This window comes from Nicotiana tabacum, chromosome 19 (assembly GCF_000715075.1).
Source record: "Nicotiana tabacum cultivar K326 chromosome 19, ASM71507v2, whole genome shotgun sequence".
Classification (NCBI taxonomy): Eukaryota; Viridiplantae; Streptophyta; class Magnoliopsida; order Solanales; family Solanaceae; genus Nicotiana; species Nicotiana tabacum.
In genome coordinates, this window is record NC_134098.1 from 120989608 (window position 1) to 121061696 (window position 72089).

At 39.8% G+C, this 72089-nt stretch overlaps 4 protein-coding genes and 1 long non-coding RNA gene across 5 annotated transcripts; 4 read left to right on the forward strand and 1 right to left on the reverse strand.

Moving 5' to 3' along the window:
• The first annotated feature begins 14444 nt into the window (after positions 1-14444).
• Positions 14445-26607, forward strand: LOC107806345 (acyl-CoA-binding domain-containing protein 4). Its single transcript, XM_016630486.2, has 18 exons — positions 14445-14885; positions 15274-15344; positions 16484-16547; positions 16628-16699; positions 16891-17085; positions 17160-17237; positions 17525-17623; positions 17845-17914; positions 18614-18675; positions 19312-19451; positions 19846-19972; positions 20068-20182; positions 21279-21367; positions 22165-22248; positions 22411-22599; positions 24673-24828; positions 25485-25544; positions 26091-26607. Exons 1-18 carry the CDS (start codon positions 14721-14723, stop codon positions 26271-26273), a joined length of 2019 nt encoding a protein of 672 aa, XP_016485972.1. The 5' UTR covers positions 14445-14720; the 3' UTR covers positions 26274-26607.
• Positions 26608-28486: 1879 nt separating this feature from the next.
• Positions 28487-35079, forward strand: LOC107806344 (PWWP domain-containing protein 1). Its single transcript, XM_016630485.2, has 2 exons — positions 28487-29751; positions 32667-35079. The coding sequence occupies exons 1-2, from the start codon at positions 28692-28694 to the stop codon at positions 34703-34705; spliced, it is 3099 nt and encodes a 1032-aa protein (XP_016485971.2). The 5' UTR covers positions 28487-28691; the 3' UTR covers positions 34706-35079.
• A 4682-nt stretch (positions 35080-39761) lies between these two features.
• LOC107806346 (protein SRC2) lies at positions 39762-40836 on the forward strand. Its single transcript, XM_016630487.2, has one exon. The coding sequence runs from the start codon at positions 39880-39882 to the stop codon at positions 40753-40755; it is 876 nt and encodes a 291-aa protein (XP_016485973.1). The 5' UTR covers positions 39762-39879; the 3' UTR covers positions 40756-40836.
• A 16253-nt stretch (positions 40837-57089) lies between these two features.
• On the reverse strand, positions 57090-58343 carry LOC107806343 (SART-1 family protein DOT2-like). The gene has a single exon (XM_016630484.2). The coding sequence runs from the start codon at positions 58036-58038 to the stop codon at positions 57367-57369; it is 672 nt and encodes a 223-aa protein (XP_016485970.1). The 5' UTR covers positions 58039-58343; the 3' UTR covers positions 57090-57366.
• A 73-nt stretch (positions 58344-58416) lies between these two features.
• LOC142173288 (uncharacterized) lies at positions 58417-61608 on the forward strand. Its single transcript, XR_012702933.1, has 4 exons — positions 58417-58526; positions 59150-59262; positions 60192-60306; positions 60801-61608. It is a non-coding gene; the product is annotated as an uncharacterized LOC142173288 (long non-coding RNA).
• The last annotated feature ends 10481 nt before the right edge of the window (positions 61609-72089 follow it).

A 72089-nucleotide genomic window follows, 5' to 3' on the forward strand; every position in this document is an offset into this window, starting at 1 on the left:
TATTTTATATTGCCCTTATTGTTATTTGTTTCCTATTATTTTGTATATTATATTGTACATGTTATTAGACTAGTGAGTGTCTTGACTGTACCTCGTCTCTACTCCATTGAGGTTAGTCTTGATACTTACTGGATACCGACCGTGGCGTACTAATACTACACTTCTTCATATTTTTGTGTAGAGCCAGGTATTGAAGATAACAGACTTGAGCAGAGTTAAAGCGGGATTGTAAGGATTCAAGGTAAAGCTGCTTGGTCGTCGCAGTCCCTTGGAGTCTTTTCATTTTATTGAACTGTTAACTTGTAATCAAACAGTATTGTATATTCGGTCCTCGTGATCATTCTATGTATTCAGTTAGAGTTCGTGACTCAGTACTACCAGTCTTGGGAGGTTGTATATTCATATTTGTTCCGCTGTCAGTTTTGATTATTTATTTAATTAAAAAAAAAAGGCTTCAAAAGGTAATTAAAATCGGCTTACCTAGTCTTAGAGACTAGGTGCCATCACGACGCCTGTGGTGGGATTTTGGGTCATGACAAGTTGGTATCAGAGCTCTAGGTTCATAGGTTCTACGAGTCACGAACGAGTCTAGTAGAATCTTGTGGATCGATACGGAGACGTCTGTACTTATCTTCGAGAGGCTACAGAACTGTTAGAAAATTTTCATTTCTTTCATTCCTGTCGTGCGGAATTTGTTGAATTTGGAATTTGAACCTTTGTATCTCCATTCTCTCACAGATGGTGAGGACACGTGCTACTGGGTTAGCTGAGCAGGCATCCGCACATACGGCTAGGGCTGCAAGAGGCCGGGGCCGAGGTCGAGGTCGAGGTAGAGGTCTAGAAAGGGCACGTGCTGTGACTAGAGCACCTGTCAGAACAATAGTTGAGGAGTCGCCAATAGCTCTAGTTGGGGGATGGGTACCAGAAGCACCTGTTGTTATCCCCGGACTTCAGGAGACTTTAGCACAGTTCTTGAGTATGTTTGGTACGTTAACTCAGGCGGGATTGATCTCTGTTACACCAAATATTCCGCAGATTGGGAGAGTAGCTCAGACTCCTATCACAACTCCAGAGCAGTAGGTTTATGTTGGTCAGGTTTCGGGTGTAGTACCAGTACAACCTGTTATTCCGGTTCGGCCTGAGGTCAGGCCTGAGGCATCAGAAGAAGAACAATAGAGACTTGAAAGGTTTAAGAAATAAGATCCACCAACTTTCAATGGCACAGCTACAGAGGATGCCCAAGGATTTCTAGAAAATTATCACTCTATTCTCCGCACCATGGGTATTGTGAAAGTGAGCGGAGTTGCCTTTACTACATTTCAACTGTCAGGCGCAGCGTATCGGTGGTGGCAAATCTATGAAGAAGGTAGACCAGTCGATGCAACACCACCAACTTGGACTCAATTTTTGGAAATGTTCTTGAAAGAGTTTGTTCCCCAGACTCTCCGAGATGCGTGGCGCACGGAGTTTGAATGGTTGCGTCAGGGCACTATGACGGTGTCAGAATATGCTATCAGGTTCAGTGAGTTAGCCCGTCATGCACCTATCTTAGTTCCTACAATCAGAGAACGGATCCACAGATTCATTGAGGGGCTCGATTATGATATTAAAATATGCATGGCTAGAGAGTTGCAAACTGATGCTCCATTTCAACAAGTAGTGGAGATTGCAAAGAAAATTGAGGGTTTTTTAGGCAAGGAAAGGGAGTCTAAGGAGGGCAAAAGGTCTCAAAGATCTGGAGAATTCAGTGGGTTTTACTCTTCAGCTAGAACCCATTATAGCGGAGGCTCGAGCAGTCGGTCAACTCAGTCCGCATATCAGATTACTCGGAGTGCTCCAATTTACAGTGCACCACCGACATAAGATTCTTACAGTGGTTATTCCAGTTATCCGGCACAGACTCAGTACGAGCAGCCGCGACCTCAGATGGGTTGTTATGAGTGTGGTGATACTAGGCATATCATGAGAGATTGTCCCAGACTTGGGAGGGGTGGATTTCATCAGAACACTCCAACTACAAGCTTTATTCTAGTTGATACTCCACGTGCAGAGTCAGCTAAATGTGGAGGACAGGCGGGTAGGGGGCGCCTAAGAGGTGGAGGCCCGACCCGTTGATTTAATCACTATGATTTAGCTGAGGCCAATACACCAGATGGTGTCGTTACAGGTACGATCCTGATTTTTATTATAAAAGGATATTTCTCTTAATTTGATTCGGTTCTGAATATTGAGGTGAGTCCTCCTATTATGCTCCACTTATGGGTGAGCTTCGTAAATTTGTGACCCACTTATATGTTTATCCCTGTTGGGAGATTTAAGGATGTGAACCCGTGTCTGTCATTTTATTTTTGTACACCAGTGAGGGATATAAGTCCAAAAGTAATTTTTATTATTCATTACTGTGGGTTTAATGTATTTCGGAATAATTGATTCCAATTTTTATGAATTATATACCCTACCGGTAGGAGGGTTCATTATATATTGTGAAAATTATTTATGAAATATATTGAAAAGAAGAAAGAAAGGAAATTAAAAATTTCAGTAGACACAATGTGCAACATACTTGTGATTCGGAGTTGAGGATGAGATCCTCGCAATTTTACATGATGTGAAATATTTAAACCGGACTGCAAGCTGCGGTGGAAGTTATGTAAGGACGAGGTCCTTGTGGTGAAATATTTATGAGTTTAAAACATTTTCCCTTTGCGAAATTTAATTGTACAATAGTATTAATAGGGAGTCATGCCTGTTAGGCTTATTTGATAATTCTTGTATATTTTTCTGTGCATATTCAGCCATTTCCATGCTATAAACATTGAGTTTTAACCTATGAGATGAGTGCCCAGGTGGCGTTAAATGTGATTCATTAATCTGAGTAAGTAATCATGAGGTCTTCATGCCTCACGTTCTGTTGTGAGTGTTGTGAAAATTCGAAATGAGGTGATGGTTAATATGAGATTAATTGATGATGCTGGAATTAATTATGAACAGCTTTTAAGACTAGAGATGTGGTGATGGCCATACATATGATGTGCTTCACGTCCTGAGATCATTATGATAATCAAGTGCTTGTAAAGCTGAGATTAGTGCTACTGATATATACCTTGAGCTATTTTGTTGGGTTGTGGATATGTTGTTAGGAGTTGTTTTGGTGTTACTCTGGCAGGTGGATAGGCCCAATTACAGGGGAGACTCTGCCGAAATTTCTGAAAAATATGGGTCGTGACAAGTTGGTATGTGTTTGAGGGTGAATGATCCTAAGCGGGGAATAATGTAGCAACCCAGAGAAAGTTTTGAATTACTTTAACACTATCGAGAAAATTGATGTGTGCATAGGCACGAGTTGCTATAGCCAGTTGAGACTAATAATGTGTGTTGTTGTGAGAAATCAGGCCTTTTGAAAATATTAGTGCGTAAGAAAATGGCCTTAAAGTTTTCAAGTATGGATAAAAGAAATAATCTTAAATGAGATGATGTTGTCACGCTTATCTCAAATGCGGTAACGTGGAATCAACCATAAGTATATGTGTAAAAGTAAAATCATCAATTTGGTAACCTCAGAATAATTCTTAGAACATTCGAGGACGAACGCTTGTTTAAGAAGTGGAGAATGTAACCACCCGACTTGTCGTTTTAAGAATTTATGTCTCGTTCAGTGACTTAAGGTCTTGAGCAGCCTCGCAATATATATTATGACCCGCATGTGTGGTGGAGTTTGATTTACGGATGATTCAGAGAGATTTGGGAAACTTAGTCTCTGAGATGGAAGCTTAAGTCTTAGGATTTTTTCCGTAGTCGGAACTGTGTGAAAATGACTCCGGAATGGAGTTCTATCGGCTTCGTTAGCTCCGTTGGGTGATTTTGGATTTAGGAGCGTGTCCGGACTGTGAATCTGAGGTCTGTAGCCAATTTAGGCTTGAAATGGCGAAAGTTAAATTTTTGGAGAATTGGATCGGAAATGGACTTTTTGATATTGGGGTTGGAATGCGATCCCGAGAGTTGGAACAGTTTTGTTATGTTATTTGAGACTTGCCTGCAAAATTTGACGTCATTCCGGATTGGTTTGGTAGGTTTCGGCACGGGTTTTAAAAGTTGGAAGTTTTGGAAGTTCATAAGTTCTATTCGTGGTGCGATTTGTATTTTCGGCGTTATTTGATGTGATTTGAGACCTCGAGCGAGTCCGTGTTAGGTCGTGAAACTTGTTGGTATGTATAGATGGGGTCCCGGGGGCCTCGGGTGTGTTTCGGATGGGCTACAGACCATTTCCTTCTATTTTTGAACTGTTGTTTCTGTTTTCTGGTGTTCTTCTTCGCGTTCGCGAAGTGTTACCGCTGACCACCTCATACTTCTTTTTCGCCTTCGCGTTCAGCCCATCGCATTCGCGAAGGTTTATCTTTTCCTTCACCGCATTCGCGATTAGACACTCGCATTCGCGAAGCTCTTCATGGCAGCCTCATGTTTCTTCATCGCGTTCGCGAAGAGCATCTCACGTTCGCGAAGGTTTCCTGTTCTTATTCTTTGCGTTCGCGGCCCTTTGCTCGCGTTCGAGTAAGTCAGTTGTGGGCCATTAGATTTTTCCTCTCCGCGTTCGCGAAGCACAACTGGACAATTCATTTTTCTTCTTCGCGAACGCGATCCTTTCTCCGCGTTCGCGATGCACAATCACCTGGACAGAATATAAGATTTCCAAATCGAGGGTTAGGCCATTTTTATCACATTTTGACTTGTAGAGCTCGGTTTTGAGCGATTCCTTGTGGGGTTTTCAAGCAAATCGATTGGATAAGTGTTCTTCACCTAGAATCTATTTATTTCCATGATTCTATCTTTATATTTATCATTTAAATTGTGTTTTGAGTTGAGGAAAATGGTGGTTTTTGAAGAAAATTTTCAAAATAAAAAAAATTGCGATTTTGAGTGACGAAATGGTATCGGAATTTGATAAAAATGATATGGTACTCATATCGGAATGGGTGTTCGAATTTCATGAAAAAAATTTCGAGTTCCGAGAGGCGAGCCCCGCGTTGACTTTTGTTGACTTTTTGGAATAAAATTTAAGTCGACGTATTATTATCCGGAATTGTTTCCGATGAATTTTAATGAAGTTATACAATTAATTTGGATAGATTTGAACGGCCCGGAGGTCAATTCAAGTAAGAAGGCGATTTTGGAATATCGGCATAAATTCAAAGAGGTAAGTGTCTTGCTTAACCTCGAGTGGAGGGATTTTCCCTTAGGCATTGAGTCTTATGTGCAATTTGTGTAATTATAAACCACGTACGCGAGGTGGCGAGTACGTACTTGGTTTATATATGCAAATTTTATTGAGTTAAATTCTTGAGCATATTGTGCAGTAAATTGCATAATTGTTGGCATATATTTAATCATCTACTTGTCGTGCCTAAATCCTTGTTGTTGACTCTATTGTTATATGACAATTTGATGTGATTGTTATTTGATTATTTATGAAATTTCGTGAATTTGCTGGTTTGATAATTATTGGAATTTAATTTTATTTTGGATTTTCCCCTACAAATAATTAATTAAATGAGCTTAAGAAGAGGTGTTTATATAATTATTAAAAATTTAATTTTTATGAAGACTTTGCTTAATGTTGAGTAATTTCTATCTCTATTGATTGTTTTTTTGGGTGTTATACGCATTGTGTGGAGCTTTTGGCTATTTGTTGTGAAATTAATTGACTTGGTTGTAGCTTTGGAATTTGGTTGTGGCCATTGGGCAAATTGTGATATGAATTGATTTTTATTATGTTGTTGTGATAATTTTCCGTATAAATTATTGTGTTGTGGGAGTTGTTATTTTGGGGAGATAATGGTGGCATTTCACCGTTGATATTATGTGGGTATAAGGGTGGCATTTCACTATTGTTGTGTTTGTTGGAATATTGTCTAGGCGGAGCGATAAGGGTGGCTATAGGAGCGATAAGGGTGGCAATATGAGCGATAAGGGTGGTTATAGGAGCGATAAGGGTGGCAATATGAGCGATAAGGGTGGCTATTGATATTGTCTGGGCGGAGCAGTAAGGGTGGCTATAGGAGCGATAAGGGTGGCAATAGGAGCGATAAGGGTGGCTATTAATATTGTCTGGACAGAGCGATAAGGGTGGCTATAGGAGTGATAAAGATGGCAATAAGAGCGATAAGGGTGGCTATTGTCAGGGATGATATGTGATGATGTGGGGTTGTGGTGTTGATAATTTTCATATGATGTTGTGATTTTCTTATGTTTATTTTTATACCTTGTGCAATTTGTCTTGTTGCTGATAAATTGATAACAATCTGATTTATGTTGAAATTGAGAGCTTGTGGCTATGGCCAGGCGGATTATAAAATGAAATGTGGGCACGAGGTGCCGTGAGTAAATAATAAGGATATTTGGCATGTGAGTTGTTTGTGCAGTTAAGATATGAAATATGGGCACGAGGTGCTGTGATGAAATGATAATGATATTTGGCACGTGAGTTGTCCGTGCAGTTGTGATATGAAATGAAGGCACGAGGTGCCGGGAAAATATGATGATTTAATTATGGGCACGAGATGCCGTGGAAACATGAAAAATGGGCTGAGACCCGTGTTTACGAAAAATATGAAAATGGGTTTAGACCCGTATTTTTATAATTTTGAAATAAGGTGTCACATGGTGACTTTTAATTGAAAGAATTATATTCAAAATATTTATTTGAAAGGATTTTTATTGAAAAAGAATTATATGAAAGAATTGTATTTGAAAGATACTTATTTAAGGAAATTATATTTGAAGATATTTATTGAAAGAATTTTATATTTGAAAGATGTTTATTTGAGGAAATTATATTTGAAAAAGAATTTTATTTGTAAGAATTATGTGTGAAAGATATGTAATTGAAGAACTTGAATTAACTGGGTGTAAATGTATTTATCAATTGTTGAGCAATATTAATGGTGATTTTATTGTCTTATTGTGCACATCACTGGTTGTTTTAGGTTGCCCTTATTGTTATTTGTTTCCTATTATTTTATATATTATATTGTACATGCTATTAGACTAGTGAGTGTCTTGACTGTACCTCGTCTCTACTCCATTGAGGTTAGTCTTGATACTTACTGGGCACCGCTGTGGTGTGCTCACTCTACACTTCTACACATTTTTGTGCAGAGCCAGGTATTGAAGATAACGGACTTGAGCAGAGTTAAAGCGGGATCGTAAGGATTCAAGTTAGAGTTGTTTGGTCGTCGCAGTCCCTTGGAGTCTTTTCATTTCATTGTACTGTTAACTTGTAATCAAACAGTATTGTATATTCGGTTCTCGTGATCATTCTATGTATTCAGTTAGAGTTCGTGACTCAGTGCTACCAGTCTTGGGAGGTTGTATTTTCTTATTTGTTCCACTGTCAGTTTTAATTATTTATTTAGGTAATTGAAATCGGCCTACCTAGTCTTAGAGACTAGGTGCCATCACGATACTTGTGGTGAGATTTTGGGTCGTGACAGAAAATAACATTTATTCTTGTATCATATATACAAATACTATTTTAAGAGCTATTTCAATCCTAAATTTATTATTATTGATATTTAATATTTTAAATTCAATAAATTACAAAATTATTTAGATTCTTAATTGGATGTTTTCTAATGCTACACGAAATGTACAAACAGTAAAATAAATAAGTAAATGAAACAAAAGCCGGAAATAAGAACAAAATCTCGTCGTTGACATACATGAGATCTTTCACCCGTTTTCTTTCGATCTTTCTTTTTTAATTATGTTTTTTCTCTTTAATATAATACTCTTAAATCTGAATGGAGTTGAAAGTAAAAAAACTTTATTAACAAAACAAATCCTTACAAAGTGGACGAAACTTTCCTAGTTTGGATTGAAAAGTGCAGAAATTCTAGAATTAAAAAATGAAAATTCTAAATATTAAAAAAATAATTAAAGGACTATTTCTAAATATTATAGAAATAATTAAATGAATACTCATATGTATTAGGAAAATAATTAAATGACTATTCCTAAATATTAAAAAAATAATCTAATGACTATTTTGTCCAATATGAACTATATTTTAAAAGAGTAAAAAAGACGAACGACATTTCGCTAAAGGCATTCGTGCTTTTAATATAGTATTAGTTTTAGTGTACGTGCGTCGCACGTGTGCATTACGTTAATCAATATAAAACATATACACAAATTATTGAAAAATAGTAATGGAGGTTAAACTAAATTCAATATATGTTTAATGATGAAAATATATATTAGTAAATTGATATAATATATGGTTGAATTCAACATTTTCTGAATGAATTTAGTGTAATTAGTTCTATCGAATTTATAGTTATAAATATTTTATTATATAAAATACAAATATGCTATGTTGTTGTATCTCATCTTGCATCTCTTTGTAAACCTTACGTTGATAATGTCATTATACAAAAAAATAATTGTTCATTCAAAGTTAATCAAAATTATAGATAAGCTAGATGGACCTCTTCGTGTGTAAAAAAAGTTGCCTGGATTCTTATTGATTTAAGTCTAAATTCCCTTCTTTGCACGTTCATCCAATGCCAAATAAAAGTTAATACTATTCTAAACTCATTTCGAATGTACTTTGCTAACAACAACTTAAATTTCAAGAGTTTACAATATTGAGGTCAATTTTTTAAAATTATGGGGGGAGGGGGGGCCACTATAGCTGCGGTAGACCTGGCATAGTGTCACGACCCAAAACCTAATCCGTCGTGATGGCGCCTATCGTGATACTAGGCAAGCAGACATCTCCAAAACACTTTCAACATTTAACAGAAATGAATTAATATATTTAAAATAACCGGCGTCTTTCATGAAAACTGGGTAAAACCCAAAGCATAAGTGCGGAAACATAGCCCGACATCGGGGTCTCACAGAATCATGAGCATCTAGATATCCAGTCTAATACATATAGTGTCTGAGTATCAATACTGAAAAGAAAGAAAACATAGAAGGAGAGACAAGGTTTGCGAACGTCAGCAGCTACCTCGTAGTGTCCGGTACTCGATCGCGCACGAACTCAACGACCTCTGTGATCAAACACACCTGGATCTGCACATGAAGTGCAAGGTGTAGCATGAGTACAACCAACCCAGCAAGTAACAGAAATAAATAAAGAACTGAGAAGATAGTGACGAGCTATACAAATACAGTTCATTTTCAATAATTCCAGCAAAGAATAGACATGCTTTCAAATCCGACAGTTCAAGTCAAATCAGTTTATACAATTACAGTGCAGGTAATCCGGATATAGAATCTTTCAGAAATTTCACAACAATGACAGATAGCAACTAAGTGCATCAACAAATGGAAAACAAGTACAGCCTCTCACGGTAACAGACACTCAACTCGTCACAACAGCTCAATCACTCGGCTATCAGCCCTCAGTACTCACACTCAATAGATACCTGCACTCACTGGGGGTGTGCAGACTCTAGAGGGGCTCCTTTCAGCCCAAGCTCTATAATCAGTACGGACAATTCACGTGCTATCATATCATATCAAGATCCACACAGACAGCTCACGTGCTACAGTATCATATCAGAATCCGCACGGATAACTCACGTGCTAAGTATAAACATCATGATTCGCACGGACAACTCACGTGCTACGGTATCTATACCTCACAACCAGGCCCTAGGCCTCTCTCAGTCATGTACCTCTCTGGTCTCACGACCCTCAGAAATCATAAAGATCAGCCCAAACAAAATAACATAGTGTATCAACAAGAATCAAGAAGAGACTGAGATATGATGCGCAAGTAAAACCATTACTGAGTACAAGATAGCAAATACTCCCTCCGTTTCAATTTATGTGAATCCATTTGACTGGACACGGAGTTTAAGAAAAGATATAAGACTTTTAAACTTGTGGTGTAAAATGCGGCACATATATTTTGTGTGGCTATAAATCAATGCATAAAGGTAAATTGTTTCCAAATAAGGAAAGAGGTCATTCTTTTTGGTACGGACTACAAAGGAAATAGGTTCACATAAATTGAAACGGAGGGAGTAGTAGTTAATTCAACAAGTACTCGACCGCTGCGGGTCCCAACAGTGATAACATATGGCCTAAGCACGATTTCTAACATGATTTGCAGTCAAATCTCTATAACACAGAGAGAATAGGTAATTAGCAATAGTCTATTCGACTTTACAGTCTCACGGGACGGACCAAGTCACAATTCCTCACGGTGCACGCCCACACGCCCGTCACCTAGCATGTGTGTCACCTCCAAAATAGTCACATCATACCAAAATCTGGGGTTTCATACCCTCAAGACCAGATTTAAAACTATTACTTACCTCAAACCGCACAAAATCCTACTCCGCAATACCCTTGCCCCTCGAATCAATCTCCAAACGCCCCGAATCTAGCCACAAGCAGTACGATATAATTAATATAAGTTAAAAGAATCGATTCCACAAGAAAAATATAAAATTATAAGCCAAAATCCGAAATAAGCTCAAACCGGCCCCCATGCCCACGTCTCGAAATTTGACAAAAGTCACAAAATATGAACATCCATCCACTCACGAGTCCAACCATACAATAATTACTAGAATCCAACCTCAAATCACCTTCCAAAACTCGAAATTTTAGCCTATGAAGTTTCTACCATTTCCCCCCAAATTTACAACTCAAATCCCTAATTAGATGATGAAAATAGCAATAGATTCATGAAATATAGTCCAATCCGAGTTAGAATCACTTACCAAAACAATCTTCTTAAAGAAACCTCTAAAAATCGCCTTACACCGAGCTCTCAAAGTCCCAAAATCGAAATGGGAATCAAACCCTCAAAGATCCATTTTCTGCTTAGTTCTTCCGCACCTGCGGACATTCTGTCGCATCTGCGACGCCGCACCTGCGAAAATTCCATCGCAGGTTCGGATCCCACTTAAGTTCCCAGATTCCGCATCTGCGGTCATATATTCGCACCTGCGGGTGCGCACCTTTGGGCTCTGCCCGCTTCTGCGATCCTTGCCACTCAGGCCTTGTTCCGTATCTGCACCTCCCCTTCCGCATCTGCGGTTTCGCAGATGCACTCCTAACCTCACACCTGTGCTTCCAGTCCAACCCGGCCTTGCCCACATCTGTGTCCTCCTCTTCGCTTCTGCGGGGCCGCACCTGCGGGCTTCCACCGCTGGTGCGAAACACCAGAACACCAGAAGAAACCAGCAATGCCTAAGTCCAAATTTCCTTCCGATGGCATCCGAAATACCCCCGAGGCCCCCGGGACCTCAACCAAATATACCAACAAGTCATATAACCCCATACAAACTTAGTCGAACCTTCGAATCACTCAAAACAACATCAAAACACTAATTACACCCGGATTCAAGCCTAAAGAACTTCTAAACTTTCAAATTTAATAAACGACGCCGAAACCTACCAAACCACGTCTGATTGAAATCATATTTTGCACACAAGTCATATTAAACATTACAGACCTACTCCAACTCCTGTAATCGGAATCCGACCCCGATATCAAAAAGTCAACCACGGTCATACTTCCCAAAAATTCGACTTTCACCATTTTAAGCCTAAATTAGCTACAGACCTCAAATTCACAGTACGGACACGCTCCTAAGTCTAAAATCACTCAACGGAGTTAACAGAACTGACAGAATTCCATTCCAGAGTCATCTTCACATACTTCCGACTACGGTCAAAATCTTGAGACTCAAGCTTCATTTTAGGGACTAAGTGTCCCAAAATACTCCGAAACCAAAAACAAGACCTCCCGGCAAGTCACTTAAGCAGAAACAGATACGGAAAAAATAGTAAATAGGGGATCGGGGCTAATACACTCAAAACGACCGGCCGGGCCGTTACACAAATTTATAGTTATTCCAAAAGTTCTAAATACATTAGTTTATCTTAAGTTTAAAAAATTAACTGTAGTTACAATTTCATATAATATGGCCGTAGCTTAATTTATTTCTAAATTAACACCATATTAGTTTAGACTTTTAGAAATTTAAAGTTAAAATTAAATCAAAACTCTTAAGAAGTTAACATGAAAAAAGCAAATATGCATTGCTAATGGATGTTCCATATTTTTAGGTAATCAATTATTGGTAATTTGGAGAAAAAAATACTATTACATACCTCATAGGCTAAGAATAAATTTTTTTTAGGGGCACGTACTAAACTCTAAAAGGATATTTATAAAAACTGGTCAAATAGAAAAAAAAATTAATAAGATAAATTTTAATTGAATTTGAAGTCCTAAATATAAGGATATTCTTAAGTAAAATTTTAGTTGAATTTGAAGTCCTAAATATTAGAAAAATAATTAAATGACTATTTTGTCTAGTATGAAATTAACTTTTAAAGGGTAAAAAAGGCGAACGACATTTCGACAGGGGCTTCGTGCTTTTAATATAGTATAGATATAAAGTTATACCAAAATACCAAAATTTTCGGTCAGGTGCAGGTTGTCTATAAACACCTCAGCTTACCGTATCCCAACCATTAGGGAGAGTATAATTCCCAAAACAAAAAGTACGACACTAAAACGTTGTCCATAGAAGGGTTTTTGGCAAAAATCATCCTTGAACTATAGCCCAAACCTATATTACATCCTTGTGATGCTTTAGTGAACAAAAAATATCCTTGTACTATTTAAGCTATTGCAAGAATCATCCTCATGTTAGTTTTTGTCAAAAAAACTAAGGGCCAAACAAAAGAGCATACCAAGCATATGAGTTTCTTCCTAAAGTTTCCAAGAGTGCCCCTCCTGCCTAATCATCTTCCACCTTCATAAAAAGTAGTCTTGATGTCTAAGAGTATCATTTTATTTCTTTTGACAAGTGCACTAACACCGCTAATTCTTTATTTTTGTTAAGGTGAAGTAGTGAGATGTTGTAAACTCCTGAGCAAAAAGAGAAGTAAGAGCTATTGTTTCACGCATCACGAGAAAACATAAATGAATTCTTTGTCATCAATTGATGCAGGAGCAAACAATGATGATTCTCATGATGATGATTTTGAAGATTCTGATTATACCTTGGACGAAGATGATATATTATTCTCCAAAAATATTGATCCTTCAGCTGAATCTTTTGGGATCAGTATACATGGAAAAAAAAAAAGAAAAATGATGGAAAGCAAGATTATGTAAGTGAAGGGATGCAGAATGAAGAGGGTGACTCAGATTGTGTATATTCCGATGATTTAAAGAGTTTGAATAGTGACTGCAATTCTGAAAATGAAGATTGTTACTTCCCCAAGCACAATCCAAAAACCGATGCACTGAATCCCAAATTAGAGTTGGGAATTATATTTGGTAACAAAAAAGAGTTTAAGGAAGCTGTGATTGCAAATCAAGCCAAAATAGGAAAGCCAATCGAGTGGATTAAAGATGACAGAGAAAGAGATATGGCCAAATGTAGAAGCCTGGATGTGAGTGGAAGATATCGGGCTCACCAATGCAAAGGGACATAATATCTTTCCAAATAAAGATGTTTGAGTCCGAACATACTTGTTTTGCGTGAAATTATAACAATAGAAGTATCGATGCTAGCTGGATTGCAAGGAGGTATATGTTGATAGAATTAGGTCAAACAAGACTTGGAAAGTATCGGAATTCAGAGATACAATGAGTAGGGAATTACAACTCTATGTGAGTATGCGTCAAGCACGAAGGGCAAAGGAAAAGGCTATTGCAATGATTGATGGGCATATAAATAATCAATTTAGTATATTATGGGATTATTGCAATGAAATTGTTAAAAGCAATCCCGTGACTTCTGTTTTCATGAAACTAACTCCTAATGAAACTCCTAACAAGCCGATGAGATTTCAAAAATTTTATGTTTGCTTTGCAGCTTGTAAAGCTGGTTTCAAGGCTGGTTGTAGGAAAATTGTTGGGGGTTGATGGGTGTTGGCTTAAGGGCACTATGTATGGGGCACAATTACTGTCAACAATTACTTTAAACGGAAATAACAATATCTTTCCAATAGCTATTGGTTTCTACGTTGGTATTATGTTGCTGATTTTTATCTTTAATTAATCAATGGTATTGCAGTATATGGATACTAATTTTGGCTGAAAGTTTTTGTTGTTTTTTTTGCTCTTGTTTGTTATTTTTTTCTGCTTATTATTGTCTTTTGCTGGTGCTAGTGAGATGGTCTAAAGGTATCAAGTTCATTGGTTTTAAGTATTAACAAAGATGAAAAGTTAATTGATAAATACTTTATTATAACGTTTCACTGGTTCACCTTAACAAAAATAAAAAATTAATGGTGTTAGTGCACTTGTTAAAAAAAATAAAATGATACTCTTGGGCAACAAGACTATTTTTTTTACGATGGTAGAAGATAATAAGGCAGAAAAGGCACTCTTGGAAACTTGAAAACCATGTGCTTGTCGTATGCAATAACTTAAATAGTACAAGGATGTTTTTTGTTCATTAAATTAGAAGTATGTAATATAGGTTTGGGCTATACCTCAAGGATGATTATTGCCAAAAACTCTCCATAGAATTCTGTCCAATTTCAATTCAAATCACCCCTTGAATCTTCTAATATATAAACGTAAACCTAAAAAGGAAAAAAAGAAAAAAAGAAAAAGGAAATTAGAACCATTACTCCAATCTTCACCTTCTTCTACAATTCATTGATCAGGATCTGAATTTGTGATCCGAAGAAAAGCACAAAAAATTTCGGAGGAGTGAGAGAGAAGTGAAATGGCGGCGATGGCGAGGGTAAGCTCTGGCCTCGCGTATCCGGAGCGTTTCTATGCAGCGGCAGCCTATGTTGGGTTTGATGGATCTCCCGATTCCTCTACTAAAGGTGTCAGCTCCAAGTTTTCCAATGACGCTGCTCTTCTACTTTATGCCCTCTATCAACAGGTCCTTTACATTTTCTATCGGTTTCATTTACCTCTTCTGTTTCTACGCGGAATTTCATTTGTGTACTTTGAGTTCTTTCAATGGCTTGATCTAGTACTGTATTATGTGAATTACAGTGTCTTAGCTTTATTATTAACTTTATGAAGCGTTTAATTGTGATAATTCAATTGGAAAGCCTGTTTTGCAAACTGTTTTGGTTCAAATTCTCGTAGATCTAGAGGGTTCATGTCGGAATCACATCAAATTATAGGCATTGACTATAAAATTGAAGGCATGTTGAATTTGATTTTTCATTGTGCTGTTTATACATTGTATACTTATTCGTGGATTTGTGAAAGCTCTGGCTCTCTGTGTAAGGTTTTTTGTTTTTATTTTCTACTTGGTTCAGGCAACTGTAGGACCTTGTAAGATTCCTAAGCCTAGAAGTTGGAGTCCAGTAGAACAAAGCAAATGGACGAGGTTTGTTTAATCAACTCTATGATTGGCATATTACCTAAACTTGCTCTTGTTATCTAGGTTATTTACTAGTTTCCTTTTTGTTTACTTGTTTATGCAAACTGACTGCTAATCAATACATTATTACTATTAGCAGTCATTTGGTTCACATGCTAGTTTGTGGGGATTATAATCTGGTTATTAATAATGAATAGTTTGTTATGCGGTGATTAATAATGAAGGGATTATTGTTATACAAGAATTACTATGTGAATTTTGGCTTGAATCTATCACGTTCTTGGGTCATGTGTCTCCGGAGAAGGAATTAAGGTTGATCCTCAGAAAATTGCAGCTGTGAAGAATTAGCCTAGACCTACAACTCCAACAGAGATTCGTAGTTTCTTGGGCTTATGGGTATTACAAGAAGTTTGTGGAGGGGTTCTCTACTCTTGCCTCTCCGTTGACTAAATTGACGCAAAAGGCGGTTAAGTTCCAATGGTCAGATGCTAGTGAAAAGAGCTTCCGGGAGTTGAAATCAAGATTGACTATCGGCAGCTCAACAAGGTCACCATCAAGAATAAGTACCCACTGCCAAGGATAAATGACTTGTTTGACCAATTGCAAGGTGCTAAGTACTTCTCCAAAATTGATTTAAGATCCGGGTATCACCAATTGAAGATCAGGGAGCAAACTTACTAGGACTGTTTTGTCTTTAAATAGTCTAATCTCAGCATTGCTAATACACATATTCCTATTCTGCATTCTATCCCGCATACAATTATTCATAGGTTCCCACATAACTTAATGTGGATATTATTTGATAACGCTAACCAAACACTGCAATGAATAACGCGGCGATTATATTTCCTTATGCAAGCAACCAAATGTTGTATTATTCTATGTGGGGTTTTATATTTCTCCTGCTGCAGTAGCTAGTTAGTTGGCAGTTAATTGGAGATGTTTCCAATATGGAGTGATGATTTTGATTGGTTCATCTTTCACTCTCTCATTCTCTCCTCCTCTTCTTTAATTTGATCCTCTATTTTACATATGGTCTTAGAGGCCTGTGCAGATCAGTTTTTTCCTACCGTACTAGTACGAAGTATTCCATTTACTGTTATGTGGCCTGAATATGTGTACTAAGAGGTTTCGTAATTGTGAAGCTGGAATGGGCTTGGAAACATGGCTTCCATAGAGGCAATGCGTCTTTTTGTGAAAATATTGGAGGTTTGTGTAGAGCTAATCAATTTTATCCAACTCTTGATAATTTGGGAGTATGAATTAAACTCTTTAATTCGTTATGGTAGGAAGAAGATCCAGGATGGTATTCAAGGGCCTCAAATTTTGTTTCAGAACCTGCAGTTCAGGTGGAAAAGAATGTGAGTATGTATTAGTTTATATGATTCTTTGTTCTTGCTTCTTCAACCGCTTCTGTTTTCTCATTGTTTCCTGCTTCTCATTTTTTTATTTTTGGGATAAGTAAACTTATTTTATTGAAAGTTTGCAGTAGGTAGAGAATAGGTACATAATTTTTCTTTTTATTTGATATCCCTATTCCTCTTTGGTTCAGAATGATACAATAGCTGAGCCAGTTGCCGAAAATGGAAATGTTCTTCCTGAGACAAAAACTATTCCTGCTGAAAATGGGAACCTGTCAGAACCTCAGGATAAAGATGTTGTATCAGAAGGCTTTGGTGCAGTTGGTGTGTATGACCAATGGGTTGCACCTCCTATATCTGGTCCACGGCCAAAAGCTCGATACGAGGTGTCGGTTCTGCATTTTTTTTAATTGTTTTTTAAATATTCATTTTCTCAAATAGTTTCAATCTACTTTTACAGCATGGAGCAGCCGTTATTGATGATAAGATGTATATATTTGGAGGGAATCACAATGGACGTTACCTTAGTGATCTCCAGGTGGGTGATCTGCATAAGGTGGTTTTTGATATTTCTAGAAGATCATCACTGATTTCTTAATTATTAGTTATCATGAATGAGCAAATCTTTTATACTCTGGCTACCCTTTATTGGTGGTTCTTCTTGACAGCTAGTTTTTAGGCTTAATACAAACATCTCATTCTTTTCTGTGATTTTGTCGTTACCCTTTACTTAAAAGAAAAAAGAAATCCCTGAGAAAATTGTAACTATTCTTCTTTGGTATCTTGGTGTTCAATGTCTCTGATACAGATTGAGGGTCATTGCAGGCTTTGGACTTGAGAAGTTGGACATGGTCTAAATTAGAGGTTAAAACAGCTGGCGAAGCTTCTCAAGTGCCAGTAGCTCCCTTTGCTGGCCACGCCCTGGTTAGTACAGATATTGGTTTAATACTGTGGTAGTGACACCCCTTTATGCTCTATTTGCACAAGGATTGAACTCTCATTTGAGTTTGAAATCCCTCTTAGCTCATTCAGTTGCCCTCTCTCTCTCTCTCTCTCTCTGTGGGTGCGTGCATGTATATATATTGAGTGCGTGTGTGTATTCCTTTTTTTTGTTTCAATTTGGGTATATCTGTTGTATTTTATAGATACCATGGGAAGGAAATAAGCTCATTTCAATTGGTGGACATACAAAAGATCCTTCTGAAACTATGCAAGGTTTGTTCATATTGTTAAGTTTGATTCCATTTACTTTGAATTTGTAGAAGAGCAGTGTAAGATGTGATTTAGTAGAGTGTTGTCTAAAGCAAAATGTGCGAAAAAGCACCCAAGTTCTGCTGGGGCTTTAAGTTCAAAGCACAATTAAAGTGTGCTTTAGTAAAGAAAGGTGCAATGAAGGAAAAAATAAAATATTATATATGTAATGCTAGAAAAGATATAATCAGAAAAAACAATTACATGAACAAAGTAATCCAAAAAATCTATAATTAAGTGAAATAGAAGTAAAAGACATTTAAGTGAAGCTCACAAACCAAATTAATTTTAGGCTAGATGAAAAAGTGCACTTTTAAGTTTTTTATTCAGTTCAAGTTACTCCCTCTGTCCCATTTTATTTGACACTCATCCTGATAAGGTGCAACATTCATTGTTCTCTAACATTGCTTTCACGCTTGTCCTATGGAACTTGCTTCCGCTTTAGAGGTATCTTCCTATCATGTTATTTGACAGTATATCATTTAAGGGCTCACATATTTGGATAGGAACTGTATCTTCTTGGTCTTGCTTAATAACTATCTTGATAACAAATTGGGGGTGGTAATTAGAGAAGTATTGCTGTCAACATATAGACATTTTTAGAATCTTTTGCACTTGAATATTTGTTTTGCTGCTTAATGTGATGTTCCATTCATTTGCCAGTGAAGGTGTTTGATCTGCCAGCGCAAACTTGGTCAACCTTGAAGACTTATGGAAAGCCGCCGGTATATTTGTTTATGTCACGATACTGTTTCCCTTTAAGTGGCTTCAAATTTTATATCATCCCTACCTCTGATTTTGATAACTTCTTTCAGATGTTACCCATCTAAAATGCTGTTTTCTTCAGTACATTCAATTCTAAGGGTTACTTTTCCTCTTGCAATTTTCTTCTCTTGTGTCATTTTTTCATATTTTCCACAGCATGAAACTTTAATAGTATGTTCGGTTCTATTTTGTTTGTGGGGGGGGGGGGGGTTAAGGAGAGATAACTTAACTAGTTTACTTTTGAGATGAAGTATTGATGATTTGGTTCATTGTTTGGTGTGGTTGGAAACGAAGTAAACGTGATAGGCTTCCTCTTGTTTGGAAGGATGGGAGAACTTAAGGACACACCTCCACTTCTACTCCCATTTTAGTTCACTTTTATTTCCTTTTATCAAACAAGAGAAATAATCTTAGCTCTCCACATTCACTTATTCCTCCCACCTCTCCCCAACTAAACATAGCGTAGGTCAAATATGCCATGGATCATCTCTGCTTTTATCCATTTCCAACTCAAGTATAAATGAAAGAGGTATCAAGTACCTAATTATTTTGTGCTTCTTGTTTGACTAAAAATCAGTTCACATTTGCTCATGCAGTTATCTCGTGGAGGTCATTCAGTTACCCTTGCTGGGACAAGCTTAGTCATATTTGGTGGACAAGATGCAAATCGATCTCTCTTGAACGATCTTCACATTCTAGACTTAGAAACCATGACCTGGGATGAAATGGGCACATTGTAAGATGCTTTCAGGAAATTTAAGCATCTTTATTTTCCCTTATACTTTGTTGCTTACATGTTGATGAACGAACCAGTAGGTCACCGTTTGTGTGTATTTGTTATAAGTTTATGCATCTCAGAAAAGAACACATTGTTAACCTAACTTGCTTCTAATGTTGTGTGCATAGAGCAATCTCCCGGTTTCAAAAGTTTGATAGTTTATAATTTTTAACATGTATATAATATTTTTGAGAATATGTATATAATATTCTTAATGTCTTCTCCTTGAGTGCTTCTCTCGACAAGTGCTTAGTGGCATTATACCTTTATCAACGTGCAATATCCAAGTGGTCTTACCAATTTAAGTTATGTAGAATCCATGTTCATTTACATTGCTCTTTTCTTTTGGTAGGGGAGTGCCTCCTTCTCCAAGGTCTGATCATGCTGCTGCAGTACATGCTGAGCGCTACCTTCTTATTTTTGGCGGAGGCTCACATGCTACTTGCTTCAATGATCTTCATGTCCTTGATTTACAAACCGTGAGACAATGCATTAAGTTTCTAGCTGTTGCAAAAATGCTCAAGTGAGATTCTTTATTTATAACTGGTAATTTTGATTTATTCTAATTTTGTAGATGGAATGGTCAAGGCCTACCCAACAAGGTGAAATACCAAGTCCACGTGCTGGCCATGCTGGTGTGACAGTTGGAGAGAATTGGTTTATTACTGGTGGAGGCAACAATAAGAGTGGTATGCTCTCATCCTCTAAGAATGTGCATTGGATCATGAGAGTTTAACTTCTAAGTGCTGTTTATTTTAGGAGCTTTTACTTTTTTTCATTCCTTCAACGAGGGCTGATGAATACAAGTTACAAATTTTAAATCCAAAACAGAATTATCATTGACATGCTTACCTTCCAGGTCTTATTTAATTTTTTTGAATTGTAAAAGGCCAGCTTTAATTCTCATTTTATGCCTTGATTTAATCAATACAAGCTTGTGAACCTCTTTATAATTTGAAGGCCCTAATCTTATAAGAACGATTAGAGTAAAACAGTGTCTCTTTTGATCAGTGAGTCAAATAGTAATTGGTCAATGAGTTAAAGTTCCTTCTTTTCTTAGGGGGTGGAAGAGGGTGTTTGGGTAGTTTCAGATCATTTTAATATTCACGAATCCTTCTTAGCAATTATTTTGTCTATACTGTTGCAATGTTCTTCTGATGGTGCGAATTAACTTGCATTTTGGGAGAATGGCATTCTGGTGGTTCAAATCCTTGTTTAATTTCCATGTTAAAATAATCTTTTCAACCTTGTTCACTATTTTAATCACATCTGTTTTTTTTGTGTGGCTCTTCCAGTTTATAATTTCTCTCCCTGGAGGGAAAGGCAGAACTGGTTATTTGCAACCCCTTTTTACAATGTAATGCCATGTAGGAGGAGGAAGGGATTTCTTGTTTTCAAAACATAAATGTCTCTTATAGACTTGATTTATGGCAGAATTAGGGCATTTGTAATGCTATCAAAGGTAACAGATCAGATTCAGGACGACTTTTTTGGTTTCTCTGCTTGGTTTATATAGAAAGTAGTTTGGTCTTTGCATGACAGAGACTAGATGAACTCATTTGAATATCTGGGTGCTCATTGGTGGTGAATCGACCAAAGAAATGAGTGGTTCCGTAGTGTCTAACCCAGAGAAGACTATGCTATCCAGATTAGATATGTTTAGCTATTACATGACGGTGTCAATTCTGTGATCACCTTAATGTTGCTCTAAAATGGTTATTTTTTTGTGAGCCAAGCCAGCTATCATGTGTTTATGCTATTTTGGCACTCTTACACTTATTGCAGGGGTCTCCGAAACTGTTGTCCTCAACATGTCTACACTGGATTGGTCCATTGTAACAACTGTTCAAGGGCGTGTTCCTCTTGCTAGTGAGGTATTTAATGTTCTGCATGTTGTTTTGTTTTTTAAACAACCAGCAAGTTTATTTTTCAATTAAGCATCTGGTTAGGTTACAAAGTTTTCACTTGTTCGATTATACTGATGATAATCTAGAAGCCATCTTGATTGGACCCATCCTAATTTTAGCTTCTTGTCTGCAATATGATATGCTGATGTGTAGCTTTTCATCATTCAGTTCTTACACCTCCTCAATGTTGGAGTAAGTTTCTGTTCTCGAAGTGTGATCAACACTCTGATCAAATATGTGATATATATATCAATGTGAATGAAGCACTGAAGTTTGACTTGCAGAAGATAATCTATCAGAATCCATGAGCACTTAGTTTGTATGATCCCCTTCCACCCTGATTAACATTCTGTAGATGGTGGGATAAGTTTGACTAAAATCCTTATTGACCATGGTGTCATGATAGCTTAATCCTCATTAATATTAGCAGCTTACACTTAAATGGCTAAATGGCATGGTTCCATGGTACAATTCTGAAACTAAATAATCCATTCACTAAGGATGCAAACCACAATGAAATGAGGCAGAAAAATGTTTGAACTCTTGATAAATTAGAGGAAGACTATTTCAGTGTTCTTGATTGCTCTATGACCTCACATGGGACTGAAGTGTATTTTGACACACTTGGGATCATATGAACTCACCATTAAAAAAATAACAGCATGTTAGTGTTGAAGCATGTGCAAAGTTTGAGAGCATGCTTTCCTGTATATCTGAATTATATAAATCTAATTGACTTGTCACTTAAATTTTCTTGTCAACAGGGCTTGAGCTTGGTGTTATGTTCATATAACGGTGAAGATATCCTAGTTTCTTTTGGGGGATATAATGGGCGGTATAGTAATGAGGTGAGGTTGCTAACGCTTCTCCCTTTCTTCCCATACAGATAAACCTTTTCCTTCCGCTTTTCCACTCACAGGTTGGACGGACCTTATATGGTGGCTAGTGGGTGGTTGATTTCTCTGCTCTACTTAATTTTCTTTTTTTGTGGATTGCTTACTCTTTTTAAGGTCAATGTACTGAAACCGAGCCACAAATCAACTTTGCAATCTAAGATGATGGAGACTCCTGTACCAGATAGTGTTTCAGCAGTACAAAATGCTACTAATGCCACGAGGGATTTGGAGTCAGAGACTGTAACAGGGCACGAAGGAAATATTAGGGAAATTTTGGTAGACAACATTGAATCTGAGCCAATGGTATTGTGATATATTAAATATGTCATCCTGCATAATGCATATGCACGTGAATTTCGGTTGCTTTGCTTTTGGAAAAAACTTCAGTTTAGTTTTTAAATCATCTTTCTTTAGGACAGCAGGTATATTGGTTTATAAAGCTGGACTCCGAAATCCTGGCTAGATATGTCCTCTGATTAGAAAATAAATGTGTATGCTAGAACCTAGTAGGCGAAAGACAGATTTTCAAGCAATGAATTCAGTTGAAGTGCTCGACGCTGATTGATTGAATCCGTTCAAAGATCGATTCAACCCATCGTAACTAATCTTACTTAATTAGAATGCAATGACTATAAATTTGATTGAAACATTGTGGATATGTAGCTAGGGTGATGAAGTCCAAGTCTAGCACGCTGATGACTTTTTTAAATTTTAAGTGCATATGCATGTGTCAGTCTGTTTGTCTGTATGTGATTAAGCTAATTAAAAAACAATCAAGACACTTGTGGCCATGAGAACTTTTATATGTTGTACACTATCTATTAGTAGTTGCATGTCTGGGTTATTTCAGTGCTTGGTAACATAAGTTTGGTCCTCCTCGCCTAGTTTCTTCTTTTTCCTCTATTTGATCAATCTTAACAGTTCCAAATTTCTTTTTCTTGCATCCTGCAGAGAAGAAAATTGAAGAATATAGTTCTGCTATATTTATTTATATGCGCATGACAACTGATTGTGAGGAAAAATAAACTGTTGCCTTTGTGGTTATTTGATATAACTTTATGATAGGGGTGTCAAATAGGCGGGTTGGGCCGATTTTGGGCGGGTCAAAATGGACCGAGTCAATAAATGGGCGGATCAAATGACCCGCCCAAAAATCACCTGGGCTGAGATCAGTGGCGGAGCCACCTTGTACGAAGGGGTGTCGCGGGAAAAATACATTGTGTAGATAGGTAAACAAATAAATTATATGTATATATACTAAGTATTGGCTCCCCTTAATTTCCTGGTATGTTTACTTTTATATATTTTGACACCCCTTAACGAAAATTCTGGCTTCGCCACTGGCTGAGATGGGCTGGGTCAAGATGGACTAACATTTGGGTCATAGCCCAACCCGCCCAACTGTTATCAATCTTTAGAATATGTGTTGTTTTCTTATGAATTGTATAATTACTAAATAAGACTTTTTATTTTGTTATGGTCATATATAACATATCAAACAAAAAAGAATTATTTCTAAGATATTTTGGCAAAATTGCTCATGGATCAATTTAGGCTAAAAATCAGCCAAACTTGAGATGGGTTGGGTCAAGATGGGCTGAATTCAATAAATGAGCGGGTCAATAACTAGCCCAATCTTGGGCGGGCTGGGCAAGTCATTTGGGCTTGGGCCAAATTTGACAGCCTTACGTTATGGCATACAGCTTGATAAAAAAAAACAGAAACCTTATGACATACAAATTCTAAGTAAATGTTGCTTTAGAGTCGATGAGTATGAATTGTTTCCTTGTCCTTCCTGCCAGCACCTTAGCTTTACATAAGTCATTTAAGATGCTTCTCTTTCCTTTAACTGTAGCACGTCGATTGGACGACCTTGATTTTGCCTTCAAAGTCCGCTTAAAAAGTATCATGCTAATTTTTCCCCGACCTATAAATAGATATGATATCCGAAATTTCAGTGGAATAGCCTAATAAGTTCTTTATCACAAACTGCATGTCACTATGTACGGGCTACTTGAGAAACAAAAAATGTAGATATATAATCCTATTTATTTTTCCCTATGGCATTTGTGAAATATTGAGATCTGTTAATCATAATGTGTCAAACCCAACACATCCTGCTTGAACTTCTACTCGAGTTGTCGCCAAGCCATTCTTAGCCCGGCTCTCCTTTACTTAATTCTGTCATGTTGATATGACAGTTTCAAAATTTCTCCGTTGTTGCAACTGACAATCCACTACATTGTCATGTTCCTTTGTGAGGTTCCCTAGTCACAATACTTGTTCTCTATAATCATACACTTCTTCCATAGTCAATGAGTATGAATTGTTTCCTTGTCTTTCCCTTGGGATTTGATCTCACGTCTCATCATGCAGGTGAGCAAAGTTGAAGAAACTAGTGAACGGCTTTTAGCTGCCCTCAAAGCTGATAAGGAAGAATTAGAGTCATCTCTCAGCAAAGAGAAGTTGCAGACGCTTCAGCTGAAGCAAGACTTGACTGATGCTGAGGCTCGCAACACAGACCTTTATAAGGTAACCACTCCTTCGGATTGATAGCTATATTTTAGAAGTACAAGCAAAAGCTTATCTTCAGTTTTTGCTTCTTTTTATTTGATGGATCCGTGGCTTAACATTGTTCGTCTTGGTTTAGTTCTAACTACTAATCAATATTAGTTTCTTTCTACTATAGATGGATGGAGTTTTATTTGTATCTTTTGGGCTTCAATGATGCTTTGTGAGTTAAGAGGTCACTTTGTCATTTATGGTTCCGTTTTGCTTAACAAATGAGGTTTTCTGAAACTCTGATTTTCAAATATTCTTCCAAAGCACCCATTAATATTTCATCTGGCTGTCTTCTCCTCTTCATTGCAGTCCCTTGCGTATCTACATTAAATGCAATCTCTAATATCCAACTTTTCCCCTGAACGAGAGATTGTACTCCCCAATCTTTTATTCTGTCTCTTGGTAATAATAAAAGCAATTTTGACTAATGTGCAGAAGAAGTGGTGTCAAGCAAAACTTTTGGCGAGCGAAAAAGATATCTTTTGGCATTATGCATGTGTTTATTCCACCTTTTATTATTTGTTTTCATGTGCGATACTTAATTTGCTTTTCGACAATAGGGACACCACTGGGCAGGATCCAACAGTAACCTTCAGTTTCAATTTTGATTCTCATAATTTATGCAGGAGCTTCAATCTGTACGCGGTCAACTTGCTACTGACCAATCAAGATGTTTCAAACTAGAGGTATGGAATAGTTAAATTACTAATAACATACAAGGATTTTTGTATATCTATTTTTCTTCTTTTTAAAATTCTTTTCTGGTGGGTAGGAGAAGTGGAATGATTTGACCAGGACCTTTTAAGTATTTCGTTATGTAGTCACAAGTGATTGTTACCTTCCTTCCGCATGTTGACGCAGCATTTGGCTACCCTTCTGATTCAGTATTTGCATTCCATTTTGGCAGTAATACTGATAAGAGATGTTAATAGCTCTCCATGTCCCCAACTCTCACATATACTGGAGAATACAATGGCCGAGAAATATTAGAAACTTGTATCATATTATAACTAAAATATGGAGATTCACCATACACTTAGCATGCGTCTGCACTTGTACGCGTGCGCACACACACACACACGATACATGTATATTTCAGAGTTAGAACCTTGGAGTAAGACAGTAGTAACTTAGCATGAGCTAAATTATGTCATATTTTCTTGAAAACAAGGATTGTGGTTTATCTTTCTTAACTAAGGTGGAAAGGAACTGAGTGCAAGCTAATTCAACAGGTTGATGCTGCGGAGCTAAAACAAAAGCTACAGACTCTGGAAAGCTTAAAGAAAGAACTTGAGCTACTCCAACGACAAAAAGCAGCTTCAGAGCAAGCCTTGAATGAGAAGCGAAGGCAGAGCTCTGGTGGGGTATGGGGATGGATTGCTGGAACTCCTCTTGATCAACAAGATGATGCTTGATAATAACTTTAATGATAGCAAACTTGAATTTTATCTTACTTTATTAAAAAAAAAGGATTTTTATTGATAAATTTTTTTATTGACATACTTTTTTTTGGTTAGCTGTTCTTTTCATTGATAGAATAATATAAGAGTCGAAATTCTTTTAGGGTGGAGGGATAGTGTCTTTGTATCGGGCAGGCGGGATTTTTGTTGTATAATTATGAGTGGCTGTGAGTGCTACTTATTTTTTGGTCCAATTTTTATCAGAACTTCCATTTTCAGAGAGATTAATGGGTGACAAAGAATAGAACAACTTGTTATTGGCTTTCAGGTATTTATGGATTTTGTCATGTATTTCGTCTTCATTGTAGTGTCCTGGAAAAGAATGAAGTGCAATTATTCAAAGAGTGACGTGTAATCCTATTTTACCCTATGGTTATATTCGATTGTGTCTTAAGACTCTAAGTTGTCTCCTCCTCGAAAAGGAAGCAGCGTTAATCTTTTCTTGTTCAACCTTGAACATCGACAGACATTGTGAAGGGAAAGGATGAGACGTCATACTACGGTAAAATTGCCAGCTATTAAGCAGATGCTGGCTAGGCATCATTTTAAGTTAAATTGAAGTTCTACTGATATGATAGGACCTTTTTGAGCCCGTTTGGCTTAGCTAATCAAGAATCGTTGATAAATGTAAAAGTATTTTTATATACAAAAGAACAAACGATAAAAACGAAATCACAAGGAATTAGGGGGTTTTCTTTTGGGAAGGGTACTTTGGGGAGGAGGGAGGGAGTATACAAAACATATTTTCGATAAAATGATATATTTGTTATTCACATAAAAAGTCTTTATAAAACTGAAAACCCATTTAGGAGTGACCACCTTATGATTTTGGATGACATTTATCACACGTAAGATAAGGAAAAAAGTACTTATAATTGGTTACACTAATACACTCTATAATCCTGGACTTTATGATGTGGTATGTCACTTGGTGTGGTCTATTTCTCACTTATAAGTTGGTTACCATTGTTTTTCCTATCATTCTCTTTAAACTTAGAACTTTACGATGTGACGTGTCATTTATTATGATCGATTTCTCTCTATTCGTGTTTGTTCTTTCTCAAAGTACAAGTAAAACATCATTAGTGTATCACTTCAATAGAAAGGGGTCCAAAAAGCGACACTTAGTTATGTTGGTATTGCATTAATATCAAGTAAAATAACTTTTAAAAAAGAGAGAGTATAACATCTTACATCTCCATATAAATATGAAGACGCTCATTCTTTGCCGCGGTATCTTCTGATTCTAGTATACATCTTAGTCTACCTAGTTCTAGATCTAGGAATAAAACACGAGCAACTTTCTTGAATCAATGTAGGTCTTTGTCCTGTTTACCATGGTCCATGGACAAGAGGGTGAATCTATTCAAATCCGAGACTTAAAGCTTGCTTATTAGCGAAGATGGTTAAAAGTTAGGACAATTTACGCAAGCCATCCATACGAAATACCTTTCATGTCCACAATCATTTTAAAAATGATCTTGTCAACCATCATTTCAAGTTCCTAGATAAGAAAAGCATGAGATAATATCATTTCAGACATGATATTTCTTTTTTTGCTTAGTTGTGTATGATTATCAATGTTTGACTAATTGGGAGTGGTTGCTATATTATAACTAGATATACACGAAACCTCCGGTATGCGAACATTTTCAATTTACATATTGCTTTATTTAACTTTATTTTTATCTTTATTATTACTTAGAATATAATTTATTTTTAAAAAAATTATTGACTTGAGCATCAGAGCCTAACTTCTCGATTCACTAAAATTCTCACTCTTAATGTTAGTATCTACTAGCAATCTAGCATAGTTAACTTAGAGCTTCAGAGTTTAATTCATCGATTAAGTCAAATTTTCACTCTAATATATTTTATTTATCATTTCTTGTGTTGAAGAAACGCCATAATTAATTGAATCTAAGGTCGCTCCACCAAATTCACCGGACCGAGCACTTTTTGCCCAAAATCTTATTTTTAGCTTTCGACAATTCCCCAAAGATTTTAGGGTTGTCTTAGACTAATCCTTTTCTTCTTGACAATTTAACCAAATAATGCACCCTTATATCATTGGTACGTGGCGGCCGCGGGGGGGAAAAACAACGATACGTGGAATCTTCCACTCATTTCCTCATTTTATAACCGCAAAACTGGGCCTTAAACCGCTTAAAGCCCACGGGCCGAAACTACTAAGCTCCATTCTCTCTCTCGCACCATACTTCAGTTCTCTCGCTCTCTCTCTCATAGCCTCACAGGGTTGTAGTTTGTACCGTAATCTCCAAAATTGCTGCATTTTTCTGGAAAATTCATTGTTTTTCTTCTCCTGAAGGTTCATTTCACGCCGTATGGAAATCGGAAGTTTAGCTCCATGAAATGATTTCTGTGATGAGCAACGGATTTGAAGCAAATCGAAGGAACGATTCAGTAGAAGAGACGAAACTTAGGGTTTCCACCACAAACTCCAGTATCTCCCCCGCTGATGGTTCTAGGGTTTCTATGGACGTAAAGAATTCTAGGGCTTCGAATTCGGATTCTAGGGTTTCGAATGTGGAAAGCGAGGGAAATGAAACAACTAAGGTTAGGGACATGAAAGAGGAAGAAGGCGCGAACTCCGTGAAAGCGAATCGGGTTAAGTCGGAGCAGAAAGGTAAGACGACAGCATTAGTTTCTAGTAGAACTGATGTCAAGAAGGGAAAAATGGAGCCTGTTGTTTCTGGATACGATTTGATGCTATCTAAGTTCGATGAGTTTGCAGGGAATGGGAAGAGTTGGTCAGTTGGTTACGGATTTGAAATGGGTGATATGGTGTGGGGGAAGGTGAAATCACACCCTTGGTGGCCAGGTCACATTTTTAGTGAGGCGTTTGCTACTCCTTCCGTACGAAGAAGTAAAAGGGAAGGTCACATTTTAGTGGCTTTTTATGGTGATAGCAGTTATGGCTGGTTTGACCCGGATGAGCTAGTACATTTTGAACCAACTTTTGCTGAAAAATCTATGCAAACTAATGTGAAGAACTTTGTGAAGGCGGTGGAGGAAGGGGTCGATGAGGTGGGCCGGAGGAGTGCTTTAGGTTTGGTTTGTCATTGTAGGAAGAGATACAAATTTCGTTCTGCGGAGGTTAATGGGTTTTTTAGTGTAGATTTTAGTGATCTTGAGAAGAATTGTACTTACTCTGCCAGCCAGATTAAGAAGGCTAGGGAAAGGTTTCAACCGAAAGAGACATTTGACTTTGTGAGGAAGTTGGCATTGAAGCCTAGGAGTAAAGTGCTTGAGACCGATCTTAACTTTGTTAAGAAGAAGGCGACTGTGTTGGCTTATAGGAAGGCAGTGTTTGAGGAATTTGATCCTACCTATGCTGAAGCTTTTGGTGTTATTCCTTCTAAACAAGCACAAGAAGCAGTGGCTCAGCCATTTAGACAGCCTTCTTCAAGAGGTACTTATTCTCTCTTTCTATGTTATATTTAATGCTCTTCTATCGAACTCCCCCAAAACACGGTTTTTTTTCCGCACGACTAGTCTTTATTTAATTTTTGAAGCATTCTCAAGCTCATTACTTGGATGGTACTCTTAGAACTTTAGTGCTGTGAAGGGATTGCAGTGTTTTAGCACCTCGAACTCTCATTTGGAGGGAAGTGCTGGTACCAGGCTACTAACAGTCACATTAAGCGTCTTGTTTAGTTGAGGCATTCTTCCTCTTGTAGAGTTGAGGCATTCTTTCCTTTCCATATGGGTGTGTTATATTAATCACTTTTCACTAGTATATATTTTACTTGGATTAGATTTATTTTCCAATCGAACACAAATCATTATAAATAAAATATATTTTTGTTGTTTTCTATACCAGTTATTAGTTGTTAAAGTATTACTTGGGATTTTCTACCACACTTGGGTGCTCAATTCCAGCTAACATTTAAATAACATTTGGCAGAAGGTGGCAGTAGCACACAATAAAGGATAAAAAGAGAGAAGGTTGTTTGAGATGGTTTGGTCATGTCTTACGTCGATCTCCTAATGTATCAGATTATCGGTTTGAAATCATAGTGAGGGGAAGTGTTAAAAACAGATGAGGTAGAGCTAAGATTACATGAAATAAGTTGTGTCGAAAGACCTACAAATTCTTGGAGTCCTTGTAGACATAGCGAAAAATAGCGTATAACGGAGGGAAAAAATCTTTATTGGCGATATCAATTAGTTGAGATTGAGTTTTAGTCATGCTGGGATGTTTATTTTAGGTCCAATGTTTGCTAGGAGTATTTTACTCTTCTTGTTGCTGTTGTAACCTAAACTTATTTTTACGGAACTTTTCTGCAATCATTTCTTCAGTGAAAGTGAATATATTTACAATTAAAAAAAGTAAAAGTGAATAAATTCATGCATCCTTACCCCATTAATCTTGAAATTGATGTCGTTAGATCTTGTTGAATTTGTTGACATGAATCAGAAGAAGTTTTGATGACACTTCTAGATAAAGTTTAGAGTTTGGTCCTTTTGTATTTTAGTAGGCATTTGTTTTTTCTTCTCTCCTCTCTCTCTCTGTTATCACCCCCTTTGTGCGTCTCTCTGCATCTTTGATAATCTGGTGTAATGTCTGTGGTGAACCATAAATAGATAACACCGCATTGTTTGCGTCCTGCAGCGAAGGAAAAATGAGGGATAAGCTTGCGTCCTATTTGAGTTACTCATTGGCTTATATCTTCTTCTTTCTTTTTCATTTTTGTCTTTCCTCCACCAATGAGAGGGATTACTCGTCCTGCGTTTATTTCCCACTCTTAAGAATCTCTGTACCTATAAATAAAAAGAAGCTACAGTGCCTTGTGTAAAAAGAATGAGAATTTTATTTTAAAAAAAGTAGCAAATGATGGTCAATTAATTGAAGCGATAATGCAGTACTGAATATGGTTCAGTATGGTTGTGATGTTCAAATAACAAGGCGATACTTACGGCGAGACCATATGGTTGGGTTTTTTATGTGCCAAATAGGAGAAAACAAAAAAGGAGTAAAAAGAAAAGAAAATTGAGAAAAGCAAAAGGGAATTGCAAGATTGGATTTAGTGGTTAAATATGTGTATTTTCCTGCTGTTGTATCTAATTGCACTCTTTGCAGCTAAGGGCTGTTTTTTTGTTCAAAATTTCACCCTGTGAAACACATGCCAAAATTTAGAACTAGCTTTATGCATTCGTGATCGAACCAAAGACTTTGCAGTAGTCATTAGTCAACAGTTAAGTGTTAGATAAAACCATGTAGAAAGCAATTAAATTGGACTGAGGATATGAATCAGTGTCTCAACAGAGATGCAGTCTTCATTTCTTGGGAAGGAATTGTGATATGAAAGTCTTGGTTATAAATTGCTCTGTACAATAGGATTGGTTCCTGTTAGACCTACTTCTCCCTTAATCAAATACGACACACATTGGAATGGACCAAAAAGGAAAGTAAGATAATTTTTTATGAGATAGGGAGTGTAATTTGCAAAAAGTAATATGGGATTAGATTGTTTGACAACAGTAGTATCGTGTGAGAGTCGTTCAAAGAATGAAACGATTTTTGGTAAGGTGAATTTTACAGGACAAAATCTTTCTTTAAAAAACTTAACGAAATAAAAAGGATTTCCTTTTTTCTTCAAAACATCCTGTAAAATGGCTGTGGAGGGGTGGTCAAGTTGTCAATATTGTATTTGCTGGTGAATAATTGAATATGAATAGGAGCTTATAGCATTGTGTTGTTATACGCAGAAGAAATGTGGAGTGCAAAAGTATGGGATGGTAAGATCAACTGTTGCCCCTTTTTTGTAGTAAAAATAAATTGCAGTCCAACATTTAACCTAAAGTTGTATGTGGACATAGCATTTTGGGGTGGATATAATTAGCAACTGGCAAAATAAAAAGTGTAGCTCTTTCCTTTCTTGTGTTGAGTTGGGCAAAGAAAATATGACAGTTTATGTGCAAACTGCTCTTTATCCTTGTTTTAAAGTGGTGAAACCCCAGATATCAAAGGAGATTCTTATCTCTTTTTGGCTGTTAAAGTCATGTCCTTCACAATGTTTTTACTTTTCTTTGCACATACAGACACAAAATTGCATTTATATTGCAGATATCAATGTTTTTAGAATTTGTTTGCTTCCATCTTCATATTGGTTATGTTATTGGGATTCTGAGTCTTTAACTTTTCTGGATTTCTTTTTTTCTAATATTAGCTTCACGTTCTTGGTTTTTTTCTATATCTACCTTTTGAATCGTTTGTACCTTTACCTTTTGTTAAATAAGCGATTTATACATTTTTAGCAAAAAGTTCTCACCTTGTTATCAGATTTTGCTCACTTGTGTCTTTTGTGCTTTCACAAATTACAGTTCCTTTGAGTGGCAGATTGGTGCAGGCAGAAACTCTGGGTAAGGGAAAGAGTTCTGCAAAATCTAATAAAATGAAGGACCAAGTTGAGAAAGACAGGTATCTATTTAAACGCAGAGATGAGCCTGGTAACCTGAAAGTCCAAGTTGGTGCAGCACCAGCAGGTTATTCTGACCAGCCCGTTCATCTAGATGGTTCCTCCTTATCAGGAAAAGATGTTTCTCCTAGTGCTGCTGATCACCTGCCTAGTGCATCTGGCTCCACCTTGATTGAGCAGCCATTAAATCCGGCAGCTAATGTGGAAGAACTGCATGGACAGAGACAAACTGAAGATGATGGTACTGATGTTGTGCAGCCTTCTGTGCCTACTGAAGCAAGGCTGCATGCTGGGGGTTCTCGAGTAAAAAAAATCAATAGTGGACCAGATAAGGTCAAGGTTCGTAAACGTTCTGGTGAGGAAGTGAGTGGTGGCAGTAGTCCCTCAACCGAGAGGAAGAAAAAGAAGAAAAAGAAGGCAGAGGTGGGCTTGAATGCAAACTCTAATCATGTGGAGGGACAAGCAGCTGTTTCTTCAGATAGTATGGTGATGGAGAAAGTAGCAAGAGAGCCTGTCCAAGTTCCTTCAGCTTCTAGGGAAGAACTTCAAATGGATATTCAGCAAAAGGGTGATGCCACAGGTAGCTCTGTGCCTGATGGTTTGGTAACAGAAGATGAGGTTCGGGTTAGAAGCAACAATATTGAGCTTCCTCAAGTACTAAGTGATTTACATGCTCTTGCTCTTGATCCATTTTATGGTGTAGAGAGCAGCAATATAAAAACAATACGAGAACTGTTTTTGAAATTCCGGTCTCTTGTCTATCAAAAAAGCTTGGCCTTGTCTGCCTCAGTTGAGAGTGAGTCAAGTACACCCATCAGCAAATCACCTGTTGTCGCCCATATCTCAGACACTGCCCCCACCAATAATGTGAAACAAACATCAAATCTGAAGCCAGAGAAGAATCCTGCCAGGCCTGATGATCCTGCCAAAGGAGGGCGAAAGCGGGGTCCTTCAGATAGGCAAGAGGAAATTGCTGCCAAGAAGAAGAAAAAGATCAATGATGTGAGAGCATTGGCAGCACAAAAGAAGGCTTCCTTGAAGGCTTCAGAAGTTCACCAAGGTGAAAGCAAGGAAATACCTGCCAAAAAACTGGCTTCAACACCAGTGAAAGTCTCGAAGCCAGATATTGGCAAGAAGAAGGAGCCTGACCCAACCATGCTTGTTATGAAGTTTCCACCTAATGGAGCTCTTCCCTCCATTCCTGAGCTGAAGGCTAAGTTTGCCCGTTTTGGAACTATGGATCATTCAGCTACTCGGGTCTTCTGGAAGTCATCCACCTGCCGTTTGGTCTACCAATACAGGGATCATGCAGTGGGGGCCTATAGATTTGCCAGTGCTAGCAATAATTTGTTTGGGAATCCCAATGTGAGATGCTACATTAGAGAAGTGGCAGCTGAAGCACAAGACGCAGAAACTACCAAGGTGCCAAAGGAAGATGTTGCCGCCGAGACTTCTGCAGCAAAAGATGGGGCAGCTGATTCGAGGTCCTCAACAATGCCTGGGCAGCTGAAATCATGTCTAAAGAAACCCCCAGGTGAGGAAGGGCCAGTGAGCAATGGTGGTAATGGTAGTAATAGGGCATCACCCCGTGTAAAATTTATGTTGGAAGAAGCTATTATTAGAGGCGAGCAGACAAATGATAGTAGGACCGTCAACGATGCTAGTAGTATTGCTGATCGAAGTGCATCTTCTAGTTCTAATATCAACAATTATACAACTCAGTCGTCCACGCTCCCTCTTCCTACTGCTCAATATGCCAATGCACCAAATGATGTTCACTTTACTCATCAAGTAGCCCATAGAAACGTGCCCAATTATAACAATCAAGTGTCCGTTCCTGAAGTCGACATTTCACAACAAATGCTAGGCCTTCTCACCAGGTGTAGTGACATTGTGACCGATCTGACGGGTTTATTGGGCTATGTCCCTTACCATCCCCTTTAATTGGCTCATGATTTTTGGAAGGCTTTTGGCCAGCACCAATCATCAACGCAATGCACAACGTTAGCGTTTGGAATGTCCGAAGAGCACTTCTTAAGCAAAGGACGCAGATTAAAATCTGCATATGATAAGGGAGCAGCCAGCGTGGAAATTGGAATTACTTAAAAATGCCCCGATTGTGTACTATCAGACAACCTGTATCGAAGAATGATTTATAGTGATCTTGTTTTTTTTTACTAGTCTACCCCCTGCCCATTCCCACCACACGGCCTCTCCTTGAGACGCTATGAATTGACATGTTATACGATTGAAACTATGTAAAACTGTTCAGAAGTTGGCATGCAGGAATTAAAGAATCAAAGTGGTATCTTGGGAAATAGGAGAGAATTAACAAATGGTCAACGGAAACAGAGGCATAAAAGAATGTGAACTCTCAGTTTTTTAGATGAAAAAACAAAATTAGGATTTTAATTTATATACACCGATAGTATAAAGAATTTTTGCACCATCGGGTCAATTGAATTAATTATAGTAGGTTGTTCTTTTACCTTTTAGGTTATTATAGAATGCTTGCTACGAAGATTTATTTATTCTTGTAAGTGAATTTAACTTGACGTTGCAAAAAAATTATAAACTGATAGTACATTGGAATTAAATTCTCACCTCTTTCGATAATTAAAAGTTTTTGTAGTGAAGTAATATCCCTCTTTTCACGATAGAGCTCTGATGTTGAATCGTAGACGAATTTATAATTTCTTTCTCGTTTTTTTTCTTCTTTAAGTATATTTAAGTAAAGAGCAATGCATAGGTAAGTAAGCTTATTAAGTTGATAGAGTAAGAATTATCTTTACTGTCGCTGACTTTCACGTTGGGAAGGGGCACCTTAAAACTCCGGTAAAATCCCAGAAATTAGAGACTGGGAATAAAGGGATCTGATTGAGTTACTCTACTAATTTCATACTGCCTACAGTCCGAACTAAAAATATTGAAATATAAATTAGTTTGTATTTGATTCAATTTGAAATTAAGTGTATTCCGATAATAAACTCATTTTTAGTATTAGCATTAGGGTGTACATGGATCGGGTTGGTTCGGTTTTTATCAAAACTAAACCAAACCTACTATATTGGTTTGGATTGGTTTGGTTTTATCGGATTTTTTTTTCTTTTTTTGTTATATGAATATTATTTCAATATTATTTTGTTAAAGTTATAGATAAAGTGTTGATAAGTGAATATATGTTTAGTAAAAATTAAAAACAAATGATAAACATATGATCTATTAAATATTCTTATGGAAGAATTTTTTTTGTAACACATGACAATTATTTTCTTAGTCGTCTAACAATAAATTTTCATTGATGTACGCTTTCAAGGTTAATCAAATTTAATAATTAAACATAAAAATCAATATGATGCCTAAATAATGATATGCTCTATTTAATTTTAAATTATCGAAATACCATTTCAAATTCAAAAAGATATAAGAAATCTTGACATATGAATATGGAAGAACAAAGAGATGATTAACGCATTTGAATAACACTTGATAAGAAAGTGATACAACTCATTATTTAAGGTAAATAAAGATGAATGAACTTCATAGTTCTATTAAATATTACATCACATGAGAGGATCCCAAATATTTCTAAATATTTTTTAAAGAAAATTCTATATAAAGTCTTAAAAGTATATATAAAAAATATATATTTATATGTTGATTTGGTTTGGATTAATTTACTCAATACCAAACCAAATCAAACCAAACCTAATTGGGTTTTTTAATCCGTTTGGTTTGACTTTTCGATTTGATGCGGTTTTTCAGTTCGGTTTGAACGCCCCTAATTAGCATCAACGGCTTGTTTTTCACTTTTTTTTGCGTCTATCCGTAGCTACTTATTTATAAAATAAACTTCTATCACTTAAAGAATAATTTCAACCCTTGGTGCTTAAAAATAATTAAATCCAGCTTAGCTAAACGGCTTCTATATCGTTACAGATTAAGATAACACTACTAGCCTATGTCTTAAAAACTTTTTTTTCCTTCATATTTTCGATTAAGCAAATAAAGTACACTGTTGTTTATAATGTTTTTCTTTAATTCTTATGTTTTTATCTTTTTATTTAACAGAATACTAAAACTAAAAAGTTCTAGAATCTTCCGTCTAGTTACCGACTCTCATTATGAGCCCGTTTGGCCAAGCTGTCTGATTATTTTGAAAAATGCTTTTTTACATAAGTATTTTAAAAAAAAAAAAATACTTTTACAAAATAACAATTTGTGTTTGGCTAATTTCTTGAGTAGTGCTTTTTGCAAACTCATTGTGTTTGGCCAATCTTTCCAAAAAGTACTTTTAAGTAGGGTTGTTCATGGACCGGATTGATTCGATTTTTATCAAAACCAAATAAAAATAACTACATCAGTTTGGATTGGTTCGATTTTGTCGAATTTTTTTGTTACATGAATATTTTTCAATCTTACTTTGGTATAGTTATAGATAAAGTTTTAATAAGCGAATATATATTTAGTAAAAAATTAAAATATTGAACAACATATGATCTATTAAAATATTCTTATGGGAGAATTTTCTTAGTAACACATGATAATTATTTTCTTAGTTGTCTAACAATAATTTTTTTTGTTAATGTACACTTCAAGATTAACCGAATTTAATAATTAAACATAAAAATCAAGATGATACCTAAATAATTATATATTCTATTTAATTCTAAAGTAAATTCGAAAAAAATATAAGAAATCTTGACATATGAATATGGAAGAACAAAGAGATGATTGACGCATTTCAGTAACACTTAATAAAAAAGTGATACAACCCATTATTTATAGTAAATAAAAATAAATGCACTTTATAGTTCTATTAAATATTACATCTCATGGGAGGATCTCGAATATTTTTATATTTTAAAAAAATCAATATAAAGACTTAAAAGTATATATAAAATTATATATTTATATGTCGGTTTGGTTTGAATTTTTTTACTCAATACGAAACCAAATCAGACCAAATCTAGTCGGGTTTTTTAATCGTTTTGGTTTGATTTTTTTGTTCGGTTTGAACACTCCTACTTTTAAGTATGAAATTACGAAAAGGGACAGTAAAAGTTTAGTTTGCAATTAGTATTATAAAAAAAAGAAAAATAAATTTGAATATTTATTATAAAAGAATTAGTTAAAATATAAAATATAAAGTAAAAATATAAATTAAAAGTTCTAATCAATATAAAATATAGTTATTCCAAAGCAGTAATATTGAGTATCTAGTATTACTTATCGTTTATATGATAATTTAAATATATAAAAATATATTATTCAATATAATTAAAAATCTACTCTTAGTAATAGGAGAAAGTGAATAAAAGTATGATTGAAATAAAAAGAGAAGAAAAGTATGGTAGAAGGAAAAAGGAAAAGAAAAATATTAAATGAGAAATAATTTGAAAAATATAAATTTATTGTAAGGTCATTTTTGTCTTGAACAAATTAATTTTCTGCTTCAGCTTCTGCTTTTCGGAAGAAGCTAAAATTTGTAGTTTCTTCCCAAAGATAGAAAAACTACTTCTGCAACTGTTCAAAAGTACTTTTTTATCTTGGCCAAACAATTCAACTTTTTTAAAAAACTGATTTTTATAATTAAAAAAAAGTACTTTTAACGACCTAGAAACTCGGTGAAACAAGATCTAAAGCTAGAACGTCTCGCCACGCCCTTTTGACTTTCAAAATTATGATCCCATTTATTTCACAATATCGGTGTGAAATTGCTCTTAGTGCAAGTGAAGAATCCAATTCCATCACCATAGATGTCACCATTTTGTGATCGTAAATTAATAGAAGACTTTTAAATTTTGACCAGACATATAAATCTCCCAAGATATGATTATACTTAAAATCGTTAGATACGATTTTAGCGCATCTCACAAATTATTTTTAAAACAAAGCGCATTCGGTAATGCTATTCCTGTTTTCAAATATTCGTAATTTGTGTGGTTTTAGCTGGGCAGAAAAAAGAAAATTAGAAATGCAACAAAAATCTACATAAAGATCGACCTTTTTTTTAATACATATTTTGTCAAGAAAAAAAACATTTTTCATGTATAAATTGGACTTCCACAGAGTGGTCAAGAAATTTTAGAGCTTGTGATTTTATGACCATTTAAAATTCCTTTAGTTATATAACTTTTCACATGAGATTTTTATGTTAAAACGCAATAGTACAATAATTTAAAATGAAAAGAATCTTTATAGTTGGAGTAGTTAATTTTTCCTATTTAATTTAATACTCTGATATCATGCCTTCGAAATTTCCTCAGAATTTTGTAGATTATTCCGTAAGGCCGTTAGTGGATATTCTAAATTTCCACACGCAGTTGACGCGAAGTTTGGTCTGACTTGGGCGCTTAAGATAAGGAAAAGGGATAAATACTATTCTGATGGGGATAACGCGTCTACTATTTTATTAAGCAACAATATCATAATCCCGTAGGGGAAACTCGCTTTTTCTGGATATCGAAACCCATTCAGAAAAGCAAATTAATTCCACTCACTAATATATATATGGACCCAATGTAAGTATGTAACCATCAAATCGTGTACTTGCAGTTGACACTCGAACTAGATACCTTCTTTAAAAAAAATAGATACCTTCTTTTTACATAGTAAAAGTAAGGGTCGAAAATAGACCAAGTGGACGGGTAATAAGATTTTAAATTTTTTGCACTGCATTTTGATTTGTAATCCTTTAGCAAATCGTAGTATGTTTGGTCAATCTTCTAAAATCAAGAAATGTTTTTCTCAAAAATATTTTTTAAAAAATATTTTCAGAAATACGAGTATTGATATTGAATTAAAGAAGGGCACGACAAAAATCTGTAATTGCTTACTAACCAATTAACCGCTTTATTTGGTGCTGACGAGAAAAAAACACTAATTTATTATTGGGGCTAAATATCCTTTAATCCAACCTAGTGGAGAGTCAGTTCATGCGAACCTTCTTCGTCTTTTCCTTCCTTCATCATTATCCTTCCCCTATAAATAAAACTCTTTCTTTCCCCCATAAACAGAGTCACAACAAACAGAATATCACAATATAAAACACTTTCCTCACGACTATTTTCTCATTCTCCCACTTCCTTTCTTTGCTAGTTCAACAATCCAAAACAATGGAGTTACGTCCATTAGATATCAAAGTTATTGCCGCAGACGGCATAAAGAATGTCAATACTTTCTCTAAAATGGATGTCTATGTTGAAGTTTCCATCTCTTATCCTAGCAATACCAATAAGCAAAAAACTTTCGTCCACAAAAATAGTGGCACAAATCCTAAGTGGAATCACTCTATGAAATTCACTCTAGTTGAAACTTCCCTCACAAAACCAGGGCTTTACCTCATCTTTCGTCTCAAATCTGAACGTACCTTAGGAGACACAAAAATTGGTGAAGTCTCTGTTCCTATTCATGATCTCTTTAATCAGTCTACTTCTAATGGCACAGCTGAGAAGTTTGTTGAATATCCAGTGATAACAGAGAGCGGAAAACCAAAGGGTACTTTGAAATTTTCTTACAAATTTGGTGAAATATTTACAGCGGCTGATCAAAAGAAAGAGGTAAATCATGAGCCTGTTACTGCTTATCCTGCACCACCACATGCTGCTGGTGCATCATATGGTATGGCTTATAATCATCAGCAAAATCCCGGATATGCGTATCCTCCTCCTCCTCCTCAAACTTCTTATGGTGGGTATCCACACACTGGATACCCACCTGCTGGTGGTGCACCTGGTTATGGATACCCGCAACCACAATCTGGTTACGGGTATCCACCCGTACAACAACCTGGATACGGATATCCACCGGTGCAACAACCTAAGAAAAAGAACAAGTTTGGTGGAATGGGAGGTGGATTAGGTTTGGGATTGGGTGCTGGTTTGCTTGGTGGTTTGTTGGTGGGAGATATGGTTTCGGATGTTGGAGAAATGGCTGCTTATGATGATGGCTACGGGGATGCCATGGGAGATATGGGTGGCTTTGATTTTTAGTTTATTTTTGGTGCTTTGTAATTTTTTTTTTTTTTCTTTTTGTGTTCTTTGGAGATATAATAAATTTGAGTACTTTGTATATTTTGGAAGATTTTTTAATCGTTTAGATCTTGAATTGCAGTGTCATTGACTGCTTCTTCTTAGGATTTTCTAACTGAATGTGCTTTTAGTTGCTAAGACTACTTGTTATATTTTTATTTAATTATCTTGGGTACAATTTCGTACAAGAGTTTCCCTACACCCCGACCTTACAATTATCAAGTTTCTCGGTGTCAAAATATGCAAACATGCAGAACGCTGCGCAACTAGTTTAGATGAGATATAACACTGCAGAAATGCAAAGTCGCTGTCTTGATATGCAAACATGCAGAACGCTGCGCAGAAACGCAAAAACACTGAAAATGCAGAATGCTGCACAGCAATCCTGTGCAGAAATACATAAACAGGTTCGAAAATGCAAAAAGAACTACAGAAACCAAACAACAAAGTGGTAACAGTTCCTTACAACCAAATTCCTGAGGCACTTAAGTCTATAATACCATGTAATAGAAAGTAAGCAAATTAAATATTGCTGTGGTGGAAAAGCAAGAAAGTTTTTTTTTTTTTTTTAGTATTTTCACTAGAGCAAGCCCAGCCTTTAAACTAACATGATCTTTATATAATATTTTCACTAGAGCAAGTCCAGCCCAACCCGTGATTTAGCAGGACTAGGTTAGAATTTTTGGAGCCCATTTTAAAACGAGGCTTTTAAGTCCGGCCCGAGTAAGCCCGTGGCACGTGAAGCTTGACTAAGGCTGGGCTGGGGCCGGCCCGTGGGCCTAATAAAAATACGTATTTAAAATATATAAAATATAAAAAGTATATGACACAAAAAATAAGAAGAAGAGTATCCCAAGCTTAAAGTTTATTAAGCTCATCATATTAAAAGATCAAAGTCTTAAAACGTTAATTAGTTTTAAAAATTTAATTATTCTTAATATTTAACTAATTAATATTGCATACATATTATAGATGTAGACGAAAGTGAAGATATTAAGACAATCTTCTCACAAGCGGATTCAAATGTGTTTGATGAAGATGGTATGTTGGATATCCCATAAGCGTCATGGACGTTCTCTTGAATAATTTGTTTTGAGTTTTGACTTTTAGTGAATGAAATAAAGTCTTATCTTTTACTTTTTTAGTATTTATTGTGATATATTGGAATAGTATAAAAAGTTATTAAGTTTTGTGAAATTTTTCCAATAAGATTTTTTTAACTTTTAAATATTTATCTTTTTTAGGTTAGAACTTAAATAAAAAATATAAAATTATATTTTAAAAAAATGATGGGCCCCACCACATAGGGCTGACAAATATAAGGCCAACCAAAATGATGGGCTAGCCCAGCCCAGTCCATCAATTACTAAAGCCCACGTGGGCCCATATTGGCATTTCACAAAGGATATGCAGATATTAACGAGGACAGAAATACAAGTCCTACTGAAACCCAAACTCAACAACAACCATGTATACTGATCTAGTGTAAACAACCTTACTATTTGTTGCATACTCATCTAATTAGTCATCAATTACCATTGAAATAGTCTTCAAATGAAGGATTCGTAGATAAATGAACAGCAAAAGCAATGGTCATATTCTGAAATACGAGATGCATTTATAAAGAGGCAATGCAGAACTAAATCAGAAACAAAAGCAAATCAAATTGAAAGAAGATTGAAGCTACAAACTGTGTAATAGATAGAATGAAATTGTTGCAGTATCAGAATTTCAATCTTTCGTAACTAAATATCATTATAGGAATTCCAAAAGCTTCAGTAATAGCTAATTTCACAGATGTTCCTAACAAAATATGATTATATTCTAAGAACATAATTACATAATCGATCAAAAGAGGCATTTTCAGTTCACCTCTCTATGAATTATACAATGTCAAATGGTTTTAAATACTATGCACATACCACTTAAAGCTAACATTCAAGACTCCCTTGCTGGTAGTGGCACAGCCTACACCACTTGATCACATCACTCTCGGATAACTTACAGTGCAACTCCTTCCCTCCTTGTCAAACTTCAGCTATACTTGAAGTAATGCATATGTAAAGTACCATGTTGGACTGCAAAAACACAGTCATGCTTACTGTTACGCGGCGCCTTCCTGAAGTTCCTTGGAAGGGCGACGTAAGGCTAAGCAACCGATGTCAGTACGGTTGTTGTCCGCCAACTGAGGTCCCCTCCGTACGCTAGACTAGATTGTCAGTGCCGTACGGGAAAACCAATGTCATGAGCAATTGAAAGAGAGCAGAAAAGAGAATTGAGAATGAAAGAAAGCTTGATTGCATTGAATGAAAGCTATTACAGAAAACAAGACGGTGTCGGGGGGAGAGACACCAGTACAGAGAATTGTTTGCTTGCTTGAAAGTTTTGATTGCTTGGTCCCCCTTAATAATGCTTAAAAAAAATAAACCAAAGTTACATGACTAGATCTATGAAAGCTGGAAAATCACACTTAAAGAAAATGCAGCAAAACTACTCTATATTTACAATGAAAAGGACTTAATCTTCTACAAAGCAGCAACAAGTCCGTTGGCAGCAACTTTGTCTTTAGCATCAGGGTCTGCGCGCGCGGCATTGTCTATGCGCGCGGCGCTGTTGGCATCTACCTGTGGCTGGGCGCTGGCGATGGCTATCGGTGGGGCGACAGAGGCACATGCGCGCTTGTCACTTGGAGCTGCCGAGACCACGGGGCCGACCGTGGCGACGGGCGTTGGGAGGCTGGCCAGGACGCCATGGGGCGCGTCCAAGGGGTCATGGGACATGGTTGGAAAGCCGCCCATGACATTCTCCCCCACCTGAGTTGGCGACGTCCTCGGCGCCTTACTTGCAAGGTAATCATCAATCAGGCTCTTGTAGGCTTTGAGGTTTGTTCCCCTCTCCCAAGTATTCTCCTCTGCATCACATCCCTGCCATTTCACCAAGAACTCCTGGTGATCTTTTCTTGAGGCGTGAATCAATCGATCATCAAGAATAGCTTCAGCACGCCTTTTCCCGGTTGAATTGGGGCCTCGAATACTTGGTATTGTGAGTTGGCTTCGTGAAGGATCCTCCATATCTTCCCGAAAAGGTTTCAGGAGACTGACATGGAAAACAGGATGGATTTTCCACCAAGCTGGGGTATCCACCCGGTATGCAACTTTCCCAATGCACCTTTCAATGGATAAGGGTCCAATATATTTTTGCAATAGGCGAGGGTCATGGACCCCTGCAAACAAGTACCGCTTTGGGATTTTGACCATCACTTTGTCTCCCACCTGGTATTCAACAAAGCAGCGATTCTGATCAGCATGCCTCTTCATCCGCTTTTGGGCTTTGACAAGATAGCTCCGCACTATCTCCAAATTTTCCTTCCATTCTTTTGAGAAGCTAGCAGCCCGAGGAGATTTTGACATGTTTGGTGCGTTCACTGTGTGTGGGAGTAGCGGTTGCTGTCCGGTAACAATTTCAAAAGCGCTTTTGTTGGTACTCGAGCTCTTTTGTGAATTGAAACACAGTTGAGCAACATCCAGAAGCTTCACCCAATTCTTCTGCGATCCGGTCACAAAATGCCGGAGATATTCCTCTAGCATGCCATTGGATCGCTCCGTCTGGCCATCAGATTGCGGGTGAAAACTTGAGCTATGACTCAATTTTGACCCGAGGCACTTAAAGAATTGAGTCCAAAAATTGCTAGTAAAGCGTGAGTCGCGATCACTAACAATGTCTTTAGGTAAGCCCTAATATTTGACGACATGAGAGAAGAATAGTCGAGCTGTATCTTCTGCTGATATATATTGTGGGGCTGCTATAAAGGTAGCATACTTGGAAAACCGATCCACCACAACCAAGATAGTTGTGAGAACTCCGACCTTGGGCAATCCGGTGATGAAGTCCAGGGAAACGCTTTCCCAAGGTCTTTTTGGGACAGCTAGTGGTTCCAAGAGCCCTGCCTGCGTCAAGCGGTCTGACTTATCTTTCTGGCATACTAGACAAGTCTTCACATACTGAGCGACGTCATCGACCATTTGAGGCCAATAATATGCACGGCGAAGTAAGGCCATGGTGCGTTCCTCGCCGGGATGACCGGCCCACAAAGTATCGTGGCATTCTGCAAGAAGAGCCCGCCGCAGGTCTCCTCCTTTAGGAACATAAAGTCGGTTCCCTTTCACCTTTAGGAAACCATCTTCGGTGTAGAACTGGCGAGTCTTGCCCTGTCCTACCAAATCAACCAAATACTGTGCAGCAGGATCCTTGATGAGTAGATCCTGTACCTGGCCTTTTATGGTGGTGGTTACTTCGCTTCCCTTTAGGGCGGCGAGTACACACATCGATGCTAGATCAGCTCTCCAACTGAGTGCATCAGCAACATGATTGGTCTTTCCACTTCGGTACTCCAGGTTGAAGTGAAATTCCACTAGGAGTTCCTGCCACCTAGCCTGTCGGCCGTTCAGCTTTGGCTGGGTCATGAAATGGCTAACGGCTGTGTTGTTTGTCTTGACCACGAATGGGGCTCCCAGTAGATAAGGCCTCCAAAGGCGTAAGCAATGAACGACAGCCAATAATTCTTTCTCATGGGCGGCATAGCGCCGCTCTGCATCTTTCAGTTTCCGGCTCTCGTACGCTACGGGATGCCCTTCTTGTAGCAATACTCCACCAAGTGCATAGTCGGAGGCATCCGTTTGCACTTCGAATGGCTTGGCCAAGTCAGGGAGGGCCAAGACTGGGCTACTAGACATAGCCATCTTCAATGCGTCGAAGGCCTCTGCCCGTTTGGGCCCCCAATCCCACGGGGTGGCCTTCTTGAGAAGTTCTGTCAGCGGCACTGCAATGAGGGAGTAACTTTTCACAAAACGCCGATAGAAGTTGCATAGACCAAGGAACGACCTCAGGGCATGTATATCCTTAGGAGGCGGCCATTCTGTAATGGCCTGAATCTTCTGCTGGTCCATCTTGATCCTCCCTTCCTCGATGACATGTCCGAGGAAGTCAATTTGTTTCTGAGTAAAGGAGCACTTGGATAGCTTCGCATATAATTCGTGCTCCCGCAATCGGGCTAGGACCTTCCGCAAATGCTCCAGGTGTTCTTCCAGTGTCTGGCTATATACCACAATGTCATCCAAATAAACCACGACGAATTCATCAATGTATTCTCGGAAGACTTGGTTCATCAAGGTGCAAAATGTGGCTGGCGCATTAATCAAGCCAAAGGGCATAACCAGGAAGTCGTACGACCCATATCTTGTCACACAGGTCGTCTTGTGCTCATCACCATTTGCAATCCGAACTTGCCAATAACCTGTCCTCAGGTCTATTTTGGTGAATATCGTCGCACCACCCAGTCTATCAAACAATTCTGCAATTAGCGGAATAGGATAGTTGTTTTTCACGGTGATTTTGTTTAGAGCCCGGTAATCCACACAGAGTCGTAAACTACCATCATGTTTCTTTTGGAATAGCACAGGGGACCCGTATGGGGACTTGGAGGGCACGATGATCCCTGTGTCTAGCATTTCCGTCAATTGTCTCCGAAGCTCGGAGAGTTCGGGTTGTGACATTCTGTACGGCGCCCGGGCAGGTGGCTTCGCACCCGGCACCAACTCAATCACATGGTCCACAGTTCGCCTAGGCGGAAGGCGCTTTGGCATGTCTTGTGGCATGATGTCTTCAAATTCCAGAAGCAACTCCTTCACGGGTGCAGGAATGGGACCCGAGGAGCGTTCTATATCTTCCATGCAGAGGGTGGCCAGGAACGTGGGTTCATGTCTTTTTACCCCCTTCTTCAACTGCAAGGCCGAGATGTTCTCGGCTGCTATCTTCATGGGAATGCACGGAATAATGCAGGGCTTGGCCCCATTTGCTCCAATCATCAGTAGCATGTCTGCATACGGTGCGGGCATGGTATTGGTCTGTCTCAGGAATTCCAACCCCACTATTAACTCAAAGTCATCCATGATCACTACGCGCAGGTTGAACTTTCCTTCATAAGGGCCAAGCTTCACTGGTACTTCTTTGGCTATTCCACCCACTGGTTGAGGTGGTGAGTTGATAGCCTTCACACGACCTTTGCCCTTTCCTACAACTAGTCCAAGACGCTCCACCTGAGTCGAGGCTAAGTAGTTGTGGGTGGCACCCGTGTCTATCATTGCCCGAATGGGCTTGCCATTTACCTTCATGTCAACGAACATTAAGGTCCTCTCTTGATGAGGAGGAGTCCTCAAATTCGCCTTCTTATTTCCTTTCCTGGCAATTGGACATGGGTCCTTCTTCTTGCGGATACCGACACTGGTTCCCGCTAAGGGCTCAGAAATGGAGCCAACAATTGCATTGAATGCACCTACTGGCTCGGTCTGGTCCGCATCATCGGCGTCGTCATCCGTCCCATCCTCAAAAGCTTGATGGGCGTTCATCTGTGCATGTGGGCATTCATTATTCCAATGTGGTCCGCCGCAATGACGACATCCTGAGGGGGGCTTCCTCCCCCGATCATTGCTGTTAGATGCAGCACTAGTACTGCCAGAAGAGGGAGCCCTGGATTTGGGTGCACTCCGGTCTCCTCCACTTCTACTAGGGCCACCAGTGTTTGGTTGGCCCCCTTTGTATCCTCCTCGGACAGGCTGTTGAGGCCTATCCTTCCGGGCTTTCACTTGGTAATCCCCAAGGCACTCTGCTGCTTGGATTGCCTTAGGCAACGTGTCTACCCTTTGTCTCTGCAACTCCATCCGGGCATAAGGTTTCAACCCTTCCACGAAGGTGAAGAGTTTGTCTTTGTCCCCCATGTCACGGATGTTCAGCATGAGCGCGGAGAATTCCCGCACGTAATCTCGCACTGATTTGGTCTGGCGGAGCTCCCGCAACTTTCTCCTGGCATTGTACTCCACATTTTCGGGGAAGAACTGTAGGCGTATGGCTGCCTTCAGTTCCGCCCATGTCTCGAGGGCATCTTCACCAGCCTTGATGGCTTCGTACTTCACCCGCCACCAGAGTTTGGCATCACCCTGAAGATACATGGCAGCAGTTGCTACCTTCTTAGCTTCTTCTAGGCCTCCCACGGCATCGAAGTATTGCTCGATGTCGAAAATGAAATTTTCCACTTCTTTGGCATTCCGAGCTCCACTGTATGGCTTTGGCTCAGGAATTTTCAGCTTTTGTGCCATAGGGGCGAGGTTCACACCACCCCCAAATTGGTTTCCGCCTCCTCGAAGTAGGCCTTGTAAAGCAGCATTGACAACATTGAGCTGGCCTGTCAAGTTGTCTATAGTTTGTTGCATGGCAGTCACCATGTCTGCCTCTTGTTCCCTGTTGGCTAAATCCTCGGCACGCTCCTGCTGGAGGACCTCAAATTTACCAAAAATTTAAGCTGCCTCTGTGGCTGCTGTTTGCCGGTCTCCTTCAGAGTCGCGACTGATGTTTTCTATGTCAGCTTCAGCCTGGATGAGTCTGCGGTCCAGGTCGTCCAACCTTTGCACTAGGCTGGTCTTTAGATCGGGCACCATTTCCATGATGGGCCGTAATGCGTCAACCGTTCCCTCAAGGGTCGCGATGTGATCCCCATAATTCACCATGGTCAGAAATGGTGGTAATTGCAATGTAATCCCACGTCCGATGTCGAGCCTAGGCTCTGATACCAACTGTTACGCGGCGCCTTCCTGAAGTTCCTTGGAAGGGCGACGTAAGGCTAAGCAACCGATGTCAGTACGGTTGCTGTCCGCCAACTGAGGTCCCCTCCGTACGCTAGACTAGATTGTCAGTGCCGTACGGGAAAACCAATGTCATGAGCAATTGAAAGAGAGCAGAAAAGAGAATTGAGAATGAAAGAAAGCTTGATTGCATTGAATGAAAGCTATTACAGAAAACAAGACGGTGTCGGGGGGAGAGACACCAGTACAGAGAATTGTTTGCTTGCTTGAAAGTTTTGATTGCTTGGTCCCCCTTAATAATGCTTAAAAAAAATAAACCAAAGTTACATGACTAGATCTATGAAAGCTGGAAAATCACACTTAAAGAAAATGCAGCAAAACTACTCTATATTTACAATGAAAAGGACTTAATCTTCTACAAAGCAGCAACAAGTCCGTTGGCAGCAACTTTGTCTTTAGCATCAGGGTCTGCGCGCGCGGCATTGTCTATGTGCGCGGCGCTGTTGGCATCTGCCTGTGGCTGGGCGCTGGCGATGGCTATCGGTGGGGCGACAGAGGCACATGCGTGCTTGTCACTTGGAGCTACCGAGACCACGGGGCCGACCATGGCGACGGGCGTTGGGAGGCTGGCCAGGACGCCACGGGGCGCGTCCAAGGGGTCATGGGACATGGTTGGAAAGCCGCCCATGACATTCTCCCCCACCTGAGTTGGCGACGTCCTCGGCGCCTTACTTGCAAGGTAATCATCAATCAGGCTCTTGTAGGCTTTGAGGTTTGTTCCCCTCTCCCAAGTATTCTCCTCTGCATCACATCCCTGCCATTTCACCAAGAACTCCTGGTGATTTTTTCTTGAGGCGTGAATCAATCGATCATCAAGAATAACTTCAGCACGCCTTTTTCCGGTTGAATTGGGGCCTCGAATACTTGGTATTGTGAGTTGGCTTCGTGAAGGATCCTCCATATCTTCCCGAAAAGGTTTCAGGAGACTGACATGGAAAACAGGATAGATTTTCCACCAAGCTGGGGTATCCACCCGGTATGCAACTTTCCCAATGCACCTTTCAATGGATAAGGGTCCAATATATTTTTGCAATAGGCGAGGGTCATGGACCCCTGCAAACAAGTACCGCTTTGAGATTTTGACCATCACTTTGTCTCCCACCTGGTATTCAACAAAGCGACGATTCTGATCAGCATGCCTCTTCATCCGCTTTTGGGCTTTGACAAGATAGCTCCGCACTATCTCCAAATTTTCCTTCCATTCTTTTGAGAAGCTAGCAGCCCGAGGAGATTTTGACATGTTTGGTGCGTTCACTGTGTGTGGGAGTAGCGGTTGCTGTCCGGTAACAATTTCAAAAGCGCTTTTGTTGGTACTCGAGCTCTTTTGTGAATTGAAACACAGTTGAGCAACATCCAGAAGCTTCACCCAATTCTTCTGCGATCCGGTCACAAAATGCCGGAGATATTCCTCTAGCATGCCATTGGATCGCTCCGTCTGGCCATCAGATTGCGGGTGAAAACTTGAGCTATGACTCAATTTTGACCCGAGGCACTTAAAGAATTGAGTCCAAAAATTGCTAGTAAAGCGTGAGTCGCGATCACTAACAATGTCTTTAGGTAAGCCCTAATATTTGACGACATGAGAGAAGAATAGTCGAGCTGTATCTTCTGCTGATATATATTGTGGGGCTGCTATAAAGGTAGCATACTTGGAAAACCGATCCACCACAACCAAGATAGTTGTGAGAACTCCGACCTTGGGCAATCCGGTGATGAAGTCCAGGGAAACGCTTTCCCAAGGTCTTTTTGGGACAGCTAGTGGTTCCAAGAGCCCTGCCTGCGTCAAGCGGTCTGACTTATCTTTCTGGCATACTAGACAAGTCTTCACATACTGAGCGACGTCATCGACCATTTGAGGCCAATAATATGCACGGCGAAGTAAGGCCATGGTGCGTTCCTCGCCGGGATGACCGGCCCACAAAGTATCGTGGCATTCTGCAAGAAGAGCCCGCCGCAGGTCTCCTCCTTTAGGAACATAAAGTCGGTTCCCTTTCACCTTTAGGAAACCATCTTCGGTGTAGAACTGGCGAGTCTTGCCCTGTCCTACCAAATCAACCAAATACTGTGCAGCAGGATCCTTGATGAGTAGATCCTGTACCTGGCCTTTTATGGTGGTGGTTACTTCGCTTCCCTTTAGGGCGGCGAGTACACACATCGATGCTAGATCAGCTCTCCAACTGAGTGCATCAGCAACATGATTGGTCTTTCCACTTTGGTACTCCAGGTTGAAGTGAAATTCCGCTAGGAGTTCCTGCCACCTGCCTGTCGGCCGTTCAGCTTTGGCTGGGTCATGAAATGGCTAACGGCTGTGTTGTTTGTCTTGACCACGAATGGGGCTCCCAGTAGATAAGGCCTCCAAAGGCGTAAGCAATGAACGACAGCCAATAATTCTTTCTCATGGGCGGCATAGCGCCGCTCTGCATCTTTCAGTTTCCGGCTCTCGTACGCTACGGGATGCCCTTCTTGTAGCAATACTCCACCAAGTGCATAGTCGGAGGCATCCGTTTGCACTTCGAATGGCTTGGCCAAGTCAGGGAGGGCCAAGACTGGGCTACTAGACATAGCCATCTTCAATGCGTCGAAGGCCTCTGCCCGTTTGGGCCCCCAATCCCACGGGGTGGCCTTCTTGAGAAGTTCTGTCAGCGGCACTGCAATGAGGGAGTAACTTTTCACAAAACGCCGATAGAAGTTGCATAGACCAAGGAACGACCTCAGGGCATGTATATCCTTAGGAGGCGGCCATTCTGTAATGGCCTGAATCTTCTGCTGGTCCATCTTGATCCTCCCTTCCTCGATGACATGTCCGAGGAAGTCAATTTGTTTCTGAGTAAAGGAGCACTTGGATAGCTTCGCATATAATTCGTGCTCCCGCAATCGGGCTAGGACCTTCCGCAAATGCTCCAGGTGTTCTTCCAGTGTCTGGCTATATACCACAATGTCATCCAAATAAACCACGACGAATTCATCAATGTATTCTCGGAAGACTTGGTTCATCAAGGTGCAAAATGTGGCTGGCGCATTAATCAAGCCAAAGGGCATAACCAGGAAGTCGTACGACCCATATCTTGTCACACAGGTCGTCTTGTGCTCATCACCATTTGCAATCCGAACTTGCCAATAACCTGTCCTCAGGTCTATTTTGGTGAATATCGTCGCACCACCCAGTCTATCAAACAATTCTGCAATTAGCGGAATAGGATAGTTGTTTTTCACGGTGATTTTGTTTAGAGCCCGGTAATCCACACAGAGTCGTAAACTACCATCATGTTTCTTTTGGAATAGCACAGGGGACCCGTATGGGGACTTGGAGGGCACGATGATCCCTGTGTCTAGCATTTCCGTCAATTGTCTCCGAAGCTCGGAGAGTTCGGGTTGTGACATTCTGTACGGCGCCCGGGCAGGTGGCTTCGCACCCGGCACCAACTCAATCACATGGTCCACAGTTCGCCTAGGCGGAAGGCGCTTTGGCATGTCTTGTGGCATGATGTCTTCAAATTCCAGAAGCAACTCCTTCACGGGTGCAGGAATGGGACCCGAGGAGCGTTCTATATCTTCCATGCAGATGGTGGCCAGGAACGTGGGTTCATGTCTTTTTACCCCCTTCTTCAACTGCAAGGCCGAGATGTTCTCGGCTGCTATCTTCATGGGAATGCACGGAATAATGCAGGGCTTGGCCCCATTTGCTCCAATCATCAGTAGCATGTCTGCATACGGTGCGGGCATGGTATTGGTCTGTCTCAGGAATTCCAACCCCACTATTAACTCAAAGTCATCCATGATCACTACGCGCAGGTTGAACTTTCCTTCATAAGGGCCAAGCTTCACTGGTACTTCTTTGGCTATTCCACCCACTGGTTGAGGTGGTGAGTTGATAGCCTTCACACGACCTTTGCCCTTTCCTACAACTAGTCCAAGATGCTCCACCTGAGTCGAGGCTAAGTAGTTGTGGGTGGCACCCGTGTCTATCATTGCCCGAATGGGCTTGCCATTTACCTTCATGTCAACGAACATTAAGGTCCTCTCTTGATGAGGAGGAGTCCTCAAATTCGCCTTCTTATTTCCTTTCCTGGCAATTGGACATGGGTCCTTCTTCTTGTGGATACCGACACTGGTTCCCGCTAAGGGCTCAGAAATGGAGCCAACAATTGCATTGAATGCACCTACTGGCTCGGTCTGGTCCGCATCATCGGCGTCGTCATCCGTCCCATCCTCAAAAGCTTGATGGGCGTTCATCTGTGCATGTGGGCATTCATTATTCCAATGTGGTCCGCCGCAATGACGACATCCTGAGGGGGGCTTCCTCCCACGATCATTGCTGTTAGATGCAGCACTAGTACTGCCAGAAGAGGGAGCCCTGGATTTGGGTGCACTCCGGTCTCCTCCACTTCTACTAGGGCCACCAGTGTTTGGTTGGCCCCCTTTGTATCCTCCTCGGACAGGCTGTTGAGGCCTATCCTTCCGGGCTTTCACTTGGTAATCCCCAAGGCACTCTGCTGCTTGGATTGCCTTAGGCAACGTGTCTACCCTTTGTCTCTGCAACTCCATCCGGGCATAAGGTTTCAACCCTTCCACGAAGGTGAAGAGTTTGTCTTTGTCCCCCATGTCACGGATGTTCAGCATGAGCGCGGAGAATTCCCGCACGTAATCTCGCACTGATTTGGTCTGGCGGAGCTCCCACAACTTTCTCCTGGCATTGTACTCCACATTTTCGGGGAAGAACTGTAGGCGTATGGCTGCCTTCAGTTCCACCCATGTCTCGAGGGCATCTTCACCAGCCTTGATGGCTTCGTACTTCACCCGCCACCAGAGTTTGGCATCACCCTGAAGATACATGGCAGCAGTTGCTACCTTCTTAGCTTCTTCTAGGCCTCCCACGGCATCGAAGTATTGCTCGATGTAGAAAATAAAATTTTCCACTTCTTTGGCATTCCGAGCTCCACTGTATGGCTTTGGCTCAGGAATTTTCAGCTTTTGTGCCATAGGGGCGAGGTTCACACCACCCCCAAATTGGTTTCCGTCTCCTCGAAGTAGGCCTTGTAAAGCAGCATTGACAACATTGAGCTGGCCTGTCAAGTTGTCTATAGTTTGTTGCATGGCAGTCACCCTGTCTGCCTCTTGTTCCCTGTTGGCTAAATCCTCGGCACGCTCCTGCTGGAGGACCTCAAATTTACCAAAAATTTCAGCTGCCTCTGTGGCTGCTGTTTGCCGGTCTCCTTCAGAGTCGCGACTGATGTTTTCTATGTCAGCTTCAGCCTGGATGAGTCTGCGGTCCAGGTCGTCCAACCTTTGCACTAGGCTGGTCTTTAGATCGGGCACCATTTTCATGATGGGCCGTAATGCGTCAACCGTTCCCTCAAGGGTCGCGATGTGATCCCCATAATTCACCATGGTCAGAAATGGTGGTAATTGCAATGTAATCCCACGTCCGATGTCGAGCCTAGGCTCTGATACCAACTGTTACGCGGCGCCTTCCTGAAGTTCCTTGGAAGGGCGACGTAAGGCTAAGCAACCGATGTCAGTACGGTTGCTGTCCGCCAACTGAGGTCCCCTCCGTACGCTAGACTAGATTGTCAGTGCCGTACGGGAAAACCAATGTCATGAGCAATTGAAAGAGAGCAGAAAAGAGAATTGAGAATGAAAGAAAGCTTGATTGCATTGAATGAAAGCTATTACAGAAAACAAGACGGTGTCGGGGGGAGAGACACCAGTACAGAGAATTGTTTACTTGCTTGAAAGTTTTGATTGCTTGGTCCCCCTTAATAATGCTTAAAAAAAATAAACCAAAGTTACATGACTAGATCTATGAAAGCTGAAAAATCACACTTAAAGAAAATGCAGCAAAACTACTCTATATTTACAATGAAAAGGACTTAATCTTCTACAAAGCAGCAACAAGTCCGTTGGCAGCAACTTTGTCTTTAGCATCAGGGTCTGCGCGCGCGGCATTGTCTATGCGCGCGACGCTGTTGGCATCTGCCTGTGGCTGGGCGCTGGCGATGGCTATCGGTGGGGCGACAGAGGCACATGCGCGCTTGTCACTTGGAGCTGCCGAGACCACGGGGCCGACCGTGGCGACGGGCGTTGGGAGGCTGGCCAGGACGCCACGGGGCGCGTCCAAGGGGTCATGGGACATGGTTGGAAAGCCGCCCATGACATTCTCCCCCACCTGAGTTGGCGACGTCCTCGGCGCCTTACTTGCAAGGTAATCATCAATCAGGCTCTTGTAGGCTTTGAGGTTTGTTCCCCTCTCCCAAGTATAATCTATTACTATGTCAAGATATTCAGATTTATTTATTCCACCAACTGTGATCCTTATGAATTAAAGAAGACCTCAATGACCAAAGAAACAAAACCTTGAGACTAACACAAAATGCGCCAAATACATGCATACACTTGACATGTACGCCCTGCATCATTCAGCAATAGGGTTAAGCATCTAAAACACAGCTTAAGCAATCAAAACAAGGAACAAATTATTCAGACCACTGGCCTTCATCTTGTACAGGATTTTTCTTCCTCCTGTCATGATTGTAATCTTTCACATAAAAAGTAAGACATGTACTTGTGTAATTTTGAATGATGATATTTAAATCAAGATATGATAAAATTATGGGAACACCGAAGGGTGGGTCATGAGATAGGATAGAACTGCACTAAATTAAATTGAAATAAGATAGAAATACACTGAATTAGCTAGAAGATGTGCTGCATTTTGTTCTTGAAAATACTAATAGAAGTTATTGTTATTCCCGGTCAATATTCCTGTATTTGTAAATATTAATTCTGCAAAATATAAGTTAACGTAATGAAACAATAATAATAAATTCGAGCCCACTGAATTCACAGTGTTTCCTTAAGGAATTTAATCCCCTCCTAGTACCCAAGGTAATGGATTATTTCCTCCCAGGATAGAACGAATAACACACTGGTGTAGCGGTACTTCAAACCCCAGTGTTTCGGCGAACACAAAGTTCGGTAGCAAATCACACTTACAGTTGCTTTGTTTGAAGTTAAAAACAATGCAGAACGAAGGAGTATATACTCAGAAAAACGTATGGAAGTTCTGAGAGGAAGGAGTGCAATGTATAGCCAATTTGTTGAGCGAATTGTATGTTGAGTTTTTGTATTTCTTCAACATTTGCTGCTCATATATATATAGCAGCCAAGAAGGAGTGCAAGACCAAACGTCCACCCTTCATGGTGGATCAAGCATTACATATTTGTGGAGCAAGCACTTCATATTTGTGGAGCAAGCACTTCATGGTGGGAAGACCATTATCCGGCTGCCAAATTATCAATACACGGATTGGAAAATATCCGTTTACAAATACGGATAATCTTACGTTAATATTTACTATTAACAAATAAATTTGGTCCAAAAAATTAATCAATCAATCATTTGACCGAAGCCGAAGCCGAAGCCGAAGCCGTAGCCGTAGCCGAAGGCGAGCGACGACGACGGCGCGAGGCTTGCTTTCTTCTTAGCTCTTTAAGAGCTACAAGAAGAGCAATTATATATATACCCACCAAAAATGTCTTCCACTTCCAATATGGGACAATGTCTCATTGTTAAGAGGGGGAAACTTAAAATTTTACTCAAAATTTCATTTTCCCTCCATTTCCCATTCACCCTCATTTTAAGAATATTACATCTTAAAAAAATTAAAACCTCAACAATCCCCCACATGAATGGGGAATGGCTATATCACGGAAGTATGCATGAAAAAAATCCGTGTAAACCCGACAAAAAAGTTTTCCTAATGAAAAATTGATGTATAATCCATACTGATGGTGCATTAAATAAGATTGCAGAAGAAAAGAATAAAAAAATTCCACGATGAAATCAGAAGTAAATTGGTCATCATTCGTTAAAAAAGACAAACACATAACACAATCATTACCTGTAGAGGAGAAGGAAATAAGTCAGGTGACTCCTAGGAGATCCTCCCTTCTTCTTTATTCTTTGAGTGGCTTGGATATTCAACTAGATTGTAAAGACGAAGCTACTGTATGGAGTACTATTAAAGAATTCCCAATTTCTTAGAATGATCTATTGGTTTTCTGTTTACCCTGAATGTTAGAATTGCCCGTAGGCTTCCAATATTGACTTCAATAATAGAGACCGGCAGACCGCTAACTAAGCTTACTCTTAAAACTGAAAGGGCAGCAGGCAACTTTTGTGTAAAACTCTGTAGAAAAAACTGTATAAGCTGAATTTGCATGAGTATACACAATAGGATTACGGTAAGTTTAATAAATTAATCTCATTGAGAAACATATCAAGAGATTCTTTTTAAATTGTCATAAGTACACATTTTTTCCTGTAGTCATCTGAATGTCATAACTTCAATAAGTCTTACATTCATTCTTTTGACTATATTCTGATAAAAAGTTGATATTGTTGACAGAACCCGACATCATGGATATGAACAACTACTCTCAGAACAATAAAAAACGCAGTATTGCTCATTTTCCTATTAGCCAATACAAATACCTCTGCATATATCAGATTATCAAAGATATTAGAGATTAATTTTGAAATGCAACACGGCAAGGAACGTAGAACAAAATTAAATGCACCAGTCTCCACCACCACCCCTCTCCAGTTCAAAAATCATTTTAAATAAACAAAAAGAAATAATCAAAATGTAACATCATGACATGCCAAATCATCAAATCAATCAGCTGCAATTGTAAAACTCCAGGTGAATCTAAGGAAAAAGCAACTAAACAACACCAATTTAAAACAAAATATGATTAGAATATAAATCATACATTGCGGAATTGAACGCAGTGAGGATATTCTCCTGACTCAGCCTTGCGCTAAAAGTGTTCAACCTTCTTATCAGCCGTAGCAAAACCACTAGTTTGCCCTGTTTTAATATGAATTATTCATCCTTTTTATCTTGAGCTCCTGCTGGTATTGCCGCATATGTTTTTCTTGCTTCTTCTTTCCAGGCCCCTTCCCATGAAATTGATGGGAAAGCAACCGAAATTGCTCCTTTTCAGTTAGAATTCGCCCATACTCATCAGTCCTCTCAATGTGTATTACTTTTTCCCCTTCCACCTGATCGCCACCAACGCCTACGAGCTTGCTTTTCTTCTTGTCCGTGTTTCGACCACCCCATTCAATATCTTCCTTGAGTGTACCTCGTTCTCTCAGACGTTTGAGAGCTACTGACAAACCCTTTCCAATTGGAACTTCACGTATCGTCTCATCTGGAGCTATTCCCGTTTCCTCCTCCTTTACAGAAGGCTCCTTTTCCTCGATTGAGGGATTTGGCAGCACATCAACGTGTTTTTGTTCGTCTAATTCATCAAACTGAAGACCTGAGACAAACTCCCCCATCTCTGTGAAGACAACCTGTTGTGACTCTCCAGATACACAACTTGGATTAGTTAAATTATTTGGACGGGAAATGGCAATTAGCGAAGCAATTGACTCTGGAAAAGTTTTGGCAAGGCCCTCTTGCCTTTTCAAAGCAAGATTTCTGGCTCGTTCGTAGTATTTTCTGAACTCCTCGTTATTATCATCATCAACTAGGTCCATCTTCTCTCAAAAAGTGTGATGACTCTGGGATTTATTATTCCAAACAGACGAAGAACGGAAAAGGTGTATTTGTAGTTGAGAGATTAATCCGAAGTGGAAGAGGAGAAAATTCCTACTACTAATGCATCCTGTTGTAAAATAGGTCAGGAGGGTATTATCATAATTGCATACACATTAACCCTTACAAACACGTATTACCCGCTTTTTTCTATGTTTGACGCGTGGCGCGTGGTTACTACAACATAAAATCTGCTTACTCTCATCGTTACCACTGTTGCTCCGTTGGAAAATTCTGACATCTCCGTGTTCAGCTCCGTTGGCTCATATGCAGTTAAGGTCCGACTATCAACGCTATTTAAATTTAATATTCAGTTTGTTTTTAATCTGAAAGAATGTTTCCTTCTCATGTTTCGAACTTGGATAGAAATTTAGACTACTTTTGTCTAAAATTTTAAGCTAATTGGTCATATATTGTTGCGCTCGCTTTTGTGCGTCTTCAACTTGTTCTTTTTCGGGCTTAGTCTTAATTTTCATCTGTTTGACCTCTATCAGAGTGTAGTAAGAATGGATTTGAGTTTGTTATTATACAAAGTGCATTTGAGTTTGCATTAGAAATGTTTGAGAAATTGTTCGAAAGAAACTACTATTAACCTATTTTTTTCTATTATGCTGTTTCAATAAATGTTAACTCACAATATTAACTGATTTAAATGTGTGGTCTTAATTTACAAAAACAGCTTTTGCTGTCATTTCTTGTGATCAATTGTATATGAATAAGAATATCTGAACTTCGTAACGGCCATAAAAAGTTGCACACTGTAAATTCTGTTCAATCCTTATAGCCTCAATTTATTGCTCAGGTAATTTTGAAACCTGACACAGGGCTATCAATGGAATATTGTGGTGAAATATGGATATTTTATTTATTGAGTATTGCATTTGCTGTCTTTTTACCTCTTTTTTAGGCTTTCGCCGCACCGTATACTTTTTTTGCTGACAAATTAGACTAGGTTCTTTTTGTTACAGTTGGATGATTTTTGTTTCATCTTGATAAGCTTCAGGCTTCTATTTAAGCTTCTTAACTGATATAACAATCTGGTTGTTATTACAGATAAGTGACTTCTTGGAAAATCTGAGATTGGACTTTTTAGGAGTTCAACCGCTGAAGTGTCGGAGGGGTCTGGTTTTTCTATGTGCACCACAGAAGAAAAGGTTTACCTAGCGGTACTCCTCTGTTCTAATAGACTTGACTTCTTCTTTTTTCTTGTGTTAAAAAGGTTTACATTTTTTTTTTTTTTGTAAGAATCCAATTAGTAGTCGACATTGAAATATCACCCCAGAAGTGTACTACTCAAAAGGTAGATAATACAATTAGCAGGATTATCTCAACAATATTTTTGCCTTTAAAGAATCTATATATCTGATTTATAGAATCATAAATCATATATTAGCTCAATACATAATTTAAAATTTTGAAGTTCCAAGAAATCCTTGATAAAACGACAGAGTATGTCATAAGAAATCCAAAGTGACGGCAGTTATCTTGAGCTGATTATTCTTCTAAAGATATTTTCGTTTTCCGAGTTGAAAGCTTAAGCTACTGCCAGTCCAAAAGATGTCACATAAATTCAGTAAGTGAGATTCACTGCTATGTAAATCTTGCCTGTTTTATTATTTGAAAAAAAATCATTACTGTATACAAAGATCAAATTAATCGCTTGGTTTATTGAGTTACAAGTTTCACCGGTTTATTATTTTTTAGCTCTGCCTTTGATTTGTTGGTCTGATGGAAGTTGGATCTGTCCATTTTTCAAAATTACTCTGTTAAATTACAAGTATCACAAACAAGTCACTAATGATATCCAGAAATAGTTAATTTAGGATGAAGTTGAAAGATGGAGAGAGGAACTTTTTGTTTTCTCTCTGATTTGCCTGGTGCTCGGTCTGATCTTTAATAGTATAATGGTGGTTCAATATGTCGAGGTTTTCTCAGTGGGTCAAGTGAAATTTTAAAGTGGATTTTCAATTAATTCCCCATATATAATCACACCGTTAGCAATCTTTATTGTGTACAATATCTTTAAAGTTAATTTGTACGTCCTCATATGTAATGAATTGGCTGATTGATACTGATATTCTCATTCTTCATGTAGATTCCAAACTGTAGCTTATCTTCAACAAATCTGGTGGCTTGAAGTTGATGGGGATCTCGAGTTCCAATTTCAAGAAGGGACATATAGCTTATTCTTCAGACTTCAACTTGGCAAGGTGACAAAGAGACATAGTCGTCGAGTTGTAACTCCACTTACGTTTTCATCTTGAACAATTATTGTTTGAAACTGAACCCGCTGATCCCTGCTTTCTCTTGGCCGAAATTTGTCCACGGGCTGAACTTTGCAAGTCCATTCTTTAGTCGATGGTGTAATTTGATTGATCGCAAGTCTTTGTTCCATTCTATCAGTATAATCTGCATATTAACAACAGCAAAATTATAAGAACAAAGCATCCAAATATAGGGCGGCAAATTTACTGATAAATAAAGTGGCAGAAGAGTTTCATTTGAGAAGAGTTTAATATAATTTTCCACTGAATTTAATTTCGAAAAGTACGTTCAGCTAATTGAAGTAATTAAATAATCGTGCCTAATCTTATAAGATATCTATAGTTTTGCATTTTAATGAATAAGCTATTGCCATGTAGCTTCTGTCACTTTATTTGTCGGTAAATTTGATGCTCTATATTTGGATGCTTTGTTGTTACAGGTTTGTTGTTATTAATATGCAGATTATACTGATAGAATGGAACAAAGACTTACGATCAATCAAATTACACCATCGACTAAAGAATGGACTTGCAAAGTTCAGCTCACGGACAAATTTCGGCCAAGAGAAAGTAGGATCGACGGGTTCAGTTTCAAACAACAATTGTTCAAGATGAAAATGTAAGTGGAGTTACAATAATTGTTCTAACTTGTACTCTTCCAATATTTACTGCATTATTCGTCTCAATAAAAATTTAAGAAGAACAAATTTGTGTAATACTGTATGATGATGACATTGAACGATGTGATAAGTTGTTCTAACTTTTCGAGACGTATCTCATTTCAACTGCCAAAGTTAGAGATCCACAACCCTATTCAATACACATCGGTCAGTTTGAACGGGTCTTCGACTGGTTCACTATTGTGGAGTCTGTTCCAAAGATTAATGAAAATGAGGCACTGTTACCTCCTCCGAGGAGTCTACATACGATTTCCTTCCTCCATATCGAACAACAACCTTGCGGTGTCGAATTTGGTTAGCTATTCTCCCTGTAATTCTTCCATGCTTCACTTTCAAAAGATTTAAATTTTATTCATCATCTTTAAAGTCAACATATTCTTGGGTTAAGCGATACTGAAAGTCTGAAACTGATGAATGGAAACTATGGGAGAAGGGACAATTTCTCTTTCGAAACTCTTCCTAAAACAGAGTAGCACGATATCACACCAACTATCAAAAGTTGGTTCATGAGACTTTTTTTCCCCCCGAATTTAGTCGGTGCTTTACAACAGCTTGGTTACTTGGAAACCCATGGAGTATGTTAGTTATTATTTGTAGGTAGAAAACTTGGAGACACCAGAGTAGACTTGTTAAAAAATAATAGAAAGAAATATCAACATGTTTAAAACATTAGAAAAAATATAAGAAAAGTCTGATAGTTTAGTTAGACATGGGAATTTGCACACAAGGGCGTGGCCTAATGGTCAATGAAGTGAGCGAAAATCTTGAGGTCTCGGGTTCAAATTCCAGCGGAGGCAAATACTAGGTGATTTCTTCCCATCTATCCAAGCCTTGGTGGATAGAGTTACCTGGTACATGTTGATGGTGGGAGGTGACAGGTATCCCGTGGAATTAGTGAAGGTGCGCGCAAACTGGACCGGACACTACGATTATAAAAAAAAAAAAAGTTAGACATGGGAATTTAAAACTGAGATCCTCCACTGTTTCTTTTCGTCTTGAGTTTGACTATATGATATGTTGTTCATGTGCTAAATTACTTTGCGTCTAGCTGTCTGCATAACTTGCATAAAACTTTCTTAAGTATCTAACTAAATCTACTTTGAGGGGTAAATAGTTTCAGTGAAACATAAGAATTTTCAACAGCTAAAAAGTTGCACGGCTCATTCTTTGAACTTTCGGTTTAATTTGCTTCTTTCACCCATAGCTTTCTTTTTTTGTGTTTTGAGTATATTTGCAGGTTGTAGTACTTTTAGTAACCGGAGGATCAAAATTTAAATAGTAGAATTAAATACCAAAGTATGTCAAAGGTGTAGAAATAAGTAATTCACCTTGAGGAAGTCGTGTTTCCATCTTTACTCACCCTTTGGAAGTTTCACTACTCCTACTTTGGAAAAAGAATGGGAGTATATATCATTTACCACAAAATTTTTCTACATATATGTTTACCCGAAAAAATAGATATAGTTGAATTTATACGCAGTTCTGAAGATATGTGGTACAACTTAATACAGAATGCTAGGATAAATAAAAGGATGAATATAGGGTGACGAAAGCGTAATCCAGGCGAATCAATTATGAACAGTGAATTTAGGATTTAACAAAATAGAATCAATCTAAGGAACTAGAAAGATCACTCTTGCTTATAGAGGAAAATAATACAGTTTTTGATAGTCTAAATCTCTCAGAAGATCCCCTAAAGAAATGATAAAACAAGCCCTTTTATAGTAAAAAGGGTTTGGCTCCAAGTATAATAAAATAAACATGCAGTGGGAGACCCATGATAAATCAGCTTTTCCATAATTTCTGCCAAGATTCCCTCTAGTGGGATTACAACGGCTTTTGTCTGCGAGCTCGATCTTGTTTAGAATCCTCGATTTTGGTTCGAGCTTGACTTCGGCTCGACCTCGTGATCTTGGCTCGAGCCCGATCATGGTCGAGCCCTCGGATGGATTCCAGGTCGATGTAGGTTGGTTTTTGGATTATCAGCACGATAGATCTACCTGCGCCATAGTTCGATTCTTGTTCGAGTTTGATTATGATATCGATCTCAACACGGACCAGCCTCCCCGGGCTCTAGGTTAGTTCGTTCCCCCCTTCGGGATCTTACTTCGATACACCACCCTTCGAACCGTACCAGACATGCCAAGGCTGAAATCCATTTCGACCGTATACAGATAGTCCCCTCGTTTTTTCAGAAAGAAATATGGAGAGAAACGATATGATTTTCAACGGCTCGATCGGATTATACCTTGTCGATTCCATCAAGTTCGACCATGAAACACATGATAGTTGTCCTGTCGGTTTAGTCTTTCAAGGCATTTAATGCATGTCAGGCGGTGGTCGGCCACTGCTGATAATGAACCGCCGTCGCTTTGAACCTATAAATAACTCTCACCTTTATCTTTTACCATTTTTGCATCTTCTATCTTCTAAAATTTCTCAATTTCTTCTTTATACTCTCCAGCCTACCAAGAAAGCTATGATTTCTTTCCGAAAAGACCCCTCAATTCTACCAAATTTCTATCACTTTCTTCTACTCCTTATTTTTGAATTCAAAAAATGGCGAAAACATCGCAAACCGTTCCTCAGAAAGAGAAAGCTTCATCTTCATATTGTGCCGCCGATGAGACACCGGCGGAGCCACGGCCAGAGGAGTGTGTCCCCGAGGCGTGCGTCCTTACTTCAGATTTTAAAGTTGATAAAGGTTCATCGGTCCCTGGCCGGTGTGAGCCGGTATCGAGGTACATGTGTTCGATTACTAAGAAGCACCTCGATCTGTTAAAGAAGGACTGCAATTGGGGGGAAAAAGAAGTGATAATACCTACCCCTGACGAAGACATCACTTCTCACGTGAAAGGGTTTTTGAACGTATATACTTACCCTTTCACTTTGGGTCCCCTCGATTCCGTCGTTATCGACTTCTGTCGACAGTATCATGTAACTTTAGGCCAGGTCCATCCTTCTTTGTGGCGGATCGTTATTCTGATCCGATATTTCGTGAGCAAAATCAAGGGGATGTCGTTCACCCTCGATCATCTTATCCGGCTGTATCGTCCCCGAATTTTTTGGGGAGGGTTAATAAAACTCCAGCGTCAGGCTACCAAGGCTTTGTTCTCGAGTATTGACGAGGACAGAGACCGGGGTTGGATGAGCAGGTTCGTTCGAGTAAGGACTTCGGACCTGATCCCGACTGAAAAGATGCCCTTTCCCGAGGAGTGGAATCTGAAACGTAAGTGTGATTTTGCTATTGCTTCTATTTTGTTCTTTCATTTGTTCTCTTATCGATGCTCCTCTTTTCGTGATGTAGCGGTTCCCTGGATGCCCAGAGCGGTTCCTGACCTCAAGAATTGGGTACGGGATCTTGTTTCGACTTCCACATACGCCGAACGCTCATGGCGTGATTTGTCTAAGGGTTGATGGGAGGCTAAAAATCACGGTAAGCTCATTTCTCGGATTCTGACGAGGTATTTCTCGATATTTTTTATAAGGTTTCCCATATGCAGGTTTGGGTAAGGATGCGGTCTTGAGACCTCTGTCTAATGAGGAGGGTGTCTCGACCTTCGTTCCAAAGCCGGTAAAGGAAAATAAAAGGAAGAGAGCTTCGTTGCCCGAATATCCAAAACCGAAGAAAAGGACGGCTCGTAAGCCGAACAAGAACGTTATTCCTTTAACCGTAGAATCCGTTTTGCGCCTAAGGGATGAGGAAGAAGAGGAAGAGAATAATGAGTCCACGCTGGCGGTCCGGACGAAGAGAGCCACCGATGCTTCAACACCGGCTGGATCGATGATGCCCTCTAGGGCTCCGTCTCGAACTGAAAATATACCGGAGAGAGGTTCTGGTAGAGTCCCCGAACTATCGGATGTCGAAGACACCTCTCACCGGAATCAACTGGAAGGGGTTACAATCGAAGAGCCCTTCGAACCCCTCCAAGCCGAGGGGAATGCTCCGAGCGACTCACTTGGGGCAGCAGCGATCGAGGACTCGCCTACCTTTCCCGCTTTTTCTGCAGGGGTGATTCGGGAAGCTCAATCTCTGGGGGCCCTCGATCTAGGTAGGCCTCACGATGAAGAGGATCCGTTTCGTGACCTGTTTACTGGTATCGAGGATGTTGCCGGTGCCGGTGATGAATCAGATCTTTTTCACGGTTTGTGGTAGGCTTTGAACCAGGTGAGTCTCTATGTTCGTTTTGTTGGTATTGCCTTTATGTTCGTCTTTCGTTAACTTCGCTTCTTGTTCCTTCGTAGGCTGCGGCAGTCCATCGAGAATAATGTTCTCGTTCCCAGAATGAGCTGCATCGATACGCGGCCGACCTGAAACGCGCTACCGATGAGAGGAACTCTCTCAAACTTTCCTTAGGGCAGAGAGAGGAGGAAATAAAAGATCTCCGAGCCGAGCTGGCCAAGGCTCATCGAGACCAGAATGATTTGTCTCAGCAGGTAATGATGCTTTTGAAAGCCTATGGGTTCGATACCAGAATGGTAGCTAACATTTTGGTCTCGCAGCTGCAGCAAAAAATCGAGATAATAGGGAGGCTGCGTGAGGAGGTCGATATGATAAGGATGGAATCCTTGCGGTGGAAAGAAGGTATGGACCGCTTTGCTGCAGAAAAAGAGACTGCTCGAGCCCAGTTATCATCGTCTAAAACCCAACTTCAGAATATGAAGGAAAAGGGCCTGGTTCAAGAAAGAAAAATTGAGGAGCTCGAGGCTCGGTTGGCCTCAGTACTCGCCAAGGCCGAATCCGATGCCGAAACGGCAAAGACTTATGCGGATGCGCTCGTGGCCGTCTATCGGGCTGATGCTGAAGCTACCCAAGTTCAGGCAAGAGAGGCAGCCGAATCCGCCAATGGTCGGGCTCATTGGGTCGCCGAACTTGCTAAGTACCGATCCAGGAGAGAAACTCTCGAGGAGATTCATGCTCGCGGCTTCGATCTCACAGAAGAGATAAAAAAGGCAAAAGAACTCGAAGCTGATGCTGAAGCTCTAGTTTCCGATGATGATGACGACGACGATGGGAGCAAAAGCGGATCCGAGAACGGGGGGGGGGGGTCTGATAAAGAAAAGACCGCTCCCGTTTAAATTTTTTTTTTTTTTGCTGTAGCCACCTATGTAGATAACTTTTTGTGTATAGGCATATCTCTATGTATTAAACCACTTAATCAAACTTGAAACTCGTGGTCTCTTCACCGAGCGAGCGTTTATTCAAACTTGGGGCAATGTAGCCTTTTAGGCTTTTGACGGTCGAGCGGGTGTTTGCTTGTGCTCGAATTGATGTAGGCTATTTGGTTGAATGAGTGTTTGCTCGAACTTGAAACAAAAAATAGACCGTAGGCTTGATCGAGTGAATAATTCGAACTCGAATTAATGCAGCCCATAGGCTATTTGGTCGAGTGAGTGTTTGCTCAAACTCGAAACGAAAAAATAGCTCGTAGGCTCGATCGAGTGAATATTTCGAACTCGAATTGATGCAGCCCGTAGGCTATTTGGTCGAGTGAGTGTTTGCTCGAACTCGAAATGAAAAATAGCTCGTAGGCTCGATCGAGTGAATGATTCGAACTCAAATTGATGCAGCCCGTAGGCTATTTGGTCGAGTGAGTATTTGCTCGAACTCGAAGTGAAAAATAGCCCGTAGGCTCGATCGAGTGAATGATTCGAACTCGAATTGATGCAGCCCGTAGGCTATTTGGTCGAGTGAGTGTTTGCTCGAACTTGAAATGAAAAAATAGCCCGTAGGCCTGGTCGAGTGAATGATTCGAACTCGAATTGATGCAGCCCGTAGGCTATTTGGTCGAGTGAGTGTTTGCTCGAACTCGAAATGAAAAATAGCCCGTAGGCCTGGTCGAGTGAATGATTCGAACTCGAATTGATGCAGCCCGTAGGCTATTTGGTCGAGTTAGTATTTGCTCGAACTCGAAATGAAAAATAGCCCGTAGGCCTGGTCGAGCGAATGATTCGAACTTGAATTGATGCAGCTCGTAGGCTATTTGGTCGAGTGAGTGTTTGCTCGAACTCGAAATGAAAAATAGCCCGTAGGCCTGGTCGAGTGAATGATTCGAACTTGAATTGATGCAGCCCGTAGGCTATTTGGTCGAGTGAGTGTTTTCTCGAACTCGAAATGAAAAATAGCCCGTAGGCTCGATCGAGTCAATATTTCGAACTCGAATTGATGCAGCCCGTAGGCTATTTGGTCGAGTGAGTGTTTGCTCGAACTCGAAATGAAAAATAGCCAGTAGGCCTGGTCGAGTGAATGATTCGAACTTGAATTGATGCAGCTCGTAGGCTATTTGGTCGAGTGAGTGTTTGCTCGAACTCGAAATGAAAAATAGCCCGTAGGCTCGATCGAGTGAATATTTCGAACTCGAATTGATGCAGCCCGTAGGCTATTTGGTCGAGTGAGTGTTTGCTCGAACTCGAAATGAAAAATAGCCCGTAGGCCTGGTCGAGTGAATGATTCGAACTCGAATTGATGCAGCCCGTAGGCTATTTGGTCGAGTGAGTGTTTGCTCGAACTCGAAATGAAAAATAGCCAGTAGGCTCGATCGAGTCAATATTTCGAACTCGAATTGATGCAGCCCGTAGGCTATTTGGTCGAGTGAGTGTTTGCTCGAACTCGAAATGAAAAATAGCCTGTAGGCCTGGTCGAGTGAATGATTCGAACTCGAATTGAAAAATATAGCTTGTAGGCTTAATGGTCGCATTATATCTTAATTCTTCGCATATTATTACATGCCCGGGTTCGGGCCAATTTATACGAGCATGGCTCGCTTCGACCATTCGGCTCTTTACAGTTTTCCTATCGGGACCCTGTTGCTGTGAAGTAACTCTCTTACGGGGCCTCGGATATCATTATAAATGTTGCACGACCAGTGGTTGCCTCATTAAAAATCTTGCCGAAAAACCCAATTGGGATAAAACCGGTATAAGGAAAAAAGAGTGCAACGCGTGCTTTCTGATGAGAGATCTGTCCCTTGTTCGGACTTCTGCAGGGGTCAGTTTTGAGATATAAACGAATATGGAAAAGGTTGTACCTTAACAGTAGTACCGTTTTAGATGTGATACATTCTAGTTACTTGATAACTGTTTGCCGTTTATAACGCCGATCCTGTACGACCCCTTTCCGATGTCCTCGAGTACCTGATATGGTCCTTCCCAATTCGGTCCTAGCTTCCCTTCATTCGGATTCCGGGTATTGATGGTAATTTTTCTCAACACTAAGTCCCCAGGCTTGAAATGGCGGAGCTTGGTTCTTCGATTATAATACCTTTCGATTCGCTGCTTTTGGGCGGCCATTCGAACGAGTGCAGTTTCTCGCCTTTCGTCTGATAGTTCGAGGCTTGTGTTCATAGCCTCGTTATTTGATTCTTCCGTCGAGAATCGAAATCTGGCACTGGGTTCACCAACCTCGACTGGTATCAATGCTTCGTATCCATATACTAAAGAGAACGGGGTCGCCCCCGTACTGGATTTTGATGTTGTCCGATATGCCCAAAGGACTTCGGGTAGGATTTCTCTCCATCTCCCTTTAGCATCGTTCAATCTCTTCTTTAAGTTTTGAATGACAGTTTTATTCGTTAATTCGGCCTACCCGTTCCCACTCGGGTGGTACGGCATCGACAGTATCCTCCTTATCTTGTGGTCTTCGAGGAATCCTGTTACTTTGCCGCCAATGAATTGCTTTCCATTGTCACATACTATTTCGGCGGGTATCCCGAACCGGCATATTATATGATCCCAAATAAAGTCTATAACTTCTTTCTCTCTTATTTTCTCGAACGCCTATGCTTCAACCCATTTAGAAAAATAGTCAGTCATAAACAAAATGAATTTGGCTTTACCTGGGGTCGATGGAAGAGGGCCGACGATATCCATTCCCCATTTCATGAAAGGCCACGGGGATAGGACCGAGTGGAGTTGTTCTCCGGGCTGGTGGATCATTGGTGCGAACCTTTGACATTTATCACATTTACGAACGAATTCCTTCGCATCTTTGCCCATATCGATCCAATAATACCTTGCTCTGATTATTTTTTGGGCTAATGTGTCGGCTCCAGAGTGATTCCCGCAAGTACCCTCATGCACTTCCCGTAGGACATAATCGACATCCCCCGGACCCAAGCATATCGCCAATGGTCCGTTGAACGTTCTTCGGTACAATGTTCCATCTGAAGCCAGAGTGAATCGAGCAGCCTTGGTCCGTAGGGTTCTGGAATCTTTAGGGTCCAATGGGAGTTTTCCGTTTTTCAAATATTCGATATACTTGTTTCTCCAATCCCAAGTTAAGCTTGTAGAATTTATTTCGGCGTGTCCTTCTTCGATTACTGATCTCGAAAGTTGAACTACATTCCCCGAGCCCGTATCATCTACCTCGACCGATGACCCCAAATTCGCCAGTGCGTCGGCCTCATTATTCTGTTCCCGTGGCATATGTCGTAAAGTCCATTGTTTGAAATGGCGCAAAGTGATAAGCAGTTTATCTAAATACCTCTGCATTCTACCTTCTCGAACTTCGAAAGTTTTGTTTACTTGACTTACCACCAGCAAGGAGTCGCAGTTGGCTTCAATGATTTCTACTCCCAAATTTCTAGCTAGCTCGAGGCCTGCAATCATGGCTTCGTACTCGGCCTCGTTGTTAGTCAACCTGATAGTTTTAATAGATTTTCTAATAATGCCACCCGTGGGTGGTTTCAAAACTATGCCCGGCCCGGACCCCTTTACGTTTGAAGCCCCATCCGTAAAAAGGATCCATACCCCCGATGATGTGTCTGATTTCAACAGTTCTTTTTCAGCTTCGGGTACGAGGGCTGGTGTGAAATCGGCCACGAAGTCTGCTAGGACTTGAGACTTGATGGTCGTGCAGGGTCGATATTCAATATCGTACCCACTGAGTTCGACGGCCCATTTGGCCAGTCGGCCCGATAACTCGGGTTTGTGCAAAATATTACGAAGTGGGTAAGTAGACAATACGCATATGGGGTGACATTGGAAGTATGGCCTTAACTTCCTTGAGGCGCTTATCAGTGCAAGCGCCAACCTTTCTAGGAGCGGATATCTAGTTTCCGCCTCTCCCAAGGTTCGACTTGTATAATAAACTGGGAATTGCGTACCTTGCTCTTCTCGAACTAGGACACCGCTTACGGCGACTTCCGATATTTCCAAGTACAAACAAAGTTTCTCATCGATTTTTGAGTGTGAAGCAGTGGTGCACTTGAAAGATATCGTTTCAGTCCTTCTAACGCTTGTTGGCACTCCGGGGTCCAAGAAAAATCATTCTTCGTTTTGAGTAGAGAAAACAATTTATGACTTCGATCGGACGATCTCGATATGAATCAGCTTAGGGCGGCGATCCGACCCGTTAGTCTTTGCACGGCCTTCACGCTGTCTACGACGGTGATGTCTTCGACGGCCCTGATTTTATCGGGGTTAATCTCTATTCCCCGATGTGATACCATGAAGCCGAGGAACTTGCCCGAACTGACCCCAAAGGCACATTTTTCGGGGTTGAGCTTCATTTTGTATTTCCTCAGAATCTCGAACGTTTCCTGCAAATGAATTAAATGGTCCTCTGCGCGCAAGGATTTGACTAACATGTCATCAATATAAACCTCCATTGATTTTCCTATTTGTTCTTCGAACATTTTATTCACTAGGCGTTGGTAAGTGGCCCCTGCATTTTTTAGCCCGAAGGGCATCACATTAGAACAATACGTCCCATATTTGGTGACAAATGAGGTTTTTTCCTGGTCCTCCGGGTTCATCTGTATTTGATTATACCCGGAATAGGCATCGAGAAAAGTGAGGATCTCGTGGCCGGTCGTGGCATCGATCATGCGATCGATGTTGGGCAACGGAAAAGAATCTTTGGGGCATGCTTTGTTCAAATCCTTATAGTCCACGCACATTCTAAGTTTGTCTCCTTTTTTAGGGACTACAACTACGTTGGCTAACCATTCGGGATATTTTACCTCCCGAATGGACCCTATTTTGAGAAGTTTGGTTACCTCGTCCTTTATGAAGGCGTTCTTTCTATCAGACTGGGGTCTTCTTTTTTGCTTCACCGGTCTGAACCTATGGTCCAAACTTAGCTGATGCGTCGTTATGTCAGGCGAGATCCCTGTTATATCTAAATGGGACCAGGCAAAACAATCGATGTTATTGATAAGAAATTGAACGAGTTTCTTCCTGAGTTCAGGGCTCAACCCCGTTCCCAAGTATACCTTTTGCTCGGGCCGGCGCTCGATTAATATGACTTGCTCTAGCTCTTCGATCGTCGATTTTGTGGCATCGGTATCATCGGGAATTACGAAAGATCGAGGGACCCTTTGGTCCCCATCCTCTTCGACTTTCTGGTTGTCTGGCTGGGTTGAAGTCGCTGTCTGTGATTGCTATTTAGTGTCCTGTTCTCCTTCCGGGCCCGATCCTTTTATCGGCGAAAGTGAGGATATTGGTTTGGCTTCGTCGACGGCGAACATTTCTTTTGCGGCTGGTTGCTCTCCGTATACCGTTTTGACATCTCCCGACGCCGAAATTTTGAGGACCTAGTGTAGGGTCGAAGGCACGGCTCTCATGTTGTGGATCCATGGTCTTCCGAAAAGGGCGTTATACCTCATATCGCCTTCGATCACGTGAAACTTTGTTTCCTGGACAGTTCCGGCCACGTTTATTGGTAAGGCTATCTCCCCTTTGGTGGTTTCGCATGCCATATTGAACCCATTTAGGACCAGAGTTGCAGGTACGATCCGATCCTGCAGGCCGAGCTGCTCTACTACCTTCAATCGGATGATATTGGCCGAGCTACCTGGATCGATCAACACACGCTTAATTTTAGTTTTATTTACGAGTACGGATATTACCAGTGCGTCGTTATGAGGTTGGATGACCCCATCTGCATCTTCATCACCGAAGGACAAAGTCCCCATGGGTGCATAGTCTTGAGTCCGAGATCGCCTTTCCCTCACCATCGATGTTCTAGTGCGCTTAAGCATCGGTCCCCGGGGGGTATCGGTGCCGCCGATGATCATGTGGATAACGTGTTGTGGTTCTTCTTGCTCG

Bases quoted from the DNA above. Each gene is read 5' to 3' on its own strand.
- LOC107806345 (XM_016630486.2), top strand. From the start codon at position 14,721: ATGGCGGCGATGGCGAGGGTAAGCTCTGGCCTCGCGTATCCGGAGCGT. The intron at 15,345-16,483 runs GTTTGTTTAATC...GTAATTGTGAAG, and splicing joins GAACAAAGCAAATGGACGAG to CTGGAATGGGCTTGGAAACA. The intron at 17,086-17,159 runs GTGTCGGTTCTG...CTACTTTTACAG, and splicing joins GGCCAAAAGCTCGATACGAG to CATGGAGCAGCCGTTATTGA.
- LOC107806344 (XM_016630485.2), top strand. From the start codon at position 28,692: ATGATTTCTGTGATGAGCAACGGATTTGAAGCAAATCGAAGGAACGAT. The intron at 29,752-32,666 runs GTACTTATTCTC...CACAAATTACAG, and splicing joins TAGACAGCCTTCTTCAAGAG to TTCCTTTGAGTGGCAGATTG.
- LOC107806346 (XM_016630487.2), top strand. From the start codon at position 39,880: ATGGAGTTACGTCCATTAGATATCAAAGTTATTGCCGCAGACGGCATA.
- LOC107806343 (XM_016630484.2), bottom strand. From the start codon at position 58,038: ATGGACCTAGTTGATGATGATAATAACGAGGAGTTCAGAAAATACTAC.